At 35.2% G+C, this 61,430-nt stretch overlaps 1 protein-coding gene across 1 annotated transcript; it reads right to left on the bottom strand.

Moving 5' to 3' along the window:
* Positions 1 to 12,189: 12,189 nt before the first annotated feature.
* LOC113079779 (receptor-type tyrosine-protein phosphatase mu-like) lies at positions 12,190 to 61,126 on the bottom strand. The gene is made up of 12 exons (XM_026251987.1): positions 61,114 to 61,126; positions 60,800 to 60,958; positions 55,294 to 55,610; positions 49,904 to 49,940; positions 46,243 to 46,317; positions 42,135 to 42,270; positions 38,357 to 38,386; positions 19,856 to 20,007; positions 17,183 to 17,257; positions 15,964 to 15,990; positions 13,009 to 13,020; positions 12,190 to 12,422 (listed from the first exon to the last, which is right to left on the bottom strand). Exons 1-12 carry the CDS (start codon positions 61,124 to 61,126, stop codon positions 12,205 to 12,207), a joined length of 1,251 nt encoding a protein of 416 aa, XP_026107772.1. The 3' UTR covers positions 12,190 to 12,204.
* Positions 61,127 to 61,430: the final 304 nt, after the last annotated feature.

The raw sequence follows: 61,430 nt of genomic DNA, 5'->3' as shown, positions 1-61,430 counted from the left end.
TCCAGTTTCTGACATTCAGACTGCGAAAGACATGCAGAACAGGGCCAAAAATGGGATTAAAGAATCTGACTTTTTTCATTTTGACACTCAAACGTAAACCTGCCTGGGCTGAGTGTGTAATTCAAATGTTGTTAATATGGAAATAGCATTATGATGCTGATTTATGTATAAAGCATTTATTTTATTTCCATGTATCACTGCACCATTGAAAATGAATGAGAACTGACATCCCCCAACAATCTAAATATGCTCTATTTGACGGTTTATATGACTATAATCTGGTGGTGGTATTAGAAAAACAAAAAATACAAATGCATTAAGACTAACATGTCTGTATTTGATACAATATACATCCCCAGTATAATGAATCTAAATAAATTATCATTAGCTTAAAAATTAAAGTTGTTTAATATGAAAATGTATTGGTTGTGATGTATCAAAACAGTATTTTGCTAATAAAGAACAGTTCCTTTTTAATTAGATGTGTATTGTGAAATATAGAATATGATAAAGCGAAGTCCTGACATTCTCATGCTGCCAGAATATTTGATGTAGCCTATAGCCTTTATGAATGATCAGAGGTTGAGTATAAATAAATCCCATAAAAAATTAGAGTTTACATCCGTTTGTTTATTTATTAACGTAGTAGTTATAATATAACAAGTTGGTGTGAGTGTCTTAAAATATTTTACAACACTGACATCTAGCGCGAATGCATGCTATCTATAGGCAGTTCACCAGGTTTTGGAACATGTGTCCTTGACCTGCAGGTAATGATAGTTGCATTCTGTCATAAGCAATAGGATTAAACACGGCAGCAGAATCTATCATTAAATACAGCTACAAACTCTCTAGTGTACATTACAGGGAAGGGATCAAGAGAAGAATGGAGCTCCTTTAGCAGCTGTTGAACCCAAAATAACCAGAGACCACCTTCACAGACCCGGCCAAAGCAAGCATGCATAAGTATTTTGATGCATTTCTTGCATGGATAAATGAATAATAAAAAATAAAATAAAAAAGAGAAAAGTTCACTCAAAATTGACATTGAGCCATTTTATTCAGCTATGTTTGGCTTGCATATGCCACTTGCTTTGTATGTGGAATGAACGTGGTTAGGGATATTTTTTGTAAACGACGTCACGTAACGTTCTATATAGACTACTATTTTTTACACATATGGATTTATAAGACTCTGAGTGTAGTGCAAGTATAATAAATTGGGCAATTTTATGGTTATTTTAATCTGATATGTGATCCCCATCCATGCACCCCCACATTTTTTGGCAATTTGAAATGTAACAAATATCTCCTTCTTGTGTTCCACAGAAAAATAACAGAATATGGATTTTGAGCACCATAAGGGTGACTAAATAATGACAGTATTAGGGGAGTTAATATAACTATTCCCATACTATTTCAGCAAAAATATTCTATTTGATTATTATTATTATTTTAAATGCACACAAGGTGGAGCCAAAGGAAGAGTTTGAGTACTCTTTTGTTCAGCACTTTTTTTTTTGAAAAATAATGTTGTATAAATTGTTCGTGCTTTAAATGTGATTCCCTGCTGGACCTGACCTATCTCTCGAATATAAATCCATCATGGATTAAAAAAAAAAAAGTAATTCTGGGCACTACCCTTGCATGCTATTGAACATTTCCACTGTTACTGGCCAGGAAAAATTGATACAGTTGATTTTGTGACAACATACCCATAGTAGCTATGTATCCTCCTGATACTGAAATCTTACTTAGACCTAATTCATAAAGTCATAAGTAAGTAAAGTAATATATATATACATGTCCTAATATATAACTTATGACTTTATGAATTAAGTCTACGTAATATTTCAATATCAGAATACATGACTTAAATGACTTATAAGTTTTATATATATAACTTATGACTATGAATTAAGTAGTATAGTAGCCTATATATATATATATATATATATAGTCGTTTTAAAAAGAGTATATCCCACTAGCCCTATATAAATATATATAAATATATAAAGAATATAAAAAGTGATTATTTTTAGGAAATCAGCCTTTTTTTGATTCAGTGATAGGCTATTAAAACATTTTTGACTAAATTAAGTCCATATACTTTAGATGGTAAACCAGAGGCATTTTTTGAACTCAGCGCGCTCTAGAAACGATGTTTTCACATTTAGTAAACCGAAGCCTCAAGTGTCCGTTTGCCCCCGGAGTGTTTGTCCCCGTTTGTCCTACGTTTATCTAAAACTCCCGGTGGTTTCCGTTAACTCACGTGCTGCCGGTCGCAGCTTGCGTCACGCGAGCGCAAAACGACACGCGCAGAAGGAGCGCAGGCAGCGCGCACGAGTGAAGAAAGAAGAGGGGGAAAAAAAACGACGGTTACTACCACCGCATCAACATACATGACGTTTTCTCTAACGTTCCCAGCAATATCTCAGAGAAAAAACAAACCCTTCACAGAAGAACAAGACGGAGTAAGGCAGAACATCAGGGATGGATGTGAAAGATCAAGGAGCGCAGATGGAGCCACTGCTTCCTGCGGTAAGAACCTGGTTTTATCTTTCGTTGTAGGATCCGTTAGTGAGGAACAATGCTAGATGCTGTGGAAGAAAACGGGTTTCGGTGGTTCGAGCCCATTATGGCCATCAAGGCAATGTGTTTTAATTATTCATTGCACCTCTAATACAGACTCATTTCCCGGGAAAATGGCTTCACATTCAATGGAAACGCCGTTTGTAGTGTGACTAGTTCACACCGGTTTCCGTGGTTTATGCATTTAATTACACACGTTTAGTAATGTGTAATGACAGACTGTATTGGGTTCAGATGCATTCTCAGGAGTTTCTTACGTCAAACTTACCCAGCATTAGTCTTGAATTTGATGAAGCCTTCACATGTGAACTTTGATTTCAACTGTTCATAAAACATAAAAAACAAACAAAGTCACCAATAATATTTAACGTTATTTATTTTCATGATTATGGAGCAGATTATCGATTAACAAAAACAAAAATGACAAAATGGCATGGCTGCTTCAGCAATTTTTTTTATTGTTAACACTGTTGGTTAGGTTTAGTGATTGTCACATTAATTTCATTCTGCAGAAATGTCGCAACTGCACGTTTTGGATAGTTAACCCAAAAATGAAATTCTGTTATTATTTACTGATATCATTTCAAACCAGCATAGTTTCTTTCCCTATTGAATATGAAAGAAGATATATAAAAAAATGTCTTTACAGTATTTTTGTCAATACTGTAAAAGCCAGTGAGGTCCATTTGTTTTGGATCCCGTTGACTTTCGCTGTACAGACAAACCCAGTTAAAATGTGCTTTAAAATATCTATACTTTGTATAAAGAAAGTCATAAAGGTTTGGATTGACATGGGAGTCCAGAATTGGTTTACAGCCCAAACACTTGATTATCGCAGCATATTTCATGGCTTTTCCAGCCTGTGTTTCATAATCTGTTGATGAAGTGACCCCAAAAATAAGCAGCACTCTCTAGCCTCTTACTGTAATTGCTTTTCATCCATGTAAAAAAAAAAAAAATTGATTGGATCAACCTAAAAAAGCAACAGCCATCTTACATGGGCTCAGAGCCAGAGTCTCTGCTCCTTCATCACTGACAGTTTGGTGCTGGAGTTGAGAAGAGTTGGCCCATTCTATAGATTCTGCCATCCGTTCAGTCTTGAGCAAAGAAACACACACTCACTCGGCTTCCTCAGAAGATATTCACAGCCATACACACTGTGTTTGTGGTGTGCATTCCTGTCTAATCTCTTACGTGCACATTTCAAAGGTTTCCAGACGCTGCTAAGATGGTGTACACTTACAAAATCCTTAAGTACAGTTTGTGAATATGCAGCAGCAAGGTGTTATCAGTCACTTCCACCATTTGAACTCCGATTTGAACTTTAATCCATTCACTAAATTCATTTAAAAATACTCAATAAAAATAGAGTTTTAGAACCGTGTAGTGCAAGACAAAAAGCAGATGCTGATCTCAAAAGTACACCAAGAGAGTATTCATAGTGTTTAGGAATGTATTGGAAAGTTCCATTCAGGATTTGGGCCAAAATCAAATCATACTGTCAGGAATCAAGCTTTTAATGACTAATAAAATGCAACACTGCTTAGTAGTGTTAGTAGTAGTAGTACAGGCAAAAAAGGGGAAATTTACTTTATTATATTGTTACAATTTAAAACAATAACAAAAAAAGTAATTTATTTTAGTGATGGCAAAGTTAAATTTTTAGCATCATTATGGTAGTCTTCAGTGTCACATGATCCTTCAGAAAATATTCTAATATGCTAATCTGCCACTCAAGAAAGCTTATTATTATTATTATCAATGTTGAAAATAGTTGTGCAGCTTAATATTTTTGTGTAAACTGTGATAAAAATTATTTTTTTCAGGTTCAGCATTTTGTTACCATGTCTTTGTCACGTTTTTTTTTTTTCAATTTAATGCATCCTTGCTTAATAAAAGTATTAATTTATTTACAAACAATCTTGATCCCAGACTTCTGAATGTTAGTGTACTGCCCCAGTTAAAAGTCTTTATTTATTTATTTTGAGATTATATATGGCATAAAGACTGGAAAACTGAATAACACGTTGAAATGGTTGAAAAATGCTGCTCAAATCTAAAATCTAAAAAATAAGGATATATTTTTTTGTGATCTTTTGGCTGAGCTGAGGGACAGACTGAACCCATCAACACTGGGCTGGCAGAGATCCAGCGGTCGGTTGAATTGTTTCTGATGTGCTGGTTGAATCAACTGGGCTGGTACATTTCACTGTAGCTCTCAATGTGAGCTGAACTGATGCCAGTGAATAAGTTTAAAACACTTTTTCTGAAACGTGCATTTTTTTTTACTTGTTGCAATGCATTCTGGGATTATTTTATGCACAAATAATTCATGCTAAAATAAAAAGGATCTTATAAGATGTGTCACAGAATGTCTTAAAAATGCTGCATATGTAGACAGTGACTAGCTTTCAGAATAAGAAACATAAGCAATGTTTATTGCACTGCATCCACTTCTACTATTTTAAATCTGAGGGTTTACTTGATATTATTTTCTCGATCACGGCGTGAGATCTTCATCGAAGCAAATGAAAGCAGGAGAGAGACGGACAGAGAGAGAAACGCAGCCGACGTTTGTTCCTCCTCAACAGAAACTCATCAAACATTAATGCTCTCCTCTCCGCGCAATTACAGCTAATTATGAAGATACACTTCAGCGCTGGCTTCTGCGGCTGCTTTCTGCCGTTTCTCTGTGTGAGGTGAGACAGAGACAGAGCTTGATATTCCTCTCGTCTCCCACCGGCCGGAGACAAGAGACATGATTGCAGTGATTGTGTTAAACACAGCTTCATCTGCAGGAGACACGGCTGATCATCCGCTCGCTCTGCTTTAATGACGCCTGATATTCACCGGAGAAAGATGACGAGCATCTCGCTCGGTGTTTAGAAGGAAAAGTGTTGTGGTTTCTCCAGACACGGATTCAGAGTCCGATTTAACCTGCATCGCTCTTTCATTTCCAGCACTTCTCATCTTAAAATGCAATACTGTTAAAATAAGTCTGAAAGAAGCTCTCCTGCTCACCTAAGCCGTATTTATTCAATCAAAAATAGTGTAAAAATTGTGAGATATTATTCTAGTGTAAATCATCTGTTTCCTGTATGAATCTGTGTTAAAGTGTAATTTATTTCTGTGATGCTCCGCTGTATTTTCAGCATCATTCCTCCAGTCTTCAGAGTCACATGATCTTCAGAAATCAGAATAATATGATGATTTACTGCTCAAGAAACATTTCTGATTAATATCAATGTTGAACACAGTTGAGCTGCACAATATATCTGTGAAAACTGATACATTTTATTTTATATTCCCAGATGAATAGAAATTAGAAATTTGTCTATGTCTTCACTGATACTTTTAATCAATGTAAAGTGTCATTGATGAATAAAAGTATTGATTATATATATATATATATATATATATATATATATATATATATATATATATATATATATATATATATATATAATAAAATTATAATTATAATAAAAATTCAAATAAAAATATTAAACAACAAAAGTACCAATATTTTTCCTAATATTACATGAAAATAGAAAACAAAAATAAAAAATTAAAATAAAAATACTGATATCATATAGTTATTTTTGTATTGTTATTGTAAAAAAATTAACATTTTTTAATTATTATCAATTATCAAAGTTGAAAGTGAAATTTTTGTGGAAATCGTGGTACATTCACAGATGAATAGAAAGTTTATTTGAAAATAAATATTTTATAATATATATATATATATAAAAAAAAAAATATATATATATATATATATATATATATATATATATATATATATATATACACACACACACACACACAGTAGTCAACATTTGAAGTGGATCAGTAAAGTTAATCAAAGCTGTCCTAAGAAAAGAACACATTGTGGTTTATGGAAACTTAGATTAAATGTTGACGTGTATAGTTTTGTAAACATCATGAATGCAGATGTATTTAAAGCACTTAAAGAGACATGAGAGACAGTTTAATGAAGGGTGACGCTGCTTCTCTGTTAGTTTCCTCCTGAAGCGAGGTTTTGTTTTTCAGTTTGTTATTCAGCGAAACGAGACGAGACGAGAGTACGAGCCACTGACAAACACCTCTCAGATAATGAGATGCAGGAGTCCAACGCCAGCGCAGCGGGAGAATCATGACAACTGAGTCTCTCACACACACACACACACACACACACACACACACGCCTCCGAGAGTGTTTACACAGCCAAGAAGCTTCTGTCAAACAAACACTGACAGCGCTTCGGAGTGCTTTTACTGGTGTATAAAAACAAGACACGCAGGAAAACTGTGTAAACTCCTTCAGAATCAAACCAGAAAACTCTGTCAATCTTTAAAACACAAATGAAGATATTTGTAATGAACTCTGAGTGGTTAAGATCATTGTTTAGATGTAAATAAAAAGACAAATCTGTTCATCATATAAAATGATTGTGTCTATGAATTAAAGCGCTCGATTCACATGGATTGGTTTCGTGACACATTTATGATCTTTTTGGATCTTTTAGGTTTTGGTTTCCTTTCGGTGAAGGAAGAGAAAACTCTCAGGATTCATTAAAAATAACTTAATTTGTGATTATCCAAAGGGTTAATGATTCAGAACGACATTAGGACGGGTCAAACGATAAAAAACTAAAACTGAAATAAATTAATTTAGTTTTAATTAGAATAAAATAAAAATTTACTAAATAAATATAAATATAGAAATACATTAAATATAAAAACAAATATATAAAAATAAAAACTGAATACAAATACAATGAACATAAACATTAAACGAAATAAATTAAATAAAAAAATATTTTTCTTATTATTTTTGTTATTTCCATTAGCTAAAATAAATGGAATATTTAAAAATATATATTTTATTGGCTAGTTGCCAAACCAACATTTCTCATTTTCATTTGGTTTGAGTTGAAGTACTACAATAACTAAAAATAAAACCTATTGATAAAGTATAGACAAAAAAACAAAAAAAAACTACTAATACAAAGCAAGGGCAAAAAAACTTGTTTTTATTTTATTCTATATATATATATATATATATATATATATATATATATATATATATATATTACATTTCTATTCTAGCTAATTTCAAAGGCAACATTTCTCATTTTTATTTAATTTAACCTAATAACAAACCATTTATATTTAAAATTGATTTTAAACACTTAAAAAAGATAATAAATATAGAGATAATAAAAATGTAAAATTACTACATTTCAACACATTTTTTTATAAAAACTGAAAATATAAAAATAAAACCGAATTCAAAATATTACCAAAAACTATAAGAGTTTTTCAGCGACACTAAAACAACACGAGATGACAATACGTCTAATCTCAGGTGAACTGTCTCTTTAAGAGTCGCTGAAGTGAAGCAGGAGAGAATAATGGGTTTCAGACTTTGCTTGATGGGAAAATAATCTTTTGAAATATAAGAATGTGGTTCTGAATAAATGAGCTTCAGAGCAGACTGGAGTGGAGCGGATGGAGAAATGGCTGGCAGGAAGCTCCAGGCTGTTCCTGTCCCTCAAGGCCACTCGCTCTGATTGGCTGAGCCTCAAAACCACAGCCAATCAGACGCAAGACTGGAATCATGAGCCAAAACAGTGGCGATGCTAAACACCGGATCTGGATTGGTCCAGAACGAGAGGAGCGCCTCGAACGATGACATTAACTGAGGATAAAAGCAGGAGGTGGAATCAAATCTAATAAACAGAGTCATGAAATGAATTTGATGCCGAATAACACACACTCTCTGAAAGATGTCAAAACAAGCATGAATAAAACAAGCATCAGGCCAGCTTAATAATGCATGCTGTCGGTTCCCTGCTGCTCTTTATTGTTATGCATCCCAGCATGCTCTGCTCCTCTGTGACGTCTGACAGCGACTAGGAAAGCAAAAGCAGTGTGGTCCGGAATCTTCTGAATTATTTTATCCACAAATAAACTTCCTCAAGACAGTCTCAAGACACCAGGTGTTCAAATGTTGGACTCTGATACTATAAATATACATTTATAAAAGATGCAAAGTTCATAGAAACTGAACCTTGACCCTGTTTCGATCTAAACAAATAGTTACATTGTGTCATAAGATTTAAAAACCAAAGAATTTGTGAAATCAGATTTTATTTTAGAATTTATTTGACATTTTTATTATTTTTTAAATATATTATAGAAGCTTGTTTCTGCTGTGCGACAACGAAACAAAATAATAATAGTAATTTGAAATATGACACAGTTTCTCTTAAGAAATAGTTATAATGTACCATGATTTAAAACTGAAAAAAATTGTGAAACAGAATCAGAATCAGTTTTAATTTAATTGATGCTCTGTTTTCATTTTTAGTTAAAGTTTAAGTAATTTGTTGTTTTTTGTAATGTATTACTTTTTATATTACTATTTATTAAATAATATGGAAGATAATTTCCACCCTGTAATAAAAATAAAAAGGTAATAGTGTAATTTTATCTCACAGTTCAGCCATGGAATAAAAAATAAAAAATATAAATCTCACAATTTTGACATTTTTTATATCTCAATTCTGACTTTTACTCTGATAAAAAAAGTTTATATCTTGCAATTCTGATTGTATATCTCTGAAAATAATAAATGTTGATAAAAATAAAAAATATTCTTCAATCAAAAATAACAAAAATTCTATTTAAAATTCAAATTAATTTAGAAAAAAAAATAGAAATAAAAAAAAAATTCAATGAATTCAGAATGCTAATTCTGGTGAAAGTGAATTGCAAGACAAAAAAAGTTGAGTATTTTATAAAGTTTTTTAGTTTTAGTTACTTTAATTCATCAAGTTAGACTAAATGAAAATAAGAAATGTTGTCTTGACAGCTGTATGTAACTTTTTTTATTTCAAGTAAAAAAAAAAAAATCTTAATAGATTTGCTTTTATTCTTTCTATATCAACTCTGATCAAACACTTTTTTTTACAGTAAAAATTACACATGAATGACCCGAGATTATTTAAAGATGCATACATTTTTTGCAATTTTACGCAACTCATTAAAAAACACAGAACCTCACATTAGAAAAAGAACAACATCCTGTCTGATAATACGGCGCTAAGGTAAGACGGATGAAACTACAGGACAATCGGGATCCAACAAAACTAAAACATCTTACATACATCCAAAAAGGGCTGCTTACCTCGTTTATCTTTTCCAAAGTTAATGTACGGAATAACACGAAGCAAAAGGAAAGATAAGGGAATACTTTAGTGTTGGTCATCTCAATCCACTATTCAACATGGAGGAGAAAAACACAGTAAAGACAAGCAACTTTCAGATGGAGGAGTGAGAGCTGAACTCCACGTCTACCTGAACTCTAAAAACAATCTTTATCCATAATGAATCGAGCCCTCGGGGCGGCTCGCAACCCAACCGCGGTCTGGGCTGAAATATTCATTTCATTGAGATGTGAAGGATAAAGCTGTGAGGTTACAGTGAGAGGATGCACAAACACAGCTGCAACTCGAGTCTCAGGCGCTTTAGACATTCACAAACAGCTCGTGTGTGTGTGTGTGTGTGTGTGTGTGTGTGTGTGAAGGCGAGAGCTAAAGCTTGTGCATTTAACGGGATTCAACAGTGGTTTGGTGATGACATGAGCTCATGGAGATAACACTGCAAACAATGCTCTTTCTCAGTATTTCTGTCTTGTTTTCCAGTGTAAATATCTACACAATCTTAGATATTTCGGATGTATTTACTTCAGAAGGATGATGACTTATAAATTATGACATTTAAGTGAGTTTATGCTTAAGAAATATCTACCAATGGGGTAATTAAAACATGAATGTATCAATTTTTACTGTATTAAGCAACATCTCGCTTCACAAATTTATTTTCAGAAAATGAGACCGTATTTAATCATTCTAATAATAATTTGCATCTCAAGTAAATGTATCTTGATTTAAGTATATTTAGATGTTTGTACTGAAAAACAAGGCAAATACTTAAGTGTTCTTAAATCAAGACACATTTACTTATGCAAAATGATTTAAGAAATTAAGTGTTGTTTAGTTTATTTCTAAAATAAGAAAGAAATATGCTAATGGGGTCAGAAAATGATATTTTTTTCCTCTTGTTTTAAGCATAAACTAACTTAATTTATAGAAAACAAGTAAATGTATCTTGGTTTAGAAATTTTTACTGGAAAGACGAGACAAAAATGTTATCTGAAAATACTTCAATCAAGATGCTTCTACTTGTGAAGCAAAATTATTTAGATATTAGATATTAAGTCTTAAAATATTAATTAAAAAAATGCATTAAAATTAAATTAGTTTATGCTTAATACAAAATAAAATAAAACAAAAATGAATAAAAAATAAAATAAAAAATAAGTCAGTGGGTTAAGAAAATCAATAATTTTCCCTTAAATCAAGTTTATTTTTCTGATAGCTTTGCCAGATATTTTTCTGGTTTTAAGAACAAATTCACTTAATTAAAAAAATAAAAATAATAATAATAAAATATTTTATTTCAAAGATAAAAATAAGACAAAAACGTTATTTAAATATATTTAAATTAAGATACATTTACTTTATATGCAAAATTATTTAAGATATGAACAATTAAAATTAAACAAGTTTACAATTAAAACAAGAATAAAAATCTGTCAATGGAATAATAAAATAAATTTTGTTTTCCATATGAATAATTCTTTTTAAGCATAAACTTATAAGACAAACATTTTATAACTTTTATAACTTAATATAAGTTATTTTGCATTTCAACAAAAAATGATTCAAGTCCATGCTTAAATCAAGAAAAATATCGGCTAAAGGGGTCCAATAAATAATAATAATAACGTATTCCCTTTAAAGTTTATTTCTCTGTTCCCCTTGATACAATTTGTTTCTTGTTTGAAGCTTTAACTCTTTAAGTCACTTTGATACTTAGTTAATGTTTCGATTAAAAAACAAGTTCACATAATTGCACTGAAAAACAAGACAAAAACAGGGAATATCAATAAAACAGTTGAGCGAAAAATGAATAAGTTGTCATTTCAAACCTATATGACTTTCAAAAAGAGATGTTGAACAAAACGTCTCTGAAAAAACGTGTCTAACATTTCCTTTCGTGAACTTTGGAATGACATTGGGATGAGTGTGGTGATTATATTCAATTACCACCCTTAAAAAATAATATGCATGCAGTGACATAGAAACATGTGACGAAACAAATGATACTGAGAGTAAACTAAAGACAAATTGTGACCATGCAGCACAAAAACAGTCTTAAGTCTCTGAGGTATATTTGTAGAAATAGTCACAATTATACATTTCTCTTCTATGACAAAAATCATTAGGATATTAAGTAATATTTTGTAAATTTTCTACTGTAAGTATATCAAAATGTAATTATTGATTAGTAATATGCATTGCTAAGAATTAATTCGAACAACTTTAAAAGATGATTTTCTTGATATTAAAATTATTTGCATTATCAGATTCCAATTTTTCAAATAGTTGCATCTCAAACAAATATTGTCTTCTCCGAACAAAAAACACATCAATGAAAAGATGATTTATTTAGCCGTATGACTGTTTTTGTACTCCAGGGTCAGAAATAAGCAAAAGGACGCACCTCGTATTCCTCTTTGAAGCCGTAACCCTCGGCACACTTCATCTGCGTGATGTGCTGGAGGAGATCGGCCACACGGATGGCCGGATGAAGCTGTCCCGTCTGATATGGGACGTCCACCGCCTCGCGCTTCTTGAAGGAGTGAGTGTGCGACTGAACCAAGCTGCTGGTCTCGCTGTTCATGGTGTGGTTTTCATCTGACGGGAAAAACGCAAGGGAGAAACGCTCAGCAAACGCAAACGGCGAAGGACTGGATGAGCAGTAGGTTGACGACTACATGAAGAGATGAGCACAGAACAACAGGTGAGTCGAGTCCAAACATGTGCATAAACAGAACCAACAAAACCAAGCCGTCTGTTCTAGCTAAAGAAACTGGCTATCCGATGTCAAAATGAGGTCGCACGAATGGTGAAATGGTGATGTCTGGATGTGGCACCTTCACGACAGGGTTGGGAACCAATACCAAAAGAAAGCACATTTGAGGATGCAGGTGAGTGAAGGGTGTCACCATTGGGCAAAATGATTAGAACGGTAGTATTTCCACCAGCTAAAATGGTTTTAAACCCTTTTTAGCTGGTGGAAATACTAGTGTTGTGATGATTTTGGCCACTGGTGTACTGTATGTATGAAGAGGGCGGTCACGGGTGACGCCATGCTAGCTAATGGGAGGCGAAATGCGACACAAGGCCATGCGAGAGAGGCGACACGGTTTGAGGGGAGAGGGGGGAGCGGATCCCACTGACAGTCACCCCCAAAAAAACACAGGGCCGATTGGCAACTTACCATTAATGGGCACTTTTTTAGAGGATACATAGGTTAAACGTGAAGAAAGAAAACAGGAAGAGAGAGGAAAAAGGGTGTAAGCAACAAGATAGTTGAAGCAAGAGCAGCTACACATGAAGTCCAGAGAGTATCTGAGGTTCTGACTGACTTCCTCTGAACCGTCTGAGGTGTCGAAATGAAGGAATGAGACGAGGCCGAATCTGAACCTGCTCGACGCTCGGGTTCTCCGAGTACAAACCCCATTCAGACCCTCCAACGCTAAGAGATAAACCTTTCTAAACAGAGCTGGGAGGTTACGTGAGTCAGAGATTATCATGGATCAAGTGTTTTGCAGATCGTAATGACATTGATCTTGCAACGTTGTTTCAATGTTGCACTTTTCCGAAGATCTTGTTAAAATTTCAATGTTGAAGTTTTGATCACAGTTCAATGTTTACTCGTTGTTTCCTTTGGTAATGTTTTTGCATTAAACAATTGTTTTTCAATTATTTCAACGCTTGTTCATGGGTGAATTGAATCAGTGGTGAATTTTGTATCAATGTTGCAAATCGCATTGATACTGATCTAACTGAACATTTTTGCGTTAAATGCCAATGTTTTTACACTTTGTTATAACAACTGACTTTATTTTAACACCATTTCAATTTTGATTCAGTGTTAAACTTTGTTTAAATTTTGCCGATCAAATCAACAATGACCTCACAACATTGTTTCCACGTCTTACTTTTTCTACAGATCTTGTTAAAATTTCAATGTTGAAGTTTAAACACAGCTCAATGCTTATTCAATGTCATGGATCAAGGCTAATTCAGTGTTGAATTTTGTTTTGTTTTCGCAAATCAAATCAACCATTTCCTAGCAATGCTGTTTTACTTCTATATACATATATAGATCTTGTTAATATTTTAATTCAGAATTTTAAGTACTTTGGTAATGCTTTTACATTAAACATAATTGTTTTTCAATGTTGAAACAACAATATGCATTATTTCAACGCTTGTTCATGGGTGAATTGAATCAGTGTTGAATTTCGTATCAATGTTGCAAATCGAAATGACACTGATCTTACTGAACATTAAAATTATTTGCATTATATGGTAATCTTTTTCAACACTGATATAACGACTGACCTTATTTCAACCACATCGATTGAATCAATGATTGATTCAGTGTTGAATTTTGCCGATCAAATCAACAATGACCTCGCAACATTGTTTCCACGTCTTACTTTTCTTACAGATCTGGATAAAATTTGAATGTTTTGGCAACATTGAAACACTTACGTTATTTCAACTCATTATTTATTCAATGTCATTGATCAACGTTGATTTCCTACAGATCTTGTTAAAGTTTCAATGTTGAGTTTTTTCACAACCATTTAAATCTAAACAAATTTTCTGTGTTAAAACAACATCTTACATTATTAATTTTATTGTTGATTTCTAAGTATTTTGTTAAACTTTTCAGAACGTTGTAAGCGTTGACATTATCAATTAAAATTATTTCAATCACATTTCAAACTTTAGGTTATTCACAGGTAGATCAAATTCATGGATCAAGGTTGAGTTTTTTTATTTATGTTTCAGTTTAATTTCAGTGTTGACTTATTTTACCTTTTTACAAACGTTTATCCCTTTTTTACGTTGAAACAACAACTTGTTATTTTGTTTCATTTTTACGAATCAAATAAGTGTTGATACAGAAACGTTGTTTCAACATTTTACTTTTTGTACAAAACTTCTTGAAACATAAATATTGATTAAGACTTGTGCTCAATTTTTTTGAGCATCCAACACTAAACTTTTTTTCCACCATTCATTATTTACAAGCAAATCAAATATCATGGATGTAGAAGATATTAGTTTTGCCAATCAAATCAACATTGATATTGCAACATTATTTCAACCTCTTCTCACACAGATCTCAATAAAATATTACATTTTGTACATTTTAACAACTATTTATCACTAAATGTTTGAAACAGTTGTGCTGCATAATATTTTAGCAAAAACTGTGATGCATTTTATTTTTCAGGATTTACGGATGAATGGAAGTTCAAAAGAACAGCATTTATTCGAAGAGAAACGTTTTGTAACATTAGAAATGCCACTTTTGATAAAATTAATGCCTCACTGATGAATAAAAATATTTTCTGTTTTCATAGTAATTTTAGTTAACGTTTTAGTATTTGTGTTGTGTGTTTTTGTAATTTTTATTTGCTTTATTATCCACTTGCATTTCAGTTTTCAAGTAAAATTAATCAGAGATGTGTCGCGACTAGCTAAAATAATTTTTATTTTTATTTTAGTATACTTCAGTAGAAGATTATTTTACTTTAAATAACACTGAGGATTTTTTCTGATAACTGCAATAAAATATATATTTTGAGTAAATTTAATATATTTAATGTACATTTTCAGAATTATATTTTTATTGTCTTTCAAATTAATGAATGGGGAAAATACTTATTGAACCCAAGACATAATTCAGTGTAGTGTTTTGGAGCTGTATTTAGTTTATAGTTTAGCAATAAAATGGGTACTGCTCTAAAAACTGGCATGTGCACAATTGATTTTCTAAAGACAAAGTGTGTTTTAAATGCTATCGTGAGCTTAAAGAGTGCGTCTGAAGACACTGATGGAAATGAAGATGGGTCGCTTTATTCGTTCGTGCCACACTGTCACTCCCCCCTCATCCGGTCCACATTATCTGTCCATGCACATGAGAGGTCATAGACATACGTGACGTCACACGCACGACACCGAATGCGGATGGGATGGGGTGAAGCCTCGGCTCGGGGAGGAATAAACCCTCAAGTCTCACACAGAAGAGAAAAGCAGGCAGGTATGAATGTGAGGAAGCGTCAGATCTACTTCCTGTCTGTCTCTCGTCAACACAAACAAGCTGATCTCAGGACGCCGTCATGTGTGGAAACAGAAGCAGAGGTTTTCTCACCTAAGATTGCGGTCGGCACGAAGGGATCTGCTCACGGCCGAGAGACGTGCAGAGGTTTACAGAGAAGAGAAAAGCGGTTCAGTCCACACTGATCCAGATCAAGTCAGTACTGCATTAGTCAGGAAGGTTAAACAGGTGGCTATACAGACATAACTAGTTATGCATAGACCCCATGAAATGGTTAGCAACCTTGCCTAAAGAACAAAGTTTGGAGTCAGTAATTTTTTTTACGTGCATTTATTTAATCAAAAATGCTGTCAAAAATTGTGAAATATTATTCTAATGTAAATCATCTGTGTTCTGTGTGAATCTGTGTTAAAGTGTAATGTATTTCTGTGATGCTCCGCTGTATTTTCAGCATCATTCCTCCAGTCTTCACTGTCACATGATCTTCAGAAGTCAGAATAATATGATGATTTACTGCTCAAGAAACATTTCTGATTATTATCAATGTTGAACACAGTTGTGCTGTTTAACATTTTCGAGGAAATTGTGATACATTTTATTTTTCAGGTTCTGAAGACAGAATTTATTTGAAATAGAAATCTTTTGAAATATTATAAATGTCCCTACAATCACTTTTTATAAATTGAATATATAATATAATAGATATTATTATAGTTTTAAATAATATTTAATAATCAAAATTATATTTGTTTATTTTAATTTTAGTTATAGTAATTTTGTTGTTAATTTAGTATTACATTTTTTAGTACATCAAGTTAAATGAAACAAATACTAAAGTTTTCATTTTCATTTGAGTTTGTTTGGCATATTTTAGTTGAAGTTTATTAAATTTCAAGTTACTTTTTTTTAGGATATATAAAATCATTTTTTATATATATTTATTCAGTTGAGTTTATTTTATGTTTAGTAATTTTACGTTTTTTTATGATATTTGGAATAAAATAAGCTTTAAAATTTTTAATTTAGCATATTTTAATTCAGTTTATTTTATTGCAAGAAATAAAACTGATGTTTTTGTAAAAGTTTCCTAAAAACAAAAAATCAAATCTTACTGACCCCAAACTTTTGAAGGATATTATCTTCTGAAAGTGTATTTCTGTACTCTTTAGTGGATACAGATGAGCTCAAAGTTATAGATGTGAGTTGAAGGGAGTCTCAGTGTGATTTCATGTGGTCTCTAAAGCTCAGCTGAGCAAAGCACAGAAACAGACGTGACAAAAGCACAGCAGAACAGAGGAACGCTGAGCTTTACCTGGATAGTAGGAGTTTGGCACAGCGGTGCTCAGTGTGTTAGTCTTCACGGTGAACGACGACGGCGAGGAGACAGCTTTCAGAAGAAAAAAGCAAGCAGGATGTGATGAATACATCTGAACTCTTAAAACACTGACAAACATTTCAGTGACTTACATTTCTGTATATTCTGTATGTCACTATACAATTATTTAATGAGTTTTATTTGTATTTTGATGTTGTTAATCTTAAAAACTGTCTTATAAACAGCATGGGTGTTTATGTTTGTTTATATTTTGAATTATATATATAATATTTTTATTGTCTATATAGTTTTTTTTATTACCTTTCAGTTTTAGATTTTTAGACCGTTTTATTTAATTTGCGTTTTTTTTGTATACTATTGATATACTATAACATTTTTTGTGAATTTTCTGTTTTCATGTTAATTTAGTTAGTTTTAGAAATTCTGTTGTATCTTTTGTCATTATGTATGTTTTAATTTCTAATTACTGTAGCTTTAAAGCTTTAGTTTTCAGTTTTATTTGTTAGTTTTGTTAAAATTTTGATTTAGATTTTGTCTTTAAATGTTCTTTTAATTTTAGTAATTTGTTTTGAAATTTTACTGTGACTTGTCTTAAAAAATGTATACATATATATATATAGTTTTTATGACGTTTTAGTTTTCAGTTTTAGATTATTCAGCTTTATTTACTTTAGTATACTGTTAATATACTATAAAGTTTGTTAAAACCTTTTTACTTTTAACCATTTTATTTTTATATTTTTTGGTATAATATTTTTTTAATGTCAAAGATTATTTTGTTCTGGTTATTTCAGTTTCTGACTACTGATACACTTATAAAATTAGTAAATATTTTGAAGTAGATTTTATTTACTTTCTACTTTTATTTTTTTTTTTCATTAAAATTTTAGTCAAAGTTTTAGTAATTTAGTCTTTTGTTTAGTAGTTTTTTTAATGTCTAAAAAGCTTTTACATTTTAGTTTTAGTTTGGTTTGTTGTTCTAGTATAGTACTGATATATGTTTAAAGCTTTTGTTATTATTTTGATTCAGATTTTCTCATAATATGTTATTTAAATATTTTTACTGTGCATTTTTGTCCTTTAAAAAAATCTATATAGTTTTAAAGTTTTAGTTTTCAGTTTTAGATTATTTCATTTGACTTATTTTAGTATACTGCTAATATACTATTTAAGTTTGTTAATACCTTTCTTTAGATTTTTATTTTTTTAAATACTATTACTGTCTATATAGTGTTTAGTTTTAGATTATTGAGCATTGGTTATTGTAGTTTCTGACTATTCTGGGATTTTGGGATTTTTTAACATTTATTTTTTTTATTTTTACATTTTAGTCAAAGTTTTAGTAATTTTGTAGTGTTTTTTTATTTCAATGTATCTATATAGATTTTATTTATTGAGTTGTAACATTCTTTTAGGTTTTTTAGTATTTCAACATACTCATGAAGAGGAGAAAGCAGCCGTGTTTTACTACAGACCACAGGCTGGTTCTGTCAGTATGAGAATGCTAAAGTGTCAGTCAATCACAGACAGCAGGAGAAGGTCACGTTAAGAGCCCATCTTTATTTATTCATCCCTGTTTGTGGCCACTTCACACAGAGCCACACGTCTGTCACAGAAGCTGAGGGATGCAATATTAAACTACACTGTCACGTGACCAAAGAAGATGTCGTTGTACTCTGTATTTCACTTTCACTGTGAGCAGGACGGCCGAGGGACTCTCTGTAAATCATGTCTCAATCAATCATAATAACCACCTTATGAATCCGGTGATGTGGAAAATATGGACGGAATTAACTTTTGATTTAATTCTGCAAAATTTGGGAGTAGGGATGAACACTTTATAGATTTTTATAGATAAAATTTAATAAAAAAAATCAAGTTTTTGTAAATATTAAAATTGTAATAAATTTGTTTTATTGTTATAGTCTTATGAAATTAATTGATTAGATTACAAAAATTCAATTAAACCATTAAAATGGAATCCAAATATCAGTCATAAATAAATACATAAAAAAAAATTCATAGGACACTATTATTGTGGTTAAATGGTTAAGGTTTTATGAATTAAATGTAATTAAAACTTAAAATTTTAAAACAGAAAACAAAATTTCCGAAAAATGTAAATGTATCATGAGCTACAATTATTGAATTAATTTAGAATTGGTTAAAGTTTCATAAATTTAATTGATTAGACATCCTCTTTTGTTAGTACAATTTAACTGAAGCATTACAATGCAATTATTACATTTAAAAAATAAATAAATAGGACAATATTTGTCTGAGATACAACTATTTGAAAATCTGGAATCTGAGGGAGCAAAATAATCTAAATATTGAGAAAAATCATCTTTAAAGTTGTTCAAATGACGTTTTTAGCAATGCATATTACTAATCAAAATTTAAGTTTTGATATATTTACGGTAGGAATCGTATAAAATATCTTCATGAACATGAACTTTACTTAATATCCTAATGATTTTTGACATAAAAGAGAAATGTATAATTTTGACCCATACAATGTATTGTTGTGTATTGCTAGGGTCACAGATAAGATGCATTAAATCCCTTTAGGATACTTGTATTGACATGTGTGGAGTTTGCTCGGTACAGAAGACAGTGTTCACTGTGGTGTGATGCTCAGAGACTCACAGCGTCCGTTCAGGTTGTGTGTGTCCATGAATGAAATGGCCTCGTCGCAGCTGGTGCCCTGCTCAGCGTAGCTCTTGTCCATGGAGTTCACCATCACCGTCATCTCCTGCCTCGTGCTGCTCAGCGTCTCCTTACGCTTCTTCGCCAGTTTCCTTCAGCAGAACACACACAAAGCACATTTCAGACCCAAGTCTCAGTCGCTCTTTAAAGTCTGCGTCACTTCACCAAGTAGACAGTTACTGTCTGTGTGTGGAGAAACTGGATGCATCGGTGTAGAAATCAAGCACACATGATTTAGAGGTAAAAAAAAAATACAAAAAAAAAAAATATCACACTGGAATTTTCCTGTAAAAAAACAGCACAATTTAGCTAAAATTGCATTGTGAGTGTAAATCTATCTAACTAATTACTGGTATTATAATTGCCAATAAAAACATTAAACAAAATATGAAACATTACTATTGTAATATTTCACTATAAAATAAAAGAGCATTTAGGAGGACCAATCATTGAATTTTACAGCAAACTGTAAAAAAAAAAAAAAAAAAAAAAAGTTGTTACTAAATATTTGTATTAATAACAATCAATACAAATAATACACAAAAAAATATTACTATTGAAAGAAAAAAAAAATCTAATAATAAAAATTATTATTATCATTAGAAATTTTTTTTATAACAATGATAATAATTTCACTTTACAGAAAATAATAATAAAATAAATAAATCCAGCTGCACAATTTAATAAATCTTCACAAAATTAATTATAATCTTATTATTGAATTCAAATTATAACAAATTAATTTATTAATATTATTAACAATAATACTATTACTAAATAAAAATAGTAAACAAGAAATATTACTATTGTAATTCCATTGTTATATTTCATTATAAATTAAAAAGACAAACATTTTACCAAAACAAAGTTAAATAAATAAATAAATACAGCAGCACAATTTAGCCGAAACTTTTGTGCATTCACATCAACATAACTAACAACTTTCATTATTTTTATTATTACAAAATAAAATTATTAAACAAAATAAGAATTTGCTATTGTAATTTCATCAATTATAATACTACTACAAATATTACAAATAAAAATTATGCCTGTTGTAATTTCCTAATTGTTTCAAATGTTAAATCCCATAAAAGCACACAGAGTCACGCTTCATTCTAAATCATGCATTGCATGCACTTACTCCATTAAATCACAGTCACACTGAGCCCTAACGCAATTTCAGTTTTATTTAGGTTTTTATTCAGTTTAAGCCCTGGTTTATCCCTCTTCATCAAATCAGGTGAAAGCACCGAGAGCAGGTTAGACACCAGAACTGTGTTTCTGGCGTGACTTCAGCGGGTCATTTTGATCGTATTAAACCGCAGACAGCAGCAGCGCTCAGAGACACTCCTGAGAGCGTCTGTCACGCCGAACCGAACCGACTGATGGCCTCGGGCTTCGGGACAGACACAGGCTCAAACACTCGTCTCGCTCTCCTCAGCTTTCATTAAGAGCGGCTTTGGTGATGATGACATTCAGTCAGGGGACGCTGATGCAATATCAGTGTGTATGTGGGTTAAAACTGCTCGGGTAACACTGAAAACACTCTCATACTTACATTATAGAAATATTGCTCTAAAACGTAGATTCTGGCAAAGCTCTGGCCCTGGCACAAGCTACAGGAGCCGTGATCAATGCACCTGGACGAGCGGGCGCTGATAAAACTCTTCTGATATGAGCTTTAATGCGTCCATCTGTGAACGCTGAGAGCAGTGTGTGTGTGTCGGGGACCGATCTGTGCTTCCTCTCGGGTCTCAGGGGTCTGTCGGGGCCCATCGTATCTTTAATGGAAACCAGCGCAGCGACTCGATGGATCCGGCTCGGCTTTAAGTGCTTTAGAACAGAGCGGCGGTGCCTGGACGGACCTGAGCCACACATTAAACATAAATAAATGAAAGTGAAGCCATTTCTCTGCTTCATCCGTTCATCTGCTGAAGGTCAGCGCAATATGAACTTTTACAAATGGAAAAAAGATGGATGCTCGCCATTAGAGAGGTTTTTGAGTAATGCACATGTGTATCTCATCCGTCCTTTCTGCAGCAATTATTCTGAAGTTCTTACATTGAAGTCAAGTTCTGGAGCTATTATTGTTTTAAAAGTAGTAGTATTTTTATTTTATTTTATTTTTTTTGTGTGATAAAGCTGGTTTTTATTCCTTTTGGATTTTTTTTTTCCTTTGGTAAATGAAAGATTATTGAAGCATGTTTTACCAGAAATACTATATATTTTTTATTTTAATTAAACATTTAATATTTCATATACTAAATATTAAATGCAATTATTAGATAAAGATAACTTTTAAATTATATAATATATTTTATACAATATATATTATAATTTTTATATATTAAATAAAATTGTCATTATATACAAATTTATTAACTCTTAAATTATCTAAAAATTTAATTTTTTAAATTGGTCATCTTTTCTAAAAACGTCTATAATGTAAAAAAAAATTAATGAAATAAACTATGAAATACAATAATACAACGATAATTGTAGTTCATGAAAATACAATTTTAGTTTATCTGCTTCAAAATGTAATGTTTAGTTCAGTCTGTTATTTGCATTTTCTTTGGGATTATTTGTGAAAGTTACTAGCAGTTTCTGAGTTTCAGAGTAAATCTACACCATTTTTTTATGATGATCTGCACACCTGGAGAAGCAACAATTGAAGTGTGCTTTTGGATGCACTTAAATTAAACTTAACAACCGGTGTAACCCTTTTATTTATTTTTATTTTTTAATGGGAACAAAACTGCTGAAAAGTGTGCTATATTCCACCTGATGATGCTGATGCAACAGGAAGTGCTTGATTGTTACTGTAAGTGTGGCGTTACATCAGCTCACGGATGCTGAGCTGTTCAGAGCCGACCGCAGCTCTGCTCCAGGAATATAACTACACCAACACACTCTGGGCCTTAATGATCACTTACCAACACAACACATATATATATATAAGCACAGCCAAATCTGCATTATTATTTTTTATTACATCAAAACATTGTTATATTAAATTAATACAAACTGCAACTATTAAATTATATACAATAATAAAATAATAATAATGTAATGTAATGTAGTATCGTAGAATCGTTGGACGGGGCTAAAAGCTAGTGATGTAGAATCGGTGGGCGGGGCTTAACAAGCAGTGATGTAGAATCGGTGGGCGGGGTTTAACAGGCAGTGATGTAGAACTGATAGGCGGGGTTTAACAGATAGTGATGTAGAATCAGTGGGCGGGGTTTAACAGGCAGTGATGTAGAACTGATGGGCGGGGTTTAACAGGTAGTGATGTAGAATCAGTGGGCGGGGTTTAACAAGCAGTGATGTAGAATCGGTGGGGCGGGGTTTAACAGGCAGTGATGTAGAACTGGTGGGTGGAGCTAAACAGGCAGTGATGTTGAATTGGTGGGCAGGACTTAACAGGTAGTGATGTAGAATCGGTGGGCGGGGTTTAACAGGCAGTGATGTAGAATCGGTGGGCGGGGTTTAACAGGCAGTGATGTAGAATCGGTGGGCGGGGTTTAACAGGCAGTGATGGAGAACTGGTGGGTGGAGCTAAACAGGCAGTGATGTTGAATTGGTGGGCAGGACTTAACAGGTAGTGATGTAGAATCGGTGGGCGGGGTTTAACAGGCAGTGATGTAGAATCGGTGGGCGGGGTTTAACAGAATCGGTGGGCGGGGTTTAACAGGCAGTGATGTAGAATCGGTGGGCGGGGTTTAGCAGGCAGTGATGTAGAATCGGTGGGCGGGGTTTAGCAGGCAGTGATGTAGAATCGGTGGGCGGGGTTTAACAGGCAGTGATGTAGAATCGGTGGGCGGGGTTTAACAGGCAGTGATGTAGAATCGGTGGGCGGGGTTTAACAGGCAGTGATGTAGAATCGGTGGGCGGGGTTTAACAGGCAGTGATGTACAATCGGTGGGTGGAGTTTAACAGGTAGTGATGTAGAACTGATGGGCGGGGTTTAACAGGTTGTGAGGTAGAATCGGTGGGCGGGGTTTAGCAGGTAGTGATGTCGAATCGGTGGGCGGGGTTTAACAGGCAGTGATTTAGAATCGGTGGGCGGAGTTTAACAGGCAGTGATGTATAACTGGTGGGTGGAGCTAAACAGGCAGTGATGTTGAATTGGTGGGCAGGACTTAACAGGCAGTGATGTAGAATCGGTGGGCGGGGTTTAACAGGCAGTGATGTAGAGTCAGGTGTTGATCTTGCCCGGAGGCGTGTTTAGACACTATTACATCCTAGAGTAGAATACAAGCCTTCAATGTAATATGATTATAGACTAACAAGAAAGTTTTCAGTTCTGAAAATCTTTTTATAGTACAATGACCTCTTTCATGTCAAAAGATCAAGGGATTTTGGTTTCTCAGTTTATTACTCCCTTTAAATTTAAAGGTTTCTGTTAACAACGAACTTCTGCAGAGTTGAGAATGATAGCCAAAACACATGAACGCAAGGACCAATCAACAGCACTTAAATGAGATTCTAAGCTAAAGAAATCCGCGCTTGATTGAAGCATAGCAAGTTCATTGTATAATGGCTATAAACAGTGATATTTCCAATGATTTCAATTTATATTTGGAGGGGCGAAACGTTACATATTTAAATACATTACAGAATTTTATTTCTGTTAATTAACGTTAGAAATCACGATTAAGCGGTCTTAAGAAATGCCCGACAATTAGGACTCGGCAATCGTGAGGAACGGGGGCGCATGTAATAAACACAACGACCAACTGATATTCAGACCAACAGCTTGGTTTCCAGTGCTTTAAACAGTTCAATAACAACAAAAACAACTCACAATGAATCAGTTGAAAAAACAATCTAATGATTCAATTAATTGATGCATTTGAACAAATCAGTTGAACAAAGGATTCAATCACTCAGTCGCCCGTTTCGTTCCTGAATGAACATTACGCTTTTGGATGAATCAATTAAATAAATGATTCAATGGCTCATTAACTTGATTCCAAATGAATCAGTGTCTTCAGTGAAATTGATTTGAATAAATGATTCAAATGACTCATTTATAAAAAGAGTCACTTGGCGCCACCTACTGGTGTATCTATTTAAAAGCAGAAAGAATCACTGCAAAATCCCTCCACAGACACTGACTCTTGGGTAATATATATATACATCATGTGTGTGAATGTAAAATATATTATGATATATTTTTAGTATTCAATAATGAAATGGACAAGAATACTTTAAAGGCACAAAAGCACATTGTATTTTTTCTCTATAGCATATCCAAACAGAATCTGCCTGTATGCTAATAAGGGATATGCCTGTTCCTTCAAACTCCAACTCTATGCAAATTTATTTTCCCAATTATTCTGATCTGATTTACTACAATGGGATTTCTGAGGTAATAACACTTCAAAGTGCAGAGATCGGGAGACTAAATCTCTGGTGTGACGCCGTGTAAACAACGGCTTTCGGATTTACTGCGCCTTGTCATCATCTAAATTGGCATACATTTCAGACGCTCGTATCAGCAAAGATTTGTCTTGAGGCTGACATTCTCACACTGCACTTAAAAACAAATTAGAGTCTCTACAGAAAGCCCTGGAAGATGACAGTAGCACAGCAATTACAGAGCCAGCTCGTTTCCTCATATCCAGTGGGTTCAGATACATTCGCACTCGCTAAACGCTAACGACTCTAGCAACACACTCGGGTTAAAGACCGCAGCGGCAAGACAAAGCACCGCAAACAACAGAGTCCCGCCGCTCAATGATGCTAGCAGGGGCGTAGCCATCATTTCAGAATGTCAAATATAATGCCAGTTTGGTCTACAGGGTTTCTGCAAAGCAACCAAGTAAAGAACATTTAAAGAGTAAATTGAATGGAACACAATATTTCAACGTGGCCTCTAAGTGGAAATGTCTTCTAAAGCTTGAAAATAAAGCTTTTCCGCACTACTTTTTAATTCAAGATATTTTACATTTTTAAAAAAGGATGCTTTAGGCTAGAAATGCACTGCTCCAAACCAGTAGATTATGGAAATAACTTTAACAAAATGTTACATTATTTTATTTTGGGTTTTTTTTTTTTTCTAGTGCAAATGTAGAATTCTCATTTTCTAAATAAATAATAACAATGAGTTAATGATTGAAACAAGAACAAACGTCTCAGAAAGCTCAGAACAATTAACAATTCACAGGGAAAACCAGTTTTAATTTACCATTAACAGATATTTGTTCTTGTTTTAAACAATAACTATTGAATTTCACAGAAAACAAGACTTCATATTTTCATTTTCCATCTCATATAAATGCATCTTGATTTAAGGATGTTTAGATATTTGTAGTGGAAGACAATACTAAGGAAGACATTATTTTTGGCAGGGTATGTAACATTTAATAACATAATTTCATAAATTTAAGCCTCTCCTGACAAATTTAAAAAGAAACTTCTAGACATTTTAAGACCCACATAAACTATGTCATATTATGTTATATTCCCCATAGTTCATGAAAGAAAGAAAGTCACTTAAAAATAAATAAATATAAATGTTAAAAACTATGTAATTGAAGTAAACTGGCAAATATATCAGTAGAATAAGATGCAATAAACATTTATTGTAATTTAGTTTAGTGTCATTTATTTTTAAGTGACATTTATTTTTCAAGCTCTTTATAACTTTTTTTTAATGCATTCTGGCTGGTTTGTTCAAAAACAACAAAACATTGAAAGTTTAATCAAACATATCTCAACGTATCTGTAAAAAAGCTTGTATGTAAAAAATTTTTTTAAAAAAATTCAGAAGGAAAATATAAGGATATAATAATATATATAAAAATTCTTAACTAGGACAAAAATGGTCTTTAGATAGTAAAATAGTATAGTATAGTTCCAAAAGCAAAACATTTTTTTTATTTATTTATCCAAATTCCCCTCTGAGAACACACTTTTCCAATGAAAAAATGCAGGAAACAAATGAAAATTTTCCATGAATGCATGTCCATGAATGCTAATGACTGCAGTGTCCTGTAATTATGCTGATGATGAGCGGAGGGTGAAAGTCTCTCATAAACTCATCAACACAGGGTCTAAAACTAATGTATTTGTGTTTCTCTGGATCCTCACATTGATCTGAAGCAGCAGGTGAGCGCTGATCCCGTGTTAACGGGCGGCCCTGAGCTAACGAAGCTTCCCGCCGCGGATGCCTCCCAATCCATCTTCTTGATTTAGTTGCGCTGCATATGGCAGCGGCTCCCTGCTGCCGCTCAACATTTCTGCCCAACGGGAAGCTAATCACTTAACTGTTTGCTTCAGATCGTCTGCCACATGTGAAACTTAATGATGTTGTCATCTAAAGTGTAATCTGTAATGTGTGAGTTTAAAGGTCTATTGTGGGAGCATCTGTACAGTAGTTTAACAGTGAATACTACTCCCATTACACACTAATATCTCATATCGGTTCATATTTATAATCTGATTTAAATAAATATAAAATAACAAACAGCAGTGCTTTAATGGTTTGTGGATAAATATTCTAAACAACTGCAGGTTAACAGTTTTTACAGTGTAGCACTGTTGCTTTAAATACTACTAATATATCACACAGTGATCCTGATATATAGTTTGGATTGTCAGAGAATCTGTTTATGATCCAAACGCTACTAATATATTCATTCTGGTTTCTATTTTTGCTGCTGACAAACTCGTCACCCGTGGGTTTCTACTTTCACATGTGATCGGTATTTTGTGCTATTGTGTCTGCATTTTGTCAGACACTTGGTAACATGGGATTACTGGAGCTACAACTGCTCTGCGTATCAAAATTGTCATATTTTCCATTACAAAGCAGGATTTAAAGGAATGGGGTGTTGTGGATGCATCGTCTGGTTATTTCATGGGCGTCTCAGCGCTGAAACCTGACAAAGCCTGAGACGTTGAGACTGTCGCTGTCGTTTATGCACCTGGGAGGGAAGGTGATTGAAATGCCTCCCAAACGCCGACAGGGAATTTGGCAACGGAGTGAACAGCCTATTTCCTTGCAAATGTCAGACTTACTATAAAACTAAGAGCGAGCTGAGAAGAAATGGGAAAGAAATGGAATTGTGTTACTAAGCGTGCTCAATAAACGACCCAAAATTGTTCTGCACAAAGATCCAGACTCCAAATCATGCAGGAAAACCAGTAAAACCAGTCTAAGGCTGGTCTGGTTGGACTGTGTTAGAAGGATCTGGATCCTCAGAACCTGCCTAGACTTTAGCAACCACCTAGCAACACCCTAGCAACCACGCATTGCTCTAGCAACTACCAGAACACACAAGCAACCACATATCAACATCCTAGCAACCACAGAACACCTTAAAAACCACCCAAGCACTCCAGCAACTACAGAACACCTTAACAACCATACAGCAACACCCTAGCAACCACTCAAAAACGTTACCAACCACATAGCAACCACAGAACACTGTAGCAACTACACAGTGACTCCCTAGTAACCACCCAAAAATCCTAGCAACCACCCAAACACTCTAGCAATTACATAACACCTTAACAACCATATAGCAACACCCCAGCAACCACCCAAAAACACCATCAACCACATAGTAACACCCTAGCAACCACAGAACATTGTAGCAACTACAGTGACACCCTAGTAACCACCCAAACATCCTAGCAACCACCCAAACATTCTAGCAATTACAGAACACCGTAACAACCATATAGCAACACCCTAGCAACCACCCAAAAACATCATCAACCACATAGTAACACCCTAGCAACCACAGAACACTGTAGCAACTACGCAGTGACACCCTAGTAACCACCAAAACACTCTAGCAACCATCAGAACACTTTAGCAACTACATATCAACAGCATAACAACCACAGAACACTTTAGCAACCACCCAAAACACACCTTAACAACCACATAGCAACACCCTAACAACCACCTAAAAACGTTATCAACCATATAGCAACATCCTAGTAACCACCCAAGCACTTTAGCAACCACCAGAACACCTAAACAACAAACAGAAAATCCCTAGCAACCACCAGAACACTGTAGCAACCACACAGCAACACCCTAACAGCCTCCTCAATACTCTAGCAACCACCAGAACACTGTAGCAACCACATAGCAACAGCCTGTAATAATGGCATGAGTGTTGCATATGTAAACACCCCTCAGGAAAGTGGATTTGAATTCTGTATTTGAGGAAGATCCAGAATTCAATCAATACACCAGCACATGCAGGAGAAGCAAGAAGACCAGTCTAAAGCTGGTCTGGTTGAATGATTTCAGAGAGATTTGGAACCTCAGAACCTCCTTGGACTGGTTGTTTCAGTTCAGTCTCACACAATCGTGTAAATACAGCAGAAACGGACTGTCTAATCGCTGTTGACGGTGTCTCTCCTCATGTTCACTCAGATGGAAATTCTGAACGAAATGAAACAAAAGGTTCCTGCTGCCGGGCACGAGAATATGACAAACGACAGATTGTCAGCAGCAGCTGCAGAGACGCCGCTATCAATCCTGACACAGGAAGTAGATGCTGAGCACAGCACCAGCCGAGAGGAAACGCATCGCTTCAGATGAGAGATTCATTATCAGGAAAATAAGAACACTTTACCTAATTTGGTGTTCCCAGTCGAAAAATGAAACAATATGTTTTTTTATTGCTTGTAAATCGCTCATTATTCTATATTATCACAAAATGTTAATCTTTTTGTTAATGCTTTTTATTATTAGCACAGGTTTTGTATTTCTTTTTGGAACTTACTGATTGTAGGCTCATTGATTTGAGCATAAAAAAAATCTATATTTGTGGATAATTTTGGCTTAAAACTCTAGTTGCATGAGCTCAGATCAATTAGGCATATGATTAATAAAAAAATAAATAAAAAACCTGCTTTTAATTGAAAGCAAACAAGTTGATTAAAAAGATTAAAACCAATATTTGGTAATAAAGGACAACATTAGGAAAAATGTATAAGTAATTTTTTGTAGGCCAATTTGACTGGGAACACCACAAGTGTAACAAGGTGGGGAAAAATCGCCAAAAACTAAAAAAGTTTTAGACCAATTCGATAAAATTAGCTAGAATTTTCTAGAAAAAGAAAATCCTCTCGGGTTAAACGATCAGTACAAGGCTTCATTCCTTCAAACAAATGACCCAGACATGTTCAAATCGTTTCAATGAACTCCATGAGGTTCAGTTTTACACCGAGACGTTGAAGCTTCAGTTTAGTTGAGGTTTATAAAAATAAAGATTATCTGTCTTTATTCTTTTCAAATGGCCTCCAGCCATCTTAGGACAGAAGGAAGGACAACGCAAAGTACACAAGCACCTTCCCGCTGCGCTTTCAGTCGACGCGCGGCGATGATTCAGCGCTCATGCATATCTAACGCCGCTGGGCTACTTTAGTCACTGTCCCTGCAGACTCAATTCTCAGACCTTTCCATTTCTGTTTTCTCTCTTTATTTTTTTCAAACGTAACCAGAGACATTTTCTCTCTCTTTCCATTTTTCCGGCTGTAAACACATCCATTTGAAGTCTAACCTGAACACCTGTAGATAGAGAGAGTCTGCGCTGATAGACCTCGAAAAAAGGATCTTTTAAACACAAGTAAGTTTCTCGGTGTTATACATAAATAAAAGCCCCCGTCGTGCCACGGTGATGGCCCCGGGCCCCTGGAGAGCCATGCGGCAGATATACCCTTGAGCGAAGCACTCAGTTCCAACCAACGCCACATAATAGAAAGCCAGAGAAAAGCCACTCTGTTCCTCGTTTACGGATATAAATCTCCATTAATGCGGAGAACAGCGCTCTAATTCTACAGAACGCTCGGTCTGATATGTCAGCAACAGCTGAAGATGTTTAGTGGGGAAAATTGCACTGATTTTATTTGCTCAATTTTACCGTCTCTGCACTCGAGCACCCCCCATGCAATTCTTACCCAGTTCAGTTTTAAGATGCTGGGTTGAAATAACAAGCTAAGTAAAATTAGTGAAGAAGTGAAATAGGAAATGTTCTGAATTGAATTATCAAGTGTTTTCTTTTGACTTTCAGACTGTAATGCTGTTTATTACTGGAGTGAGATCTTTGCTAGTTATCATTGTTCAGCATAAAGCCACCTTAAGACCAGACACCCTTAATTAAGCTGGGACGGGGGTGGGGGGAGTTAAACCAGTCTGAGTTTGGTCTGGTTGGATGAGTTTAGAAGGATCTGAAACTTCCTTGCAGTCCATACTAAACCATACAAATACAGTAGAAATGATTTCTCGAATCAACATTTGGCAAGCACCTAGCAACCACCAGAATACATTAGAAACTGCCTAGCAACCACCCCAACACTCTAGCAACCACCTAGCAACACTTCAACAATGACTAGAACCACTTGGCTACACAGCAACACCCTAAAAACTATACAGATGCTTGAGCAACACTTTAGAAAGTACATAGCAACACCATAGCAACCACCGGAACACTATAGCAATCCCATAGCAACACACTAGCAACCCCCTGACACCATAACAACAAGTTCACTTTTGAAATAGAATTAAAACACCCTGGCAACCACCAGAACACTTTTAGCAACCACAAGAACTCCTCATAACAACAATCTAGCAACCCACTGAAAACCCTAACAACCACCAAACACTTTAACAACCACATAGCAACACCTTAGCAACCACCTGTCACCATAAAAACCACAATAACACTTTAGGAACTGCATAGCAACACCCTAGCAACCTCCAAAACACTTTAGCCACTACCAAAACTCATTATCAACCACATAGTAACACCCTAGCAACCACCTGAACAACATAATAACAACCAAAAACCTTAGCAACACCCTAGCAACTACCTGAACCACCAGAAAACTTTAAAAACCCAATAAAAACATCCTAACAATACTATCAGAACAACCTCTTACTCCACTTCGTATACTCTAGCAACCATCAGAATGTCTTAACAACCACACAGCTACACCCTAGCAACCATGCCTTACACACTATCATCCTGACATGAGTTTGCATATGCAACCATCACTCACACTTCCATCGGTACAGTGTTAAATCTATTTTACAGCATGCTGATGCAGATGTATATGATATATTGTATCATAGAGGTATCTATGACGGTTGATTCCATCAGTCCAGCTATAAGTGACTCTCTATTAAATCGTTGCTATTAAGAGCTGCTCTTTGTTTGAGGCGTTTAAGCTCACAGCAGCGTGAGGTTTCTATTAGTATGTGTGACTGATGATTTGAGCGGCATATTGAGATGAGCATTGAAGCCTGACATGAGCTGTCAGCGCGCCATCAAACACACTTCCTGCAGATACAGAGGTCACCTGCACATGTTCACTCACACACACTGACGTCCCAGCATCCTCTGCTCTTAAAGGAGCAGCTGTGGTGTTGCATACTGAAACGACACCGGGCTGGGGTGGGGCTTCATGAAGCGCATAGTCATATTCTAATTCAATATTATATGCTTATTATTTATTTATATTTATAATTAGAATTATTATTATTGTTGTTGTTGTATTAATTATTATAAATTCCTGTTATATATTAGTATTCTATTATATTAATTAAATTTTATACATTTCTATATACTTACTAAAACAGAGATAATGCCAAAAAGCAGTACAGAGTGGAAGGCCTTAAATTCTATTGGCGGGAATAGTGTATTATAACTAATTTCTATATGCTTATTATTTTTTATATTTATATGTAGAATTAATATATATTTTTAAATGTATTCTAATTGTATATTATTAATTATTTTCATTATTTTATAATAGTTCTATATGCTTATAATAATGAAAATTGTCCCAAATGGCAGGCTTTGTGTAAATTCTATGCTATGTCATTTTTATATGCTTTATATAATTGTTTTGACAATTATGTTTTGAAATTAAATTGAATAAAAAATATAATAATAATAATAATAATTTTTATTAACATTATTTAATTTATTTATAATTATAATAGATCATAAACATATAGAAATTCAGTAGAATAGAATTTAATATATAATGCAAACTTTCTCAAAGCAGTATTTCGGAGCAGCAGGCTTTTGAGTAAACTAGTTATTGCAGAATAAAACCGGCAGAAAAGCATTTCTTCATAGTATGATTGGAATTCGTAAAGCATTACAGCTTGATCAGGCTTTTACAGTTTAACTCCATAATCAGATCAGACAGCGTGATCCTTTCTTAAGGGAAACAAAGACATCAAGGCAGCACATTAACATTTGATAATATTTTTTTGAAATATTTGTAATGTTGTTACTAGGTTTGCCCTTAATAAAGATGGAGCAAAAAGCTTGATTTGTCATTTTAATATGATGTGATATGTGTTTATGTGAATATGCTCTTCAGGCATGAAGGATCATATGACGAGGGGAAATATTAAGATGTAACGTGTTGACAGTTTAATTAAACTGTTGCAGGTAAAGCTCAAACATCTGCTGCTCATCAGCCGACTGCAGCAATACGAGCATCTGTCAGAAACATTTATATTAACTTATTATGGTGCAGCATTAATATTCAACAGGCGCTATAGAGTAACTCAGTGAGTGACCCTCCGAGAACTGTCTGATGTTTTCCCGTGCATCAGTATCATAAGAAGACCCTTGAAGTCCAGTACAACATCTGCGAGCGAGTGTAACTACACTAATGGCATTATCACATCCATTAAACTATTAGCCGGCACTGTAACCTCTACTGCACTAAAACATCCACATACAAGATCTCTGTGAACCACACGCCACTCACACTGAGCCCCAACATGCTGCAAATAAATATTTCAAGGCTTCTACAAATGGAATAAATGTTTGTTGGCCTTTAGATAGAGGCAGAAAAACAACTGTGTTTACTACATGCACTTTCTTTCCATTTCCAAACACTCTGATTCATAACGCAATGTTTCGAGGATGATTCTCATGGTACAATAATTCAAAAAACACTAACTCAAATTCAAATTGGGTCAGTTACATTAATTAATAATCATTTAAAAAGTTAAAGTTATAAAGAACTTCTAAACTACATAAATAAATAAATAAAAATATATAATAAACAAGTTAATATAATAATAAAAAATAACAACATTACCCCACACAACCCCAATTAATCACATTAGCAACCATATTGACCCCAACACCTAGCAACCACCTAGACTTCACCTAAACACCCTTACAACAACATAAACCCCCTTAATCACCTTAGCAACCACCTCAACTCCAACTAAACACCCTAGCAACCACCTAGTTCACCTTAACATCCTAGCAACAATCTAATTCACCTAAACACCCTAACAACCACTGTAGACTTCACTTAAACTCCCTGGCAACCACCTAAACGACACCTGAACACCTTAACAACCACCTACACCGCAAACAAAACACCCCAATCACCTTAACAACCACCGCAACTCCAACTAAACACCATAGCAAATACATTGTTCTAATAAACACCCCTAACAAACCACCTGCACCACACTTAAACACCCTAGCAACCAAACAAAACATCCCAATCGCCTTAACAACCACCTCAACTCCAACTAAATACCCTAGCAACTACATAGTTCAAATAAACACCCTAGCAACCACCTAGACTTCACCTAAACACCCTAACAACAACATAAACCCCCTTAATCACCTTAGCAACCACCTCAACTCCAACTAAACACCCTAGCAACCACCTAGTTCACCTTAACATCCTAGCAACCACCTAATTCACCTAAACACCCTAGCAACCACTGTAGACTTCACTTAAACTCCCTGGCAACCACCTTAACGACACCTGAACACCCTAACAACCACCTACATCGCAAACAAAACACCCCAATCGCCTTAACAACCACCACAACTCCAACTAAACATAACCACCTAGTCCTAAACTACAACCACTAGTTCAACCTAAACACCCTAGCAACCACTCTAGACTTAATCCGGACCCTAAACACCCTGAACCAAACCATTACACCACACCTAAACACCCTAGCAAGCAAATAAAACACCCCAATCACCTTAACAACCACCTCAACTCCAACTAAATACCCTAGCAACACCCTAGTTCACATAAACACCCTAGCAACCACCTAAACTTCACTTAAATTCCCTACCAACCATATATATTACACTTAAACCCCCTAGGAAACCACATAAACCCACCTTAACACCATAGCAACCACCTCGACTCCACCTAAATGACCAATCAACCACCTGGACTCCACCCTAGCAACCACACAGCAACTGTCAGTCACCCAGAGCTCTGTAAGCTAATGGTGATGAGTTCTGCAGTAGTTTCTGCTTGTGCCGGTTGTTTCGTTCACAGGTTTGTGTGAGAGTTTAATGCTTCATAAGCTCCAGTGATTCATCCGATCTCCTCTGGGAGGTTTTATGAGGATTTGCTGGCTCTGAATCCCCAGGAATACCGCACGCACCCGTTAATAGACGTTAATTAGACTCTAATTTAATTACGGAGTGTGATTGCTGTCAGTGACTCATTTCCAAACTTTCCTGTGCCGCCTCATCCGATCGCATTACCATGTAAAGTAAACAGACTGCCTGCTCGGTGGCTCTATTATCTGCATCAGAGAGTGACTCCAGCGATTCTCAGCCGCCGTACGACTCTCTGCTTCCTCTCCTCCGCAGCGCAGGAGTCCTCAGCTGAGACAAATGTGCATCCTCTTGTTACAATTAATTTGTTTCTTGTTCTGCGAGAGCCCTCGGTGAAGGATTTAATTAAGGCCTCCCGCTCGCTCAAACGCCGAGTTAAACGGGCAGCTCTGAGAGAGAGAGAGAGAGAGAGAGAGAGAAGAGAGAGAGAGAGAGAGAGAGAGAGGGACGAGCGGCAGGCACTTTCTCTCTCGTCTTTGAGTAAAATGCTTTCTGTTGAGTCTTTATGTGACTGCAGGAGCTATGTGCAACTCTAAAACACTCAATTTAAGGCGAAATACTATTACTTGCTTAGAAGTTTATCTGTCCATGTTAAACTGGGAAATTGTTGCATGATACGAAATGATCACAGATAAAATCAAGAGATTTAACTACTACACTGTACTGATTACTGAAGTACACATTATATGAAAAACTATTTTGGTTTTCTACCTCAAACTTCCATGTTTGATTCAATATTACTGGTGTATTTGTATTGTTTGTGAAATGTACTAGCAATTTATGAGAGAAAATGGTTTCAAAGTAAATCTAACAACTCTTACTCGCGTTTGTTCAAACAAATCTTTCAAGTGAACAAATCTTTCTGAATGATCATTCGTTCATTATGATGCTTAAGTGCTACTGAAGTCTCTTAGATGCAATTTTAATAAAATATTTTAATAATGCATACGTTTCATTTCAGTTGCAAATGGTTCTTTTTAATGAATCAATTTTAATGATTCAGTGACTCTCTTTTGAATATGTAATCTGCAGAAATGTCTTATTATGTCTTATTAAGATTCAACTAAGAGACTTAAACATAGTGTTTGAGTATCATAATGAACAAACTCGTTGAATAAATCAGTGAATTAATGTTTTTTTGTGAAGTGATTCAAAAGACTCACTAGGACGATTCAAAATCCTATTCTGGTTTAGGACAAAAACTCTTCAAAGATTTCCTCGGATTGCATTTGAAAACAGACTTTTCCTGTCTAAATATGTTGCTTCCTTACTGTTATTCTTTAGGTAAGTCACTCGTATTGAAAGCGTCTGTAAAATGCATAATGGTAAATGTAAACTGACAGATTTTGCACAAGACCAGATGGATGATAATGTAAATCCAGATCTGTGCTGTGAGTGTTCAGTCGAAGAGGAAAATGCTGCAGTATCTGAGTCCAAATATAGTGAGAGTTATAAATGCAGGAGATCTTTGCCATATCGAGGGATTTGATCAACAGACTCCAGATCTGCTCTGCTCTTATTCTAATCCTGACTGAGGCTCTGAATCCCCACACAAACACATTCCTTCATGAATGTCACGTCTGAAGCCCTGAAGAAATCCCTCAACGAGTACAGACCAGATTAAATCTCATATTTGTCAGCGGAGTCCTCTAAAAATAAACTACACTAATTCATGCCGCAGCAACAAACTTCACTGAGCGAGAAACACTTTACAGTAAGGTTACATTTGTTCACATTAACAAGAACCAACAATTCATTTTTTTCTTAGTTAATTTAAACAATTACTAATACACTGTAAAATATATTTTTTAAGTTATACATGCATTAAAAAAATAAAGATGCATGAGCATCAACTTATATTTTAGTGACATTTTAAATAAATGTCACTTGATTTTGATATTTTGTATCTAATGAATGACATTCAGATTTAGATGTTCAGACAAGTCTTTAATCTGAGAATAACATTTCTAAAAATTAACTTAACTAGTGTTACATTCAAGACTTACTAATTTACTGAAAAAATATTATTGAAGTTTTACTAGAAAAATATATTAGTTTTTCTATTTTAAATTCATGTTTAATTCAATCTGTTACTTGCCATTTTTAGTTATTATTTTAGAAAATAGACTAACAATTTTGGAGTTAAAATTTACAGAACATTTTTTTTCAATGCACATCATTTAAATCAAAAGATGTATCTGTTTAGATACTCAAACAGGTTTAAATGTAACGTTAACTAACGAGACCTTACTGTAAGTGATACAAATGTTCCACATGTAAGTTACATGTAACTATATGAATTATAAATGTCCTTCATCAGATCAAGTGTCTCAAATATCTATAAACATGAACGATGACAAAATCTGGATCTAATGTTTATCAGGTCAAACCCAAAAAACATTTGACTGCATTTACAATAATTGACACTTGATTTGATATTTTGTATCTAATGACATTTGTACATGTTTGAAGCATTTAATCCAACTTCTGTCTAATGAGATCATGTGTGTGTGTGTGTGTGTGTAACACATGATGATGATGATTACCATGCACTTAACAGACTCATGCAGAACTGAACCGAACAGAACTGAGATAAACATGGAAGGAAAGGAACTAAAGCGATGAATCGGGGCTGATGTGTGGGTCGATGCACTAACACAGGCACCACATCCGCCTGCATTCATGCGTCCGAGGGATCGTAATGCAGTTTCTTAACCTCTAAGGGAATTTTTCATCATCATCAGCGATCAGATCGGATCAGATCCTCCCCTTCAAACCGCAGCAGCAAAGAGAACCTCCTCCAGAGAGGAATTACCATATTTCCAGCGTTCGCTGTGATGAATGATTCAAAAAGCCGAGTTTAGCAATGCCAGGGTTTGGTTTGGTCTTAGCGTTCATCATTAAAAGCACATAGCGGACTCGGGTCCAGCCGGGCTGCAGTTTGAAGGGAGGAAGGAAGTCACTGGGTTTGGAATCATGCATGGAATATCAAAAGAGGCTTGGAAGAGAAAGCACTGCAACTAGTTTTCACAAAGTGGTTACTTACAGGTAGTAAGTGTAGGAGTGATAGGATCTTCTGCCGAGTGGGGTGGAAGGGCAAAAGCAGTGGTGGAAAGGGTGGAGGGGGAATGAAAATGGAAGGAAAGAAAAAGTAAAAATATTAATGTCTGAAAATATAGAAAAATGAACAAAAACCTGATATGGTGACACATGTGACGAGTTACTTCGGTGACTGTGAGCCTGTTCTTGCCTCTGTGTGTGTGTGTGTGATGTGAGGCGGGGCTGTGGGCGGAGCCTAGGGTGTGGGTGTGGCTGCCACTCATTAACATCTCATTAAGGGCGTTCTCAGACATCATAGTTAATTCAGTGCGAATGAAAATAAGGCTGTGAGGTATTCAAAAAATGTACTACTCTAATAACTCAAATTCCTAAGACTATTTATTTATAAAACCAACATTTCAGCCACCAGCCTTTCTTAAAATATAAGGAATTATAATTGATACCTTGAAAAGGGCCAATGCAATTATACTTGTTTTTTTTTTTACAATATATTATTTTTAAATCCCTTTGCACCTCAATATTTTGGTTTGTTTTTTGTTATTGTTTTTTGTTAATTGTAAAATGTTAATAAAAAAAATAATAATTTTGAATAATGCATTCACTTGCATAACAATTGCTTTACAAACGATTTACCCAAACTCATACAGCTTGTGTTGAATGCAACATTTATATTAATTCTTTATGTAAACATCCCATTCAATTCTTAAATTAAACAAATTAAACAAAAATATGTTATGGTAATATGGTAAATTATTAATTTAGGTTTTTTGTACACATGCATTTACACTATGTATTTTTTTAACTTTTTTCTTTTATCTCAATTATTTTTCTGCATAGTATGTCATAGTTTGCCGTTTTATCTCATATTTTCAATTTGCGCGTCATAATTTTATCTCATAATTCATACTTTATCTCATAATTATGATTTAGTACATAAATCATAATCTCGATTTTTCTTCAATCTCAAAATTTCACATTTTTATGCCATCCTTTTGACTTTTATTTCTCATAATTACTGTTTATGCCATAATTATGACGTTTTATCTCATAATAATTATCTCATTTTGTACTTTTCACTTTCTCATAATTCTTTACATTTATTCTGGAGTCGTTGGTTTACTGGATTTGTCTATAAACATTAATTTAAGGAAAAAAAATGATGTTTGGTCAGCTAAATTATCTACATCGAACACAAAAGTACATCACACCTCATTCTTGAAAATAAGAATATTCCTGATTAAACTATTCTTACATAAATAGTAAATATTTGCATGAACACAAATGCATTTTGAGACTGCACTTCATAAGAATTTTATAATTTCTAACATTCATCTTGTGCTTTTTAAAAGAGGCCCTCCCTGAATTTTCTAGACAAACCTTTTCAATGTTTTGTCAAATATCGATCGATTCTAGACCTCATTCATGAAACGCAAACAGAAGTAATTCTGTGCAAACCTTCTCACACAAAAAGCTTGCATTTAATCGAATGCAATCATTTATGCAAGAGCAATTTACACTAATTCATTCAGCTGGTGTTTCATTAATGAGACTGCACTTCAATCTCTCACAGCTTCATTTTCATTCGTCTAGTACAGGGTGAAGAGAGAGAGAGAGAGAGAGAGAGGACAGAGAGCGGTTAGAAACAGGCTGATTAGCTCTCGTTACAAGCAGGAGTGGTGAGTTTGGGCTCAGGTTTATTATTCTGTGGACAAACACGAGCTACGAAAGCAATTCTAGCGCTCTAAGTTTATTAGTTGTAGTGAACTCAGTCCTGACTCAATTACTGAAGTCTGTGGATTCGGATCTCATCAAATTATGCTGAAATTTAACATGCGATGCCAAGGTCATTATGCTAAAAACGGCCGGGCGACGCATCTGACGGAAATCGTCTCGTCAGCAAAATAAAGGCATCCCTCTTCATATGTTTATCCATTTTGAGGCTCAACAGCAGAATCAATAGAGACAAATACCCTTATTCTGAGAAGGTAATGACTCTCATTAAAAACATATTTACTCGGCCCTGCCTTCAATTTACATCTGAAACCACTGAAACATGCTCTGCATCTAAAGCAGAACTGGACTGGGGCTGTTTGAACAAGGGTTTTCCTCCAGCTGAGGACGGATCTAATGTAAACTCGCGCCCTGGGCCTCTCTTTGAGAAAAAAAATAAGTGCCTTTCATCAATTTTTCTCTCTTATCTTGCTTTTCTTTCACTCTTTTCTTTTTTTTTTCTGCACAAGATAAGCTTGGAAAATATTTGTGCTATTTCCCGTCGCCGGGTCATTAAAGCGAAGCCGTTTGTTTGAGAGCGGCGCGGGGAGAAAAAAATTAATATTTCATCAGGCAGCATGTATTGGTGCCACAAACCGTGTAATGGTGCTTATCAGAGCGATCGAATCAATTATTCTGTGTTCAGCTGACAAAAGGGTCTGTTTGAAAAGCGAACAGAACATCAGCAAAGATTCGTTTGACTTTCATGTGTTCATGAGCACACTGGATGTACCGTGACACGGGGAGATTTCTGTACGGTACAGCGGCTCTCTGAAGCTGAAGTGAGTCATTTCATCCCACGCTCACACACTTTCTCAGATTTTAATGTTCAAAGTCACTTTAAGTGAATCGATGGCAGTTTGACACTTTCAGAACATTCTCGACCAATGACGTGAGCTTGGGGGCAGGGCTACCTGTTTGATTGACACACGGGGCTGCATAAATTAATTTCAAATTTTCGTCTCATAATTATATGTCACTTTATGTAAGTTTTAAAGTCACAAATTATGATTTTTTTTTTATCTCATAATGTCATATTTTATTTCAATTACTGATTACACTGAAAAAAATATATTAATTGAATTTACACTTTTACACATTAAAAAAAAAACAAATTTAGGTGACTAACTTTCACATTTCTTTTTTTAATTTAGCTTTAATAAATTGTTTGCAACCATTTTTCCAGCGTAGTATATAAATTTGGACTTTTCTTACATTTTCAAATTCATGTCATAATTTCTTTTTGACTTTTCATGACACAATTTTGTCACAATTGACTTTTTATTTAATAATTTATACTTTTATCACTATTTTGACTTTGTCTCTTAATTATAAAATTTTATCTCATAATTTCTATTTTTTGTAATAATTATAACTTTTTATCTAATTTATAACTTTTCATGACAATTTTGATTTCCTTCATCTCATTTGTCAAAATCATTACTTTATTTCATAAATGATACTGTCAAAATTGTTACTTAATCTTATACTTTTTAATTTTCATCTCATAAATATGACTTTTTATGCTTAGTACATCACATTTTTGTCAATTTCAACTTTGTATCTTATAATAATAACGTTGTCACAATTATGACATTTTATCTCATAATTGATACTTTTATGCTACAATTATGACTTTAATCTTAATAATTTGACTTTTTGTCATATTAACAATTACTGCTTATTTTTAACTATTCATGTCATAATTTCGACTTGACTTTTTACAGCATAATTTTTCATTGAATTTTTTTCCCACTTTGTCATTTCTTAATGTTCAGAGCCTTTATTAGCAAATCATCTTTTGAGTCAACACTGTTAAGATTCCACAACATTCTCAGCCAATGACGTGAGTTTAGGGGCGGGGTTACCGGTTTGACTGACAGATGGTGGGAGTGCAGTGGTGCTCAAATGACACACTTCAGCTTTAAAGGAATTAAACACAATTTCATGTAAATCAGATTAAATATTGTTGAACAGAAGTGAAGCTCTCTTACCGTTTCTTCATGACCAGCACCACGCCGAGGAAGATGATGACGAAGAGCAGGATGCCAGCGATGACGCCAGCGATCTTCACCGTGTGATCCGTCTGTTTCTCGGGTTCTACGGCATCAGGCTTCCGGGTCGCAGCACCTGGAACAGGAAGTCCAGACAATCATAGCTGTAATGAGAGCCACAGTGATCATGATGAAAACACAAGACACGAGGACGGACACGTGACGTACAGAACATTATCAACAACAAAACATTGGTGGCAGGAAATGAGTGAAAGAAGATTTATATGATTGTGCCTTTTGTTAATAAAACAGGTTAGTATTAGCAGACGATTAATCAAGTTAGTTGATCGGTTGATCATTGATTATACCAAGAAAACACAACTGAACTCAAAACATTTCTCACCACATACACCAATATCTAATGATCTCAGCTTTCAAGCAGTTTTAGGAAGAACAACTGAGACAAAGGAATACATTTTTAGCTTTTTATGTCATGTATAGACTTTTTATGTCATAATTGTGACTATTTCACAAAAAAATAATTGTCACATTTTATTTCAGTGTCAACTTTTTATCTCATAATTTTGACTTTTTGACTTTTATGACATATTCACACTTGTATGTCATAAGAAAATCACAATGATTCACTTTTTTTTCTATTTATCTCAGCTATTTCTCAATAACAATTTTGAAAATTTAGACCAAAATTAAGAAAGAATTTAAAAAGTTGATTGACTTTTTATTTCAAATGGTCAATTTTTTTATGCCATATTTAGACTTTTTATTTAATAGCTAAAATCGATTTGGTCACAATTATGATGTAAAACGTCTAAATATGATATATAAATGTAGAAATTAAGAGTTAAAACAGTCAATCAGATTTAATGTTAAAGTTTTTTTCTAAAATTGCTTATGATAAATATGGCTGTGATAAAAAGTCCTAATTGTTACAAAAAAGTTATAATTATGTCAAAATTTTGGATAAATAGTCATAATGATGAAATGTTACTTACTTTTTTATTATAATTGTATATAAATATTTTTATATAAATATTTTTGCCAATTTATGTCATAATTATAATTTCTTTGTCACAATTAGGACTTCTTATATCAGCTTTTTTCTCCATTTCTTTTTCAAGTTTAAGAAAAAAAAATCTAGACAAAGTTAATACTTTAATAAAAAATAACTGAAACTATAAGTCACAAAGAGCGACATCTGAGTGATATCACTGTCCTCTGTTTGTGATCTAAATGGACTAAAAGCAGCTTTTCTATTTGTGGCAATGAAGAGGAATAGCGTGTATGTGAGAGGTCAGGGAGAAACAGAGCGAGCGCGTTTGTCTCTTTACTGTATAATGTGATGCATGTCGACATGTGCCCGATGAAATATCAATTTCCAGCACTAAATGAGAAGAGGATGAAAAATAGTGTGAACGTGATGCTAGTTTGAGCCGAGCTACACTTCTTGAATCAGGCCTGACAGCATCCATCAGTCGAGTGTATGGGCTGCTCTTACTATGGTGACAGATGAGCAGTGTTCGGGCTCCAGCTTCAGTTCTGCTGCAGAGGATTCCCAACAAACAACAACTAAAGAACTGTTTCCCAACAGATATTCACAAAACTATGGAAGCCCTTAACTGTCACAAGAGAATAACTAAAATCATGGTTTGATAAATACTCTGGCACTCTTTTATTGCCATAATGTCTATTTTTGTCATAATTTCAATTTCTCATCTCTCTGATTACTTTTTATCTTGTAATTTTGACTTGTCATAATTCAAACTCTTATCTCATAATTACGACTTTTTTCACAGTTATGACTTTTTACTCAGAATTGACTTTATATGCCATAATTTTAACTTTGTATGTAATAATTATGACTTTTTCCACTTTTTTTGTCACCATTTCAACTCAATTTCAGCTTAGTATCTCATAATTCTGACTTTATATCTCATATTTTCAACCTTATCCCTTTATCTCATAATTTTAGCTCATAATTCTATATTTTCACTTTGTCATAATTTCATCTTAAAATTATGTAATAATATAAACTTTTTATCTCAATTTCAACTTATTTCAATTTCAATTTTTATCTCATAATTATAAATTTTATGCCATAATTGAGTTTATATCTCATAATTTCCACTTTTTGTCACATTTTATCTCAAGTATTGCTTAGCATGTCTTAATTTTGACTTTAAGCCTCCATTTTTCAACTTTTCATGACATAATTTCGATTAGTCAATTTGAATGTTTATCTCATAATTATGATTTTTTGTCAGAATTGAGTTTTTGATTATGATTTAAATTATGATTTAAATTTTTGTCATAATTTCAACTTTATTTCAAGTACTGCTTAGCATGTCTTAATTTTGACTTTATACTTTCAACTTTATCTCATAAATGTTACGTCTAATACCGAAATTAGAACTTTTATCTCATAATCATGATTTAATTGTTGTGAAATAATTTTGACTCTTGTCCAATGCATGATTTTTCTCTCATATGGCAGAATAAGCTTCCATATTAAACCAAAAAATATTGACTTTAAATGAAAGTTAATTTAAAATAAATATAAATGTTGTTGCCTTATTCTGCAAATCATGAAAACGCAAGAGCTCTGGACCAAAAACGAAAACAGAAATGGAGTACAATTATTAGCATAAGTGCGTATATCTCTCTAGGCTTTTGTTATTGTCGTATTGCTAATTTGCATTCTGGAGTCTGAGTTTCTTCAGTCTGGATGGAGGCAAGAGAGAGAGTGTTTGAAGACAGTGCAGGGTCGACGAAGAGGACGAATACGGCATAAACAGACTCGCTTCAGATGACCAGAGGTGAAACCATCACAGTCTCGCTCACAAACAGAAGTAAATGCAGGACTGAATCCACAATCATGCACAATGATACAGTAATGGCCTGAAGGGGGAGTGTACATAAGGTTGAATTAAAAATAAAGCCAATTTTCTCTTTACCGTCCGTCTGTGGAACACATCACTGTAGCACTAAACATCCACAGTGAAATGATTGAAAAGTGAAATCCTGCATTTCACAGCGGCAGATGAGAGCGTCACCTGGGACTGTTCGACAAACAGTAAATATTGAAATGTAATTTTCTGGAGGGATGTGGTTGTCATGCATTGCAAACAGCATGGTCTTCGGTTTCGGGGTTTGTCGGGGTCATATTGATTCCTTCGACGGACATCAGTGCTGAATAAAAAGGAGCTAATTTAGTGACTCTTGCTCCGGTGTTTATTTTCCACAGTAAATGCGTGATTTCAGCGTACAGATTCAGCTAATGGAAAGTGACCTTCTACAGGAAGCAAACAGCAGGGATCAAATGAAGCTCATCACACGGACGCTAACCCTGAAAATCCTCAATTACCTTTTTAACCTGCATCCATTCAGGACTAAAACGAATCAACAAATGCTGCTTTACACAGCAGTCAGGGGTTACACTAATACACATGGAAGAAATACTGAAATATGACATACATCACTACATAAAAAAGAAACTTACACAGACATGAAAACATAAAAAACAGGAAAATCTAGATCATATTTCACCCTAAAAATGTTAATAAAATGTGAAAAATATATTTAGCATAAAAACATTCCGAACAGCAATATGTTTGTTTATTTATTTATTTTTATTTTTATTGTGAGATTATTTTCAAAAATTTTTTTACTAATGCATCCAGACATTTTATTTTTGAGTTTTTTTTTGTTTGTTAGCATTTTTATTTATTTATTTATTAAACCATGATTTTTCTTATGTAGTGCAGCAAAACAAATACTACCATGCTATGTAAACCAACTGAAAAACTAAATATTATTTTCACATTTCACTAAAATACTACATTGTTATGCAAATACAATTTTTTTTTTTTAAATCCCATTACGGTAATGAAAATTGTAACAATTTTACAATATTAAATTACATGGATATAAATATTAAATAATAAATATGATAATATAATTTTTTTTTCTTTTTCAAATTTAGGAGTGAAATATGATCTTGACATGGCCAGGAAACAGGAAACAGGAAACAGGAAACGGGCATGGTTTTATCACACACACACGGAGCGAGGTGGACGGTGGAAGGTCTGACCTGTTAGTTGGCTGTCGCCGGCAGCGGGTGCGATACGCACATACGGCGTGGTGAGCTGAGTCACAATAATGGCAGCTAGAACAAGAGAAGAGATCCAGCCCAACATGCACAGAGAGAGAGAGAGAGAGAGAGAGAGAGAGAGAGAGAGAGAGAGATGCTCAGGCATCGTTACATCTGTGAGGTTATTAAAGCAGAGCAGAGAGACAGACAGATGCTCGTGAGCCGCCGACACAGACAGCACATTACTTTACAACTCACTCTACTGACAGTCATGGAGTTGTGTGCTTTTGTCATTTTATCACCTTTTTACATGTTGCTTTTTGTGTTTATTTTTTTATTTCTGTTTGTTTTGTTTTTTATTTACAGTTAGTAATTTTAATGCATTAACTTTTTTATGCATTGTGTTAGGCTAATCGAGACTTGTCATTTTATTGCTCTTTTGTTGGTTTTGATTGGTTAAAAGTCTTCTTTAAATGACTAAATGTAACTTTTTTCTCATTATGACTTGATATGTCATAACTGACTTTTTAAAATCTCATACCTGTAATTAAATCTTAGTATGTCATAATTGTGAAACTTTTCTCAAATTTATGACTTTTTATCTCATACAGTAATTCTGACTTTTCATTTAATAATTTGGATTTTCTCAATTATGACTTTTTATCTCATAAATTTGTCTAAGCATTTCATAATTTTGACCCTTTTCTTACATTTATAACATTTTATTTCATAATTATAACTACTAACAATTGGGCTTTTCTCAATTATGACATTTTATCTCAGAATTATTAGTCATAATTTTGATCCTTTCCTCACTTTAATGCATTTATCTCATAATTTAGATTTTTCTCAATTATGACTTTTATAATATAATTATGACTTTTATAATATAATTATGACGTTTCATATCAATTTGAGCTTTTTTCTTAATCATAATTTTTTACTTTTCTTAATTGTATGACTTTTTATCTCATACATTAATTCTTATTTTTTATCTAATAATTTGGCTTTTCTCAATTATGACTTTTTATCTCATAATTATATCTTAGTATGTCATAATTTGGACCCTTTTCCCACATTTATGCCTTTTATCTCATAATTATGACTTTTTATCTCAGAATTATTACTGTCATAATTTCGATCATTTTCTTACATTTATGCATTTATCTCATAATTATGTCTTTATCTCATAATTTAGAATTTTCTCAATTATGATTTTTTTATCTAATTATCTCATAATATGTCATAATTTTGACTTCTTTCTTGTCATTATTACTTTTATCTCATAATTGGACTTTTTCTCAATTGTAACTTTTTATAATATAATCATGACGTTTCATATCAATTTGAGCTTTTATCTTATAACTTTTTATCTCATATTTATGACCCAGTATGTTATCATTTAGATTTTGTCTTTTATCTTAGGAATTTTATCTAATGTATTTTATTTTTATTTTATTTCGGCTCTATTTCAATTAACAAAACAGTATTAATAGTCTTAGTTAACATCTTATGTATTATTTACAGAAAAGTTATTGCCAGAATCTAAAAACCCAGTCAAGAGATTTTTTTTTTTTTATAGATATGCTGCCTATGTAGTGATCCAAACCCTTTCTTTTGAGACGTATTTCAGTTTCATAGAGCAGCGGCTCACAAGGGCTTTAGAAAAGAGCTCGAGAAAGACAGAAAGACTTTATTCACATGCTCAGTGAGTAATATCAGCTGGACATTGAAGGTCAGTGAATGTATGTGCAAAAACCTATAAATCTATCTTCATGTATGTTTATGAGACATGTATGGCCTATAGTGTGTAAAACCTGTCTGTGTGTGTTATGATTGACAGGTATAGAGCGCAACTGATGCCATAGCTCATGCAAAACCTATTTTAGTCAATGCATTTAACATTTTGGATAAACAATAGAGGATTTTCTGCATCAGATGGGTTTGACGTTCACGATTGTTTTGGAAACTAAAGCCACAATCTCTCATTTGCATTGAACAGGCTTGACACCATTAGAGACGTGGCATGTAGACAGCAAAATAGATTATGTACCATCTGTGCTCAATTAAATCTCAAACAGCGGCGGGTAAAGGCTCGAGCGTCACAAACTGCCGCCCAAAGTCTCGTAACGGTCCACCAGAGGTCAAAAAACACAAAAACCCCACCGCCGTACGTGAAGCCATCAGCTTCCATCGGAGTGATTCTCCATCTGTCACGACGTGAGATGATTCCCCTTAGAGCCGTCAGACTCTGCGTCCAAGCGCTCGTCTGCATTTTAACGTCACATTTGTGACTGCGTTTTCAGTGAGACAGAACGACAATGTGTTTTGTTCATTCTGATTAAACTACTAATCAAAAGTTAGAGGACTTTTTAACAGACACACCTATTTATGATTTACTGTGATTTATTTATTAATAATTTTGTATTAAGAAAATTACGGAACATTAATGATAACTGAAATAACATTTAAGTAAGCCTAAATCAAAATTTTATAAATTAATATTACCATGAATGCTAAAACCATAATTTTCACTGAAAATTTAAAAAATTATGCAAAAATATTTTTTTCTTAGAATCTTTTTTATTTTGCATTAAGACAATTATTCCTATTTTATGAACATTAAAAATAGTATTTTATGTGCACTGTGTGAAGATAAATAGAACAAAACTAAATTGCACTGAAACAAACAAAAATGTATGTTATTAATTTTAACAAATATTATCACGACACAAAAAAATACAATTAAAAACGTTTTTTTTTTTTTTACATTACAGTAAAAGAAAATTCTAAATATTTATGCTAAAAATAATTTATAATGTACAAAAAATAAGCTTATTTCTAAAAAAATATATAACTATAGTAACTATAGTAATTTTTAGTTTAATAGCAACTAATCACATTTTATCTTAAATTGTAATTCCGTTTTATTTTAAAGTTTTTCACAATGATTCATCTTTTTTATATTACTAAAATAGCATGTTTTTAATTTAACTTAAGCATGAATTAGAGTTAAACTATTTAGGTGCAATGATGCAAACGTAACTATATCAACAAAGGAAAAGAAGAACAATCGCATGAAGCAATGTGAATGACAATAATCAGACAAGAATTAAGGAGTGATATAATATAATAAATAACTATTTGATTTAAACACTGATTGTGTATGTAGTAACATAAATAAATCTAAGCAGGGAAACTGATTGTCATTTATTTTTTCAATCCTCTGATTGGTGGAGATTTCTTTGCAGAATTATGGATAATGTTTTATTTTTGTTGTTTTTTCACCAAGAATTCTTCTATTAAATGCAATTATCTAAAAATATCCCATCGATTACCAACCACAGGGCTCTCAGTAGCTGTTTTTGTAAGTTACCACAAAAAAAATCAATTCACATCTGGAGGAAATGAAGGATTTTGACTTCCAGACTGTTGCGCTCTACATCTGCTGTGATTTTAACATCTTGACTCGATCAGATGTGCTTAAAGTACAGCTCATTTACTTACTACTGTCTGAAATGTTGATTGTTTGTCATAATGCATTGTGTTTCTACAGATATGTGAGTGATCAGTGTGCAGTGGCTGGTTTCTGCAGCAGTGCTGTTCAGCTTTAAGAAACATGTTTCAATCAGTGCACTCGATTACTCTCACACAGACCCACCTTTAGTAGCCACGCGAACACAATCGATCTTAGTTTCCTGCGAGAGGCAGAGAGACGGAGAGAGAGAGAGAGAGGGAAAGGGAAAGCATTAGTTTTGTGTCACATGAGATGCAAGCACATGAGCTTCAGTAATGGAAACAGCCGCTCGCTTCTGATGAACCCATAAACACAAAACACTCTGAACATGAGGAGAAACCTGCAGAATTAATGACTGCTTTCACTTAGTCTCTTTTCCTCAAAAACAGAAATTATTTTCGCCTGTGATCTTGACAAAAACAAGTTTTTTTTTTTTATGATATTACTTTCTGTATTTCTTGAAAATGTATCAAATTAAGTTTACATAAAATCATGACATTGATTCTTAATATATTTGAACCCTTTCTTGTACTATTTGCAGTGTTTCCCTTTAAAAATGCATAAAAATATTATAAAAATAAGACTTATTTTTCTGATAATATTTTTTTAGGGTTTTTTTTTTCCTTTGGAGAATTAGCTTTTCTGTGGGAATCAGGTTCCTGCTGAGAGACACAGAGAGGACACGAGAGTTTGATCTGAAGCAGGACTCCAGGAGCTTTCCTCTAATAAACCTGCTTTACCTGACCTTACCACCAGACTACAGAGAGCACACACACACACACACACACACACACACACACACACACACACACGCGCGCGCACACACACAGGTGCACACACACACACACACAGGTGCACACGCACACACACACACACACACACACACACACACTCACACACAGACACACACACACACACACAAAGGTGCACACGCACACACACATACACACACTCACAGGTGCACACACACACACACACACAAAGGTGCACACGCACACACACATACACACACACACAGACACAGACACACACACACACACACACACACACAAAGGTGCACACGCACACACACATACACACACAGACACAGACACACGCGCGCGCACACACACAGGTGCACACACACACACACACAGGTGCACACGCACACACACACACACACACACACTCACACACACACACACACACACACGCGCGCGCACACACACAGGTGCACACACACACACACACAGGTGCACACGCACACACACACACACACACACACACACTCACACACAGACACACACACACACACACAAAGGTGCACACGCACACACACATACACACACTCACAGGTGCACACACACACACACACACAAAGGTGCACACGCACACACACATACACACACACACAGACACAGACACACACACACACACACACACACACAAAGGTGCACACGCACACACACATACACACACAGACACAGACACACACACACGCACAGGTGCACACACACACACACACACACACACACACAGACACACACAGACACACACACACACACACAAAGGTGCACATGCACACACACATACACACACAGACACACACACACACACACAAAGGTGCACACGCACACACACACACACACACACACACAGACACACACACACACACACACACAAAGGTGCACACGCACACACACATACACACACACACACACACAGACACACACACACACACACACAAAGGTGCACACGCACACACACATACACACACAGACACACACACACACAGACACACTCACACAGGTGCACACACACACACACACACACACACACACACACACACACACAGACACACACACACACACACAAAGGTGCACACGCACACACACATACACACACAGACACACACACACACACACAAAGGTGCACACGCACACACACACACACACACACACACACACACACACACAAAGGTGCACACGCACACACACATACACACACACACACACACAGACACACACACACACACACAAAGGTGCACACGCACACACACACACACAGACACACACACACACACACTCACACACACACACCAGTAAGTTATATATAATACAGTTTTTACATGATTATTCCTTAAACCCATATTTATCGTTTTTTATTTTTCACATTTTAACTATGGAAGATCCATTGTTTTTAATCATGCGCCATGGTTCATTAAAACAAATAAATAAATGTAAAAAAAACTATTTTAAACAATACAATGATTTAATAATAAAAATAATACATTGAGGATTCATAAATGATTATTGAGTTAATTAATAATAAATATTAATCAATTAATAAAGATTGTTATTATCATTAATAATATTATTATGAACACTAATTTATTATTAATATTTATTCTGAAACCTGTGGGTCAGGGTTACAAGACTACATCTGTTTCCTTAAAATGAATAAATGTGTTTTTATTAATTAATAAGAGCCGCTTGTGTTCGTTTTCTCTTCCTCCAGCTGTTACTCAGCCCTTGACGCTTTTGTAAAACACAACACACAGTTCACACATCGAACAGGAATTAATATTATGATAAAGGTGTTTGCAAATGTGTTCTTTTAAGATGTGTGTGTGATATTCTGAACGCAGTGCTTCGTTTAACAAGAGATGAGAGGCATTTTACATTCTGTGTGCAGTTCTTGGATTTGTGTGTAAAGTTTTGAAAAAAAGAGGCAAAGACTTGAATATTTGTAACTGTAAAACTGTAACGCACCCTCACAGATTCCTGCAGAAAACATGACTCTAAAGCTGCTAATAAGCGTCTGAAAACAGCAGGCCACAGTCTGACCTCGCCAAAGCGTCCAGCGCTTGTTGAGAGACACTGAAGGAGACAAATAAATCTGGACGCTCTGAAAGGAAATAATTGGAGGAGGAGAAGCGTGTGAAGCGCTGAAGGTCAGTGCTGTTCTTCTGCTTCAGAGGGGAGAACACAAACCACTGTCTGTAATTGCTGGCGATCTGTTAATTAGCAATTAAAGAACAGCAGCATGCGACGGGAAGAACAACAAGCCCAGAACACAGCGCACTCGACCCCGAGAAGATCACAGAAGATCTGAAGTTATTCACTCCAATCTGAAATCTCAAGAGTTTCAGTGAACTATCTTTATATCATTATTATTATATCTACTTACACAAACGTGTGTGTGTGTGTGTGTGTGTGTGTATACATATATCTCATAACATTAATTGCAAATAATATAAAAATAATTAACTGAAACACCTTGAATAAACATCCTAAGACTTAAGATTAAAATAGCAGATTTATTTAGATGTTTAGTTTTTATATCATTTATTTTATATATAAATAACCTATTTTTGATTTGGGTTTTTCAACATATTTCTTTTTATAAATATTTTTTATAATATTTATATTTTTCTTAGCATTAATATATTTTATATAGTGTATGTTGTTTTATATATATTGCAATCAATTGTAATGAAATTAAATATATTAAAAAAATGTGCTGTTATTTTAATCACAAGAGTCTTAAGTCAATATATACACACACACACACACACACACACACACACACACACACGTGTATGTATGTATGTATATTCCTTATTTATGTACATAATAAATTATATAAATATATAAATTTGTTGTTATTATAATTGCAAGACTCTTAAGTGCATCAGAGTGAGATAAAGTTCAATTTAAAGAGTGCGTAGCAATAAATAATAATAAAAAATGGAGTCTGTTTCGTTGTAAAGGGCAGCGTTTAAATTATTCTCGGCCTAATGGCTGCTAATTAACTGCTTGAGTTTCTCTCATATAACGACTGTTTTCTCCTTCAGAGACGATCACAGCTACTGAAATACACGTGTGATGAGTTCAGGGTAATAGTTCCTCTTGTTCACTAAAGTAGAGAGAGTGTGTGTGTGTTCCTCCACTGCTGCTGTACTGAGGGACGTCTGTCATCTCTGAGTCTGAGTCTGTGTGTGCGGGGTGTGTGGAGTGTGTGGAGTGTGTGGGGTGTGTGGAGTGTGTGGAGTGTGTGGAGTGTGTGGGGTGTGTGGAGTGTGTGGGGTGTGTGGGGTGTGTGGGGTGTGGGGTGTGTGGGGTGTGTGGAGTGTGTGTGGAGTGTGTGGGGTGTGTGGGGTGTGTGGCGTGTGTGGCGTGTGTGGGGTGTGTGGGATGTGTGGGGTGTGTGGGGTGTGGGGTGTGTGGGGTGTGGGGTGTGTGGGGTGTGTGGGGTGTGTGGCGTGTGTGGGGTGTGTGGGGTGTGGAGTGTGTGGGGTGTGTGGAGTGTGTGGGGTGTGTGGGGTGTGTGGGGTGTGTGGGGTGTGGGGTGTGTGGGGTGTGTGGGGTGTGTGGGGTGTGGGGTGTGTGGGGTGTGTGGAGTGTGTGGAGTGTGTGGGGTGTGTGGGGTGTGTGGAGTGTGTGGAGTGTGTGGGGTGTGGGGTGTGTGGGGTGTGTGGAGTGTGGGGTGTGTGGGGTGTGTGGAGTGTGTGGAGTGTGTGGGGTGTGTGGAGTGTGAGGAGTGTGTGGGGTGTGTGGAGTGTGAGGAGTGTGTGGGGTGTGTGGGGTGTGTGGGGTGTGTGGAGTGTGTGGGTGTGTGGAGTGTGGGGTGTGTGGAGTGTGTGGGGTGTGTGGGGTGTGGGGTGTGTGGAGTGTGTGGGGTGTGTGGGGTGTGGGGTGTGTTGAGTGTGTGGAGTGTGTGGGGTGTGTGGGTGTGGGGTGTGTGGGGTGTGTGGAGTGTGTGGAGTGTGTGGAGTGTGTGGGGTGTGTGGAGTGTGAGGGGTGTGTGGGGTGTGTGGGGTGTGTGGAGTGTGGGGTGTGTGGAGTGTGTGGAGTGTGTGGGGTGTGTGGAGTGTGTGGAGTGTGTGGGGTGTGTGGAGTGTGTGGAGTGTGTGGAGTGTGTGGGGTGTGTGGAGTGTGTGGAGTGTGTGGAGTGTGTGGGTGTGGGGTGTGTGGGGTGTGTGGAGTGTGGGGTGTGTGGGGTGTGTGGAGTGTGTGGAGTGTGTGGGGTGTGTGGAGTGTGAGGAGTGTGTGGGGTGTGTGGAGTGTGAGGAGTGTGTGGGGTGTGTGGAGTGTGTGGAGTGTGGGGTGTGTGGGAGTGTGGGTGTGGGTGTGGGGTGTGTGGGGTGTGGGGTGTGTGGAGTGTGTGGGGTGTGTGGGGTGTGGGGTGTGTGGAGTGTGTGGGGTGTGTGGGGTGTGTGGGGTGTGGGGTGTGTGGGGTGGTGTGGGGTGTGTGGAGTGTGTGGGGTGTGTGGAGTGTGAGGGGTGTGTGGGTGTGTGGGGTGTGTGGAGTGTGGGGTGTGTGGAGTGTGTGGGGTGTGTGGAGTGTGTGGAGTGTGTGGGGTGTGTGGAGTGTGTGGGGTGTGTGGGGTGTGTGGAGTGTGTGGAGTGTGTGGAGTGTGTGGGGTGTGTGGAGTGTGTGGAGTGTGTGGGGTGTGTGGAGTGTGTGGAGTGTGTGGAGTGTGTGGAGTGTGTGGGGTGTGTGGAGTGTGTGGGGTGTGTGGAGTGTGTGGAGTGTGTGGAGTGTGTGCTCACCCCGTTGGCCGTGCTGACGGCCTGATAGTAGACGCTGTAGCTCTTGTGCGGCAGCAGAGGAAGGTTCCAGAAGCCGTCGTAGGTTCGGTTGTCTCCGACGGTGAAGGGCAGCGGCGTCTGGATGCGAGCGGCTGGGAACTCTGCGGTGAAATAGTACTGTGAGTTCAGCACGGACGCGTTCTGGAAGTGGATGGGAATCGGGTAACAGCGCAGGATCTCAGCGGCTCTCCGGGAACGACGCGGACGCTCCTCTTCTACCACCACCTGATACACACTGCACACACACACACACACACACACACACACAGGGATGTCAACTGATTGCAATTTTTTATCTGATTAATCACACCTTTTTTGCGATTAATCACGATTAATTGCACAATTTATGTAATGAAGCATGGACCAGTTATCTTGTTTCTATTGTTTATTTTGTCATCTTTTACTATATCCAGCAAAGTAAACCAATTGATTAAAGCCTGGTTCCCAAAAATCTGTATTTTCTGCAAGCTTTTTTCAAGAATTTAGAATGTCTTTCCAAAATAGTATACTTGCACGCATTATTATAACGGACTCACACATGTTTACTGTATGTTCAGCACGACACCGTGTTTTCCTTGATTGCAGTCTTCCTCCATCCAAACTCTACTCCAGACACCGGAGCAGAGTTTCTTCCTCTGAACACATCTAATTACCTGGCTAGAGCCGGCGGCCCGAGGCTCGTTTACAGAGCTGACGGACTGATCCATCTATAGAGGATCTCAACAGCATCAAATAAAACACAGATATTCTCAGATATTAAAAACACTGAACTCTGACACGCAGCGCTGCATTTCTGCTCGAGCCCAGAGAACAAGAGCCACACAGCAGTGAAATCACAGAGCTTTCCTCTGCACTTCTCCTGCGGATGAAGAGAGACGGAGTCTGAGTGAGGATATGATGAAGCTGAAACTATGAGCAGTATATTACAGCTGCACTTCCTGTGAATCAGATGATGAACACTACACACACTTCCTGTTCACTACAGTCAGACCAGTCACCCAACTATCATTCACTCCATCCATCCATCCATCCATCTATCATCCCAGCATCCCTCAATCCATCCATCTATCCATCTTCTATCCACCCATCCATCCATCGATCCATCTTTTATTCATCCATCCACCCATATATCTATCCATCTTCTATCCATCATCCATCTATCCATCTTTTATCCATCTAGCATCCTTCCATCCATCCATCCATCCATCCATCTTCTATTCATCCATCCACCCATATATCTATCCATCTTCTATTCATCCATCCATCCATCTATCCATATTCTATCCATCCATCCATCTATCCATCTTCTATTCATCTATCCATCCATCCATCTATCCATATTCTATCCATCCATCCATCTATCCATCTTCTATTCATCCATCCATCCATCTATCCATCTAACATCCCTCCATCGATCCATCTTCTATCCGTCCATCCATCCCTCCATCGATCCATCTTCTATCCGTCCATCCATCCATCCATCCATCTTCTATTCATCCATCCATCTATCCATATTCTATCCATCCATCCATCTATTCATCTTCTATTCATCCATCCATCTATCCATATTCTATCCATCCATCCATCCATCTTCTATTCATCCATCCATCTATCTTCTATCCATATAACATTCCTCCATCGATCCATCTTCTACCCATCCATCCAACATCCCAGCATCCCTTCATCCATCCATTTTCTATCCATCCATCCATCTAGCATCCCTCCATGTATTCATACATCCATCTACCTATCTAGCATCCCCATCTATCTATCAATCTTCCATCCATCCATCCATTCATCTATACATCCATCCACCATCTATCAGTCTTTTCATCTATCATCCATCCATCCACTTTTCCATCTACCTTCTATCCATCATCCATTTATCTTTTCATCTTCTATCCATCCATCATATATCCATCCATCTTTCATCCCTCCATTTATCTACCCATCTTCTATCCATTCTATCCATCCATTATCCATCTATTCATTCACCATCTCTCTTCATCCATCTATATATTTTCCATTATCCTTCTATCCATCATCCATGTTTTATCTAGCATCCCTCCATCTATTCATCTTTTATTCATCTCTAAATCTGCCCATCCATCCATCATCCATCCACCCTCCATCGAACATCCCTCTATCAATTCAATCTATCCATCATCTATCTATCCGTACACCATCTAATCATCCCCCCATCTTCTGTCCAGCATCCCTCCATCTCTCTGTCTGTATTAGTTCAGTCTTTGATCAGAAGCTCATTTCTCCGTGTTCTGTTCATCAGAGCAGCAGCTCGATCTCTTCTGAGCGACCCCGCAATTAAAACCTGTGATTGGTGCAATTAGCCGAACATTACCCCGGACTCACTGATAATTGAATTAAGAGGGCTTTAGGTTAATCAGACACGGATGAATTATTTCACAAAGGTTAATAGAATCAATAACTTTAGTTCTGGAATCATTTAGTCATTCGCTAATCGCCTACATGATGTTCAGCTGTAAATCCGGCGAAAGAAGAAGAAGGTCAAACTCCTACACTGAGAAGAAACCAGAATAAACCTGTTTCTGGGGGAAGATATTCTCTTTTAATAAAATTATCTGAAAAAAAAAAAGATTCTAATATATATATATATATATATATATATATATATATATATATATATATATCAAATAATAGAAAATAAATATCTAAAATAAATAAATTAATTAAATTAAAATATATACAGTTTATATGCATGTTAACAATAAAATATTAATTATAAATAAATTAATACAAAATAACAAATGTCGTTTTTCTCCCGTGTTGAAGTAATGTTTCTAAGTTTAAGGTGTTACTACACAACTACAGACACTGTTGGGATCAGACGCATCAAATATTAATAACGGAGCGAGAGTCGAGTGATGGGATGTTTAATGAGGAGCCAGAACAAAGAGCAGATCTGGAGCGTCAGCAGAGAATAACTCAGCTGCTAAAGAGCAGAACAAGGCTTTTCTGAAGATTTACTGCCGACTTAAAGGCCAGCCATTACTTTACTGATATGACACTGACCGCTGTGATCTCCAGACCTTCAGCTGAACCGCAGACACACACACACACACACACACACACACAGCCGTACAATCATCATCATCATCTTCATCATCTTCAGAACTAGGCTTTATTTTTCAGAAACAAGCTGTGAATGTGACTCAAACACTTTCTGCAGATTTATTCCTAGCACTCGGTGTATGTATGTGTCTCTCATTAACACATATTATGAATATGAATATTATGCTTATGAATATTCACATAGAGTCCCAAAGTCTGACATCACCAGCAGAATGTGTCTATTCAGCACTGTTCTATTCATAATCACAAGTGTATATGGCTTTTTACAATGATACGATGTAATATTTCCTCTAACATGAACATGTTATATTAATATATTTTACTACATATATTTTAATAATAAAATAGTAATATAAAAAAAAATTATAAATAAAATAGTTTTTCACCTCTCAAGGATATTTAATTTAAATAAAGAATAAATAAACAAACAAACAAATAAAAGTAGTAGTTCTAACTTTTCTAAATTCTAGCACAAATTTGATCAAAGAAATCACCAAATAACCAAATAAATAAACTCTGTACAATTTACTTCACATGGTTTTAGATATTTTTAGTGTAATATATAAAAAAATGTGTTTTGTAGCTTTAATTGACATAAAAAAATTAACTAACAAACTAAATAAAAACATAAAAATAAATAAATAAATAGGTTTTAGTGATTATTATTCATAACCTTTCACAATTCTAAAACAGTGTTTTTCCAGCTTTAATTAAAATGAATAAATATTGAATTAAACATGTTTTGGTGCTTTATATGCATATAAACGTACCCTATTCTTCAGTGTCACACCAGTAATAATGACTGCTGTTTGTAGTTAGTATTAGAGTAAGCGGCTTTGTTTCCAGACGTGTTGTTTTTCTCAAATGCACGAAATCTTCCTCTGGTTCCAGCTGCTGCATTCTTGGCCTCCAGGATCAGAGACCTTACAAACTCATCCTTTAATTAACGAGGAGGAAGCTGAAGCCATGGCAACCGGAAGCTGCTGGAGCGCTATGTGAGCGCAGCTCGTTAGAAACAAGTAATCAGTGCACGGACAACACAACCTGCATCCACAACACACACAGAGAGAGAGAGAGAGAGAGAGACAGAGAGAGAGAGGGAGGGAGAGAGGGGGAGGGAGGGAGAGAGAGAGAGAGAGAGAGAGAGAAATACATCTCCGTCTGAGTGTGATGTATGTGTGAAGTTAAGGCCGAGCGCTGGATGTATTGATCAGACTCGTGTGTCCAGCAGATTTAACAGCATCTCTAAAGATCCCTGATTTACTCCCTCTTTCATAAAGCTGCCAGATTTACACCTGCTGAGGATCAGAGCAAAGACAGACATTCACTTTCAGGAACATGTACAGGCCGAGAATCAGAGGACGAGAGAGAAAAAAAAAAAAAAAAAACTCAAAACAAACATAAAAAATAAAAATAAAATAAATTTTTTCCTATTATGTACAGTACTATGGTAAAAAGTACTCATTGGAAAATTGGTATGAACATAACGTCACACAAATTTTCCATTTATTTTAAAAAAATTTTTTTCAAATAATAAGATATTTAAAAAATAAAGAAAAAAAATCTATATTTTTGCATTAAATTTTTTTTATTAAAAAAGTACTATGCACACATTTTTCATTGAGATAATACTTACATAAATAATTTTTTTTTACATTATAAAGTAATGAGAATTTGGGGTAATGTGAATTTTTTATACATATAAAGTTTTATTTTTTTAAAGTATTCATTGGTCAGTTGGTGTGAACAAGGTCACACACATTTTATTAAAATTATGCTTTAAAAAAATACAGGGTTAGAGAAATGAAAATTTAGGGTAAATGTGATTTAAAATGTATTATAAAAAAGCACAATTTTGCATTACAGTAAAAAAAATAATTTGAGGTAAAATATAATTTTTTTATAAATAATTATTTTATGTAAAAAAATGTAATTGACATTTATTAAAAATACAGAAAAAAAAATATATAATATATACATATATACACAATATATAAAAATATATATATAAAAATAATAATAATAAAATACTGGTGTTCTAAAACTAGGCCTCATTTTTCTTTTCTTTCTGAGGTGAATATGATCTGAAGTTGAGAATCACCTAAAAAGTCATAAATTCTATAAAGACAAAATGCTGTTATGATTTCAAGAGAAGCTAATAAAAATCAACTTTGGAATAAAATATCCTAAAGTGACAGAAAAGATCATAAAAGGAGGATTCAGGGCTGTTAAAACCATCCTGCTGTTCTTTAAGAGGAACCGGGGAAAATCAAAAGAGGATAAAGATTCTTAGCATGTAATCCACGCAATAATAAAAAGCTGCTTTCTGTCATCATTCAGCGATGCGCAGAGATACGCAGAGACTCTCCTGAGACACGGCTGCTGACCCAAGCCTCCAGAAGAAACAACAGCAGCAGAAGAAGAGAGCAAGCTGCCCCGAGGACAGGGAGCGAGAACAATCCCATCGTCTCCAGAAAATAGAGGAGAGCCGGAGGAGCGTTTCGCTCATGAAAACCTGTGGGGCGACGGCCGAAACAAGCAGCGTTCACACTGATCCCCTTACACTATTGTGCCAGACTTCAGAAGACATCTCAACACACGCTCGCATTCAGTTCAGTCCTACGCACTCGCATTCTATGACCGCGTCACACATCTGCCGTTTAATCTCACCTCGTGTTTTCATGTTTACACGCAGAAGATATAAAGGCAAAGCTGCTGTGACCAATTCCTGCCAAAACAGACACCATGATACTCACGAAGCCACGCACATCTTCAGTCGAAGTAATGCATAGAATAAAACATCTTATATGTGCGTGACAATATATATATACTGCATAACTTAAATTAAAATTAAATTAAAGTAAAAAAGCATTAGGGGTAAAATGCTAATATTTTATAAATTAAATTAAATTAAATTAAAAGCATTTAGGGTAAAATGCTAATATTATATTAAATGTCTACACATTTTCTATATAATCAATAATAAA

Source organism: Carassius auratus, unplaced genomic scaffold, assembly GCF_003368295.1.
Source record: "Carassius auratus strain Wakin unplaced genomic scaffold, ASM336829v1 scaf_tig00029197, whole genome shotgun sequence".
Taxonomy (NCBI): domain Eukaryota; kingdom Metazoa; phylum Chordata; class Actinopteri; order Cypriniformes; family Cyprinidae; genus Carassius; species Carassius auratus.
This window is presented reverse-complemented; position numbering and strand designations above follow the sequence as displayed.

Coding starts and splice junctions, on each gene's coding strand:
- LOC113079779 (XM_026251987.1), bottom strand. Junction 42,271..46,242: donor CGGCGACAGCCAACTAACAG/GTCAGACCTTCC, acceptor TTCCTGTTCCAG/GTGCTGCGACCCGGAAGCCT. Junction 15,991..17,182: donor GCCAAACTCCTACTATCCAG/GTAAAGCTCAGC, acceptor GGCCGTGAGCAG/ATCCCTTCGTGCCGACCGCA.